This window comes from Emys orbicularis, chromosome 16 (genome assembly GCF_028017835.1).
Source record: "Emys orbicularis isolate rEmyOrb1 chromosome 16, rEmyOrb1.hap1, whole genome shotgun sequence".
In the NCBI taxonomy this organism is placed as follows: domain Eukaryota; kingdom Metazoa; phylum Chordata; order Testudines; family Emydidae; genus Emys; species Emys orbicularis.
This window is the reverse complement of record NC_088698.1, coordinates 11,306,376-11,377,905: the sequence shown is the minus strand read 5'-3', so window position 1 is coordinate 11,377,905 and position 71,530 is coordinate 11,306,376. Positions and strand designations below refer to the sequence as shown.

At 44.6% G+C, this 71,530-nt stretch overlaps 2 protein-coding genes across 4 annotated transcripts; one reads left to right on the top strand and one right to left on the bottom strand.

The window, feature by feature from the left end:
• Window positions 1-37,659: 37,659 nt before the first annotated feature.
• Window positions 37,660-40,526, top strand: POP5 (POP5 homolog, ribonuclease P/MRP subunit). Of its 2 annotated transcripts, none has more exons than XM_065417859.1 (5): window positions 37,660-37,722; window positions 37,792-37,836; window positions 38,581-38,747; window positions 39,702-39,785; window positions 40,017-40,526. In XM_065417859.1, the coding sequence occupies exons 1-5, from the start codon at window positions 37,703-37,705 to the stop codon at window positions 40,124-40,126; spliced, it is 426 nt and encodes a 141-aa protein (XP_065273931.1). In that variant the 5' UTR covers window positions 37,660-37,702; the 3' UTR covers window positions 40,127-40,526. The 2 variants fall into 2 exon arrangements, with proteins under 2 accessions (XP_065273931.1, XP_065273930.1); XM_065417858.1 differs by having other exon boundaries at window positions 37,792-37,934; window positions 38,598-38,747.
• Window positions 40,527-42,602: 2,076 nt separating this feature from the next.
• On the bottom strand, window positions 42,603-65,748 carry RNF10 (ring finger protein 10). Of its 2 annotated transcripts, none has more exons than XM_065417856.1 (17): window positions 65,586-65,748; window positions 57,184-57,386; window positions 55,946-56,145; window positions 54,431-54,521; window positions 52,760-52,944; window positions 52,543-52,679; window positions 50,066-50,226; window positions 49,230-49,364; window positions 48,815-49,058; window positions 48,409-48,542; window positions 47,836-47,953; window positions 47,338-47,439; window positions 46,602-46,736; window positions 45,715-45,815; window positions 45,323-45,383; window positions 45,026-45,184; window positions 42,603-43,846 (listed from the first exon to the last, which is right to left on the bottom strand). In XM_065417856.1, the coding sequence occupies exons 1-17, from the start codon at window positions 65,746-65,748 to the stop codon at window positions 43,770-43,772; spliced, it is 2,406 nt and encodes an 801-aa protein (XP_065273928.1). In that variant the 3' UTR covers window positions 42,603-43,769. The 2 variants fall into 2 exon arrangements, with proteins under 2 accessions (XP_065273928.1, XP_065273929.1); XM_065417857.1 differs by having other exon boundaries at window positions 48,815-49,055.
• Between the last annotated feature and the right edge of the window lie 5,782 nt (window positions 65,749-71,530).

Sequence of the window (71,530 nt, the reverse complement as noted above, 5' to 3'; positions counted from 1 at the left end):
GGGTGCCAAGTGTCTGCCTTCAGGGGAATTGCAGTTGGCCAAGCATGTGTCTGTCTCTAAAGGGAGCTACAGCATTGACAGCTGGAGGTTCTGTTTGCTTGACGATGTGGCGTTGTTCTTCAGGTCTTACTCCATAGGAGAAGAATAATCCCCACAGCATTACAAAGGCATTATTGTTCTGGCTGTAATCACTGTGCTCAAATCCACTCTGGTTACTTACACATGCAGTGTCACTGGGAACAGAAAGCTCACTTCAGCCAGCACTAGGTGAAGGGCAGCAAGCAGCCAGGAGAGGACTGGGTTCTGCAATCCAATAACTCTGAAGAGGAAAGGGACAAAAGTGGCCCGTGGGGACTCTGGGGAGGGATGGGAAAGAAAGAGGGTTTAGCAATCTAAGTGGCGGCAGAGATAGAAAGACAGAGACAGCAGCCTACAAGAGAGAAGAGAAAACCTACAGGAAACAGAGATAGTGTGAGAGAACCAAGAATGATTGAGAGAGAAGAGAGAAGAGGAGGAGGGGAAAATATGAGAGCTCTGTCTTGTCCTCTTAGCTACAGGGGGGGTAGTGATGCTGCAAGGCCTGTCAGAGGGAGAATCAGGTGGTGCCCTTCTAGCAGGACAGCGGGGACATGGCAGATGGGAGCAATCTTCAATGGGGTGAAGGAGAAAGATACAGGGGCAAACAGCATTTCTTGTCATGATAATGCTAGGGAAAGATGCAGACCTTTGCATGGCTAGGGCCCTGTGTTGCTATCATGATGGGCCACTTAGAGCAAGAGATGATATTGCACACATCAATGAACTTTAAACATCTTTGCAATTGGCCACACCAAGCAGAAAAGGAAATGTAAGAAATGCCCTGCCCCTCTAAGGGACAGATACAGCAGGGCTTCCCTGAGCCAAAGAGCAGGGCCTATCTTCACCCAAGCTCCAGAGAAGCAGCAGCTCACCCCGACTCAGTTCCATAACAAACCCAGGAATCTTCCTAGAGCTGCATCCTTCTGAGCTCCCTCTTACAGACCCAGGTCTAGCCCTACAGGCTGGGAAGGGAATTAACTCAGTCCTTAAAGCTGGGTTGGCCCTGCAGATCCATTCACTCTGCACTCAAAATGGACAACTGTGGTCCTTCCTCTAGCCAGACCCATTCCCTACCAAACTGTGATCCACTTCACAGTGCACCTCTACCTAGCAGGGCATTCTGTGGCATTGGAGAAGGGGAGGGTAAACCACATGGCAGATGGGGCAGCACATTAAGTTGTAGATTTCTGAGTCCTTGTGTTAAAAAGAAGAATTCTCCATGTAAAAAAATAAAAGCAGTATTGACATGGCTCTAGCAGGGACACGTGGTGCCAGTCTGTGGATGGCAAGCAGAAGTCCCAGGGCAAAAAAACATATGGTGCCAGAGAGTAAATAGGAAAGGAAAGTTCTATCAATTGGCTCATCTTTAGCTCTAATTGAGCACAACAATTAACATGGGAGGAAAAGTTTTCACAAGAGACCTCTCAATACTCTCCTAGATGAGCCCAGCTCTCCCAGGCATCTTTCCTGGATGAGTCCAAATCTCCCAGACACCCTGCTTCCTCTGGGAGCTCACAGCCTCCAGCCTGTGGGAGGATGAGGCAGTCCCAAGGAATCAGGTCATGTGATGGAGTGATCTCTTCCCCTGAAGGGAAGAGAGGAAGGGCTAAAATGACACCTGGGTCATATGAGCAGTGCCCTCTTTTCAGAGAGATAGGTGGACTCTTGAGTTGAACTGAGCAGAGGTGAAAGTATCCCTGCCTATGTGGTAAATGTCTTCCATTTTTGCCTGCTTTGGCATATTTTTAATATGTGCCAGCCAGGAAAAATTACTATCTATTTATCACACCCTATTTGCCAGACATTGAGGGGTTGCATTTGGAGGGCTTCTTGAGGGATGGAATGGGAGCAAGGATCTGCACTGGGGAAGGACCGAGGCAATTGCTATTGCCTTTACTTATAGCCTAGCACGCTGATCTTTGCTGCAGCCAGTTCATCGTTGGTAGAGGACACCTCTTGACCTTATGATGGGAAAAGGCTCTTGTCTGCAATTCAGGATTCACTGGGAATGAAGTGTCCGTGTGTGCCATTTGCAGATGATGACAGATTCTTGTGCCATTTCATCTGGCCACCCCCTGCCGGGTGTTTGAGAAATTAGGACACAAGCAGTTGCTCCTTTTCATCCATTGGTCTCTCCAATATAACAACTAAAACATGAGCTTCCATCATGACACTGCAGGGGGGACTCAGTTATTACAGCAAAAGAGATAAGGGTGTAAAATAAATAACCTGAACTCAAACTCAGATTGGATTGGCCAGAGTGATTCACTCATTATCTCCAGGCTCCAGGGCAGCTGTTCTCCCTTCATTGCAAAGATTTTACATAATGAACATAGCTAATGGTACAAAATCAACAAGGTGCCATTAGAACATAGCTCTGGAGAGACAATTTGGCACATACAGCCAATAAACAGAAATGAAAACATGAGTCTGAAAATATGGACATGCACTGACCAGCTTCAGCTTAACTCTGTTCACTGTGGGGAGGAGGATAAACCACAATAGCTTTAAGCTTCATCACCTCAGGCTGGGATCTGACCCTTAAAATCAAGGGGATTCTTGCAGGATCAGGACCTAATTCACATACACTAAGCAGGTTTAAGTCTGTTTAGAACTTGAGAGCTGTCTAAGGCAATCCCAGGGGATTGCAAGAGGTGGTGCTGGTGACTCAGGTCAAAATTATCAAACTTGGGTGTTAAAATGATGTATGTAAAAATCTTGGCTAGGGCACCTAAGGAAAAGTGGCCTAATCTTCAGAGGCGCTGAGCACCTGCAACTCCCACAGAAATCAACACAAGCTGCAGTAGCTCAGCACCTCTGAAAATCAGGTCACTTTTACTTAGGTGCCTAAATATGGATTTAGGTTCCTAACTTTAGGCACCCAAATATAGAATCATAGAGTTCAAGGCCAGAAGGGACCACTAGATCATCAAGTCTGACCTCCTGTATAGCACAGGCCACCAACACAACCCGCACACTAAACCCAACAACCGAAATAAGACCAAAGTAAACAAGACCCATAAAAAACTAGATTATGTTTCACAGGGAGAGAATAGGAGGGAATAGGAAAGACCGAGATACACCAGTGCTTGAGGCCTCTGCAATGGCAAGGAAATGATTAAATGAGATATACCCGGATAATCCTGGCAAGTGACTCACACCCACATGCTGCAGAGGAAGGCAAAAAAAACCCCAAACTCTGATCATAATATGAAAAGTTTGAGAGCCCTCTTTTCTCTGAGTCAATGCTGAACCAACACCCTATCACACTGTTAGGGGGCACTGTGCTGTTCGAGGTATCATCTTGTGCATGAAACATAACACAAAGGCACTGAGGATTCATAGTCACTAAAAGATCCAATAATATTTTTTGCAAGAGTTTGAGTACTACCCTGATTTCCTAACAGCTTGAATAGTTAATTAGCCCAGAATCTCAAAGTTATTTCAATGCTTAATTACCATTCATTTCAATGACAGTTAGGCACCTAAATACCTTTTAGGATCAGGGCCATTCTGCCTAACTTTCCCTTCAGTTTTAACTGAAGTCATTGCTCACTTCTCCTCCTACTGTTATAAATACAGAACGCTTGTGGTGTCACACCTCAGAGATGGCTGCATTTCAGTGGTGGGAGAAAGATCTCTAGATATACAGTATGAAAAGAGAGCTGGGATCTTTCAGGGTGAAAAGTACTATAGAACTGGAAATTGTTATAATAATTAGTAGTGATGTTAATAGACTGAATCTTGTGATAGACAAATAAACCTGAGATTTGGTATGAGATTTGCCTCAAGCCATAGCTCTTATTTGGCTCCCTGTTCCCTGGCAATTTAAAACCCATGTCACTTAACTGAGCTTTCACTGAATCCTATATACTAGAGCACAAACTGAACAATAAAGAGGATTGCATTAAGAAATATTCCACATGGGGGCAAAAAGCACAAAATCTTTTTTAGGGACTACAACCCAGATCTGAGTACTTACTACATTTTCCAGGATGGCAACACACTTTCCAAAAGAAGGTGAGAATCATTATCCATATTTTACAGATGGGGAAACTGAGACACAGGACGTTGACATGATTTGTCCAGCAAATATACCAAGACAGCAGAGGAGCTTGGAATAGACTCCAGGTCTCCTGACTTACATCCCGGTGCACTAGGCATACTTTATGCCCCATTTGTAGGCCTAAAATAAATCTTGGACACTTGCACATTCGGCTGAATTTTTTAAAGTGAAGAACAAGGAACCAGGTGTTAGTGCATTCGCAAATGTCACAAATTCACAGGCACAGCAGCACAGAGTGACTGTGCCAGCACCTTGTCAAGATGGATGGAAAGTGGGGTAGCTACGAATCCTAGCAGGCAAAACAAGACCAAGAAAAAGTTCACAAAGTATTGGTGTGAGGTACTTCCATTTCTGATGGAAACTGCATGATACAGAAATGAAGTTCAATTCCCTAACATGCCTCTAGGGGGTTAGATTGGATTAGGATGAAGGATCCTCACTTTTATGGAAAAGTCCTATAGAATTGAATAGAAAATAATAACCTTAGTATAGATTTTTTCTGAACCATCCTATGGAATTCTATAGCAGGGATAGAATCCTCTATTAAATTCCATAGGATGATTAAAAAACCCTCCATTGTAAGGTTGTCATTTTCTATTACATTTTATAGGGTTTTTCAAACCAATTTTTATAGAACCTTACTAAATACCTAGAGAAATGTCTTGGTTTCATTGCTATTAAACTCTACAGTACTTTTCCATAAGGCAAGGAGACAAGTTTTTACAGGGGCAAATTAGCACATATGGAAAGAGTAGAGCATGTTTTAGATGAAAATACAACAAACAGGCCATATTTGATCTTACTAAGAAGATAAGACACAGGCGCTCAAAGTTACCTGCAATGGCAAAAATCACCTCCCTATTTTTTTTGAGGTAGCACAAATTAGTGGATACAGCACGGGGGCTGAAAGTCAGGACACCTGTGTTCTAGTCCCCTCTCTGATCCCCTGTGACCTTATCTGAGACAGTTGAGGCCAGATGCTGTAATCTTTTCTCATACTGAGTGGCACCTATAACAATCGGCCCCTTCACCTCACTGTGCCTTGGTTACTTTATATGTAAAGTAGGTAGTTAAACTTATCCATCTTTCTAAAGTGTTTTGAAACCGTTTTATTTCTATTTAAGGATTTCTATTTAAGTACAAACTATTAAGTATTGTGACTACAGAAATGATTTTTTCCCTGTCTTCTTGGGCAGCATCCAAGCCAGATGCAAGAAACTAGGCTTCTTTCGTTTTTTGATGTGACCCTGATCCTAAAACTATAGGAATAGGTCCAGATCCATTCTCCCATCCTTTTCCAACCTGGGATGAAGGAAGCAGTTCAGATTTGATGTTCAAGCTCACTTCTCTAATTTATCTAGTTATTAATAACACTGCAGTGTATGAAAACTGAAATAATTTTCAAAATCTAATGTAGCATTAATGCTCTTTGTCTACTCTTTGCATTTCTTTCAGCCTGTACAATGAACTGAAAAGGGCAGTCACTTCACTTTGGGTATCTAGTCAGTTTCAAGTCAACTTCACTTTCAGTTTCTCATGTACTCACTACCTCTATGCAACAATGTTTGGATTATGAACACAGGATGGTGTTGTTTATTTCTTTAAAAACTCACAACACTGTTTCCACTGGACTTTACTTAATTTTTAATTTAATAGAAACAATTATCTTGGTTTAAGGTCTTACCAAAGTTTTTTTCCTCCCTACACACCACCTAGATCTGAGCCAAACTTAATCTGACAGCATCCTATTGAAAACAAGTTTTGGTGGTGGAGTCTTTTGCTCAGAGGAAACAACAGCCTGGTTTTGAACTATCTAGTCTAAAAGGGAAGAAGGAGGCTCTGCAATGACATAGGAGTGTCCCCCATGGACTAATAATGGGAAAACATCAAAAGATTAAGAGGCCTGATACTGATCTCACACCAGCTTGCTTCCAATGACTTCCATGGAGTTACTCATGATTTTCACCAGTGTGATTGAGAGAAGGATCAAACTCTTGGAGTTCAAGTCTAGTTTCCCTACACACCGAAATATCCAGATGCTTTACAGAAGCTCATGCAAACAACTTAAGTCTGCAGAATTTGGCCAAAAACCTGGTAAGAACAGATTTTCAGTCAAAGATACCAGCTGCTCCTGTTATTCAACTATGCTGAGGTAAGGACATGTTTCAAAGCGCTCTGGGCCTAAAGAAAGTCTCCCAATCATCTACAGGAAGGTTCACATCAGTGAAGAGGCCAGTATTTGATTTTAAAGACTACTTCAAGCACTCACTAAAAGATGCAAATATTGCAATTGACATTTGGAAAAGGCTGGCAGCTAACTGAACCAACTAGATTCAGTACTGTAGTCAGGAAAGGAATAATCATCTTCTGGAAATTCAAAGCAAACCTAAGAACTTCAAACTGAACAAGGCTCATTATGACTCTGGACCAGCTAGGATCCTTTTCCCCTTTCCCTGGCTCAGTGCCTTGCTGGAATATCTATAAAAATAAGTGAGCTATTTACTCCTAGTCCCCAGGATCCCCAACTCTCTAAAACACCAAGTCCTAGGTTCTCTATCACATGCTCCCCTTCCCAAGAGCTGTTGCATCTGAAGAAGTGAGGTTCTTACCCACGAAAGCTTATGCTCCCAATACTTCTGTTAGTCTTAAAGGTGCCACAGGACCCTCTGTTGCTTTTTACAGATTCAGACTAACACAGCTACCCCTCTGATACTGTTGCATATAGAAAGTTAGCGACACTCAGCACTTTGTGAAAAATCTTCTCTCTATCTCATAGTTTTCTATAGCATACCACACGTTATTATCTAAAGTCTTCCCATTAGATCTGCATAACAAGACCTCTAGAAGACTTTATGGAGTCTTCTGCTCTGTTGCTGTCTGCTGCAGCACTTAAATGCAAACATGACAGCAAATCACATTCCATATAATACAGTGGGATTTTTTTTTAAGTATACATTAACTGAGCTTAAACACTTGAAGTGTATTGTATGTTTTTAATGACTTTGTGCATTAAAGGCACAAGGATTAATGACAGAACAGGGAGATCAAAAGAGAGAGGGAGTTATTCCCTGGCACTCCAGATCTGAAGGACTCAAGTGTGAATAAGGATGTTATGTAAGACAGATTTTCAGATGTCACTAAAATGCTTTACAATTAAGAATGAATATTAATAAATGACTTAAACTGAAAACCTCCAGCTATTAAAAGGATTAAGGCTTTGCACTGGTGAAGGGAATGCGTACAATGTCAGAGCCATCTGCAAGGCTGTGATCAAAGGCAAATGAGGAGGTGGGAAGTGATATCTTTGGTGGGGGGTGGGGGGGAATCTCAAGCATCAATGCAAAAACCTCTGTAAAGGTCATGAGACAGAGCAACAAAAAGAGGAGAAACTGGGAGAGGAGACTAGGGTATCTTCCTTTTCTCAGGCATGTGCACTCTGTGGTCATTTTATTTACTCTATATATACGAAAGAAAGAAAGAAAATCTTTCACAGAGTGAATGAGCAGACAATCATCTCCCCTAGAGACGAGGCCATCTCTCCTGCCACTGTCCAGGAAACAGCCCGTGATGTCCTCAGCTTGTTGGTATTACCAGAGAAATGCCACTTTGTATCACGTTATAACTGGGCAAATAGTACTGATTTCATTTTGAAAATATACTTTACTTACCCAACAGATGCCTTCTGGGAGACACTGGGACTGGAGGAGCTCTGAGTTTCTCCATAGCCTTTGTGGCTATACTATTCCCTAGAGAGCCTCCTGCTGGGAAAGTCTGGGCCTGGAACAAGTTCTCTCACAGGCAGTGCCCCTTCATCGTTCCCTACAGTGACTTTTGTTGATGGGAGAGCGTGGGACTGGAATAAATAACAATACTTTCCCCTTCTATAGTCCCACCCATCTGAGGATCTCAAAACACTTTAGAAGCATAGATTATTTTTCACAACCACTGCTCCTGCTGTGAGACAGACATCATGATCCCTATTTTACAGTAAGAGAAACTTAAGCACAGGAGAGGACATGACCTGCCCACAGTCACATGGTGAGTCAATGGCAGAAATAGGAATAGAACTCAGCTAAGGTGATGCCATGTACCAGGCTGTAATTGCTAGTCTCATAACCAGTGTTACTTCCCCATTCCCTGCAAAGAGTCCTGTTATGAGAGGCAAGGGCTGTGGAAGATGTATGTTTCCACCCAGGCAACCACCACTCCAGTACCATTCCTGGAGCACATCCCAATGGTTGTTTTATTTGTGTACACATTTGTACTAGAAATACTGGTGTGGAGCAGGGGAAAGGGACACTAATTTGCCCCTGAAATGGCAGCTCTTCTATGGGCACTGCTGTGATCTAAGAGCCAGGACAGCATGAGAGGGATCATCAGTAAGAAGCTCCTAAATGAAGAAATGAACTGCATTTCCCTTGGAGAGGGGGATTATCGGAATGTAACGAAAACAAGCCCCAGCCCTCCTCCCCTGTATACACACACACCCTAGAGGCTTTTGCAAAGCCACAGGAACGGAAATAATTTAGTTTGAATCCATCAAGCATTAAAATCCTTTCGCTGAGGGATTGAAGTGAAAAATGAGCCGTAGACGGGAATTAGAAGCTCTCCGCCCGGGCTGTCAAAAGGGATTTTCCCCAGATAGAAAACAAGCAATTGGAATTGCAGGAAGGTAAATCCCTCCTGAGCCTCTGACATGCACACACTCTTGATCTCCCCTCCATGGCCCTGACAACTCTGGGATCATGGAGACTGACCAGGAGCAGCTCACACTTGGCACTTAGATCATGGCCTCTTGGGCTTGGAGGGGGTAGTTGTCAACTCCTGAGCTTTCCTGAAGAGTGTCATCAACCCTAAGTCAAAGAGAAGATGGTGAGATATGCAGGAAGTACTTGGTCTGAAACAGGTGAGGTAAGTGCCAGCTCGTGTCCAGGGCAGAGAAGGGGAAATGGGCAAGACAGCTGCTGGAAAGGGTAATCCTGCGACCATGGGCCAAGGACAGCTCTGGCTACCATCTCATGGCCTATGCAAGATGAGTCGAGAAATGAAATAGCTAATAGTGTTGACATGTAATTTATCATCACTAGTCATCTGAGTTCACACCTCACTGAAATGAATGGTGCAGTTCCCATCTATCAGAGATATTGTCCCAAGCTCTCTGCAGGCTCATGTAAACACCTCTGCATCAATTACTCATTTCACATTTTTTAGTTTCTCTTTGCAACCATCATAGACAGACACTGAGGCTTGGTCTACACTAGCAATTTATGTTGATATAACTACACCCCTGAGCAATGCTGTTATACCAACCTAACTCCTGGTGCAGATAGCACTTAGGCTATGACTACACTACAGCCTATGTCGGCAAAACTTGTGTCGCTCAGGGGTGTGATTATTCCACATAAGCAACATAAATTACGCCAACATAAGTGTTCGTGTGCACAGCTCTATGTTGGCGGGAGAGTTTTCCCGCAGACAAAGCTTATGTCGCTTGCAGAGGTAGTTTTTTTATGCCGAAGGGAGAGCTCTCTCCCGTTGGCAAAGAACATCTTCACTGAAGCGCTACAGTGGTGCAGCTGCATCATTTTAAGTGTAGACAAAGCCCTGATTTTTTAAAAAGTGAAAGCTGATATTTGGAACAAGATAGCAGCTTGAGAGATGTGCTGATCTGCCATACCACTGCCTATCAGCCCAATGCAAGCCCTGGTCACCCACTAAAGAATACGTCTTTTCACATTTACTGGTCTCAGCCAGAAACTTCATAGTTGGACATTGGGAAAGGAATGATTCCTGCAGCATCACTGCTTGGCTATTTTATAAGTGTGTGCTATTCATATAGTTAACTGATAAGGAAACAGGGACAAGTCAGTTATTTATTTCATGGCTTCAGGGCCTAGACTATTAACAAAATGACACTGCTAATAGGGCCAATAAGCCCAGAAGGTTCAGGGTGCAATGATTTAAGGCAGCCAGGTAAGGGAGCAGCAGTGAAGGGAGTTGGGCAGCTGGGGGAACTCTGAAGAGCAGATGGCTTGCTGGTATAGATTTAGCAGCTGTGGATGTGCCAGATGGCCTATGGAGGCACTGGCCCTATATAATGGCTATACACAGTGAAGGAGCAGTGGGCTTGTTGGTGTGAATGGACATGAGAAACAAAGAGGTGGGAATGGGAAAAGAGAGGAGGCCCATGGTGAAGTGATGCTTCAGAGCCAGCTGAAAAGTGCAGAATCTGTGGGAAGGGGTTCCAGAATGATGCGAGCCATGCAGCTCTTTTGAGTTGTTCCCAATATGCATGTAGGTTTAAGAATATGGTAAGGGACACACACTAAATATCAAGACAACAGGAGCTCATTGGATTGTTGCAGACTTGACTTCAAAAGCATCTTAGAGGACAGACAAATCAAAACCATTTATTTTAACATAAAATTCAGAATCCTGAAACATGCTCAGAATCTCCATGATGCATGCCACACAAATACTTAGATCTAGACAGGTAGATGCTTATAGAAAATATTTCTCTTGAACATGCTGTCCCCTGCTATTATGTGATGTGATTTCTTATTAGTCTGTGCCCTTTTCTCCGGTAACAACAACATGGGGGAGCTTTTCATCCATAGATCTCAATATGCTAAACAAAGATGGGTATCATTGTTCCCATTTAACATATGGAGAAATTGAGGCACTGAGAGATAAAGTGAGTCTGTGGCAGGGTCAGGAAAAGAACTCAGGAATCCCATAAATTACAGCATTAGCTCCTATATAAGGGACACTCTAGGGTTGCCAACAGTCCCTTATTACAAGGGACATCCCTTATTTTTTCATCTCTGTACAACAAGATTGGGAGTTGCTGAGTGCTGCAAAAAGCAGCAAGAAATACCCATGGTGAATGTAGGTGAGTACTGCTTATTATTATTATGATTAATAATAATAATAATTAATAATAATATGGGGAGGAGGGGTGCGGCGGGTGTGCTAAGAAAACAGTCCCTTATTTTCTAAATATAATGTTGGCAACCCTACCTCACAGGGTTTTAGATGGGGTTTCCTGTTGGTATGAAGATTGTTTGAGACCATCCAGGGAAGAAACTTCCTTCAATGACAAGCCAGACAGAGTGAAGTGAGTTTGCTAGGATCACTGACAGACAGAATGGGTGACAGCTAGATAAGTGGCAAGAGTCTGTGTTTTGTGCAGATGGGTTATGGGCAGAGCCCAAGGTGGGACAAGAACACATGCAGAAAGCGGGACAAAGGGACTGGGATAGAGGACTGGCTGAGGTCAGCTGCTCGCTGGGTGCCTCTGGAGGCACTGTAGTGTTTATATTTGTAACTGAAAAATCCCCTCCCTTTCCCTGTGTTGAAGATGCTGCTGCACTGAACCTGAAAGGGCTGGTTATAAATAGCTTCTCCCTGCAGCTCCTGAATGAGCCATTGAGGCAGAATGAGTCATCCCTGCCTGCTCTGTGGCTCCCACCAAACCAACTGTGTCAGGTTGAGTGTGGCTGCCAGGAGCAAAGAACACCCTGTTCTCTCTCAAAGGGCAGTAGCCTGGGGACAGGGAGGCTAAACAAACAAATCCCTACCCCTTACCCACATGCACCCAAAAAAGTCCATCTCTGTGTGAGCTAGAATAATGCTTATTCCAGAGAAACTCTCAAGAGGATCTAGAAACGGAGACACTGGCGCCCTGAGCCTCTTTTGTCCATACCATCTTCCTTGCTTGCCTGGCTTTTGATAAGAGCTTGTGGCCCATTAGTTGGTGTGTGATGGAGATGATAGTGTCCCCTAATAGGGGCAAATCCTTCAGTCTCCATGCAGGAAATTTCTGCTATCCAAGCCCTGATAATGGGCAGGTCAGGAACCAGGAGACCTGCCATGTACCTTTTTTCCAAACACTGCCTCTGCCTCCCCAGGGGAGAGACTGGAGACAGAAGCAGGGAATGACAATAGGAGACAAAGCCATCCTTGTGCTTTGCAGGTGCCCAAACTGCTAGAATGGGGAAATCTGGCCATGAGTTCCCTCCTCTTTTGGTGAGGTGAAAAGATGGGGTTGACACCTCTTCCTCCGGTCCTGCTGCTAGAGAGGAAGGTAAGGGATATCTCAGTGTGGAGTTCCAGAACTCGCATGGGATGCGGGGCCTCCAAAAGAAGAGAGGTTCCAGAAGCAACTTGCTTTGCTTGTGTGGGCCTTGTTAGTGGAGAAATGGACCCTCACTCAGGAAGGGCCTGCCCCAAACACAAGATAACAGGGGATAATGCCCTCTGAATTGCAGGAAAACAAGCATGTGAGAGACTGAGAGCCCTCACTTAGAGAAATGGGGCTGTGTGAATGGGGCAGCCTGTGTCTGCCTGAGACATGATGAGTGATGGGGGAATTTCACAGCAGGGGCAGGAGTCGGGGAAGAGTCGGGATTAAAGAGAAGAAAAAGAATATCAGGGAGGGAGGGAATATGAATCTGATGGTGTAGGAGAGGGACAGGCAAGGTCTGGGAAGCAGGTCTCCTTGGTGTGCAAGGAGCAGGACTGTGGGGAAGAAAATTAGGGTATCATGTGATGCTGGACTCCTGAAATGGAGCCTTTAAAGAAACATGAACTATGGAAACTTGTTCTTCTGTTTCTTACAAATTGCCCTGGATGACAGTGACAGATCTCGTGAGTGACATCTGGGATTCACCATCCCTTCCTTCCTCTATCAACCCAGCACTTGAAAAGGACCTATCTGCATTACCATGGGCCTTTATATTCCTTACAGAATTTATGGGGTATCCAACCTATTCCATCTTATTTCCTTTTTTCACTGACAGAAACCTTGGTTAATGCAGAGTTAAGGTTTCCCGGTGGTATCTTGTGGCCTTCTAGAATGTTGAGTTCAGCAAAACTCAAACTTGTGAAAACTAGGAAATTAAGGTATTTCCAACTCACTTCTGAAATGCATGAAAACCAGAGTTAAGGTATGCACCCACACAACCTTAACTCTGCTCCGCTGAAGTTGTCAGTAACCAGTGAGAAATACCTGTATGCACTCCAGCTGCATTCACTGTGTTAGGTGTAGTGCAGAAGAGCTGTGATTGTGCTAGGAGGTGATTTCAGGGGCTGTGCCCCTCTGGGGTGTATGTGAGCCCCTCTCCCTGATCCCTGTCTGTGTGATCAAAGGAAAGAGATGCATGTGTACCTTGAGAGATCTAGTATGCCTCATTTCAGTGCTGCATTATGTAAGCTGTGTCAGCAGTGGGGCACAAGTGATTGACAGCAGTTAGGTACAATTCAGCAGCTGTGTTCTTTCTGTGGAGTAGGCTAAGTGTTGAGTGTAGGACAGGGGTAGGTAGCTCCTGTTCAGTACAGCACAAAGGCAGGGTATGAGTATGTGTTATAGGTGAATTGGGATACTGCTCAAAGTGGGCAGAGTCTGCTATAGTAAAGGTTGTGTGGCAACTGGTTAGGTGCATCCCAGGAGTGTATTTCCTATGGCTGTGCGCAAGTCCCAATCCCTACTGAAATGTGGTATGATGGCTGAGCAAATGAATTTCGTGGGTCAATTCCAAGCCCAGATCTCTATTTAATAGTGGGAGAGGAGCAGATTAGGCAAATCCCTGGTACCTGATGAATTCTTTAGCAACATTTTCTCACATCTCTAATTAAGGGAATTTTATTTATAATCTTGAAAAATATTCCCTCTCCTGCTTTATTTATAAAATGAGAAATTTAGCACTTTGCTCCTTTGTTCTATTTGGAGGCTCGTGCAATTTATTTTAGATGTAGCTCAGCTGTAATCCTGTTACTTGCTGCTCAGACTGAGAGGCACACTGCAAAAAAGGGAAAAATAAAGAGACATCACCGAAGGGAGGGAATCGATGCAGTCCCTCATAGTCTTTGTGAGATCACTAAAGGACACAAGACTCATCACAGGGTCTCCAAAAGCTCCCTGACCTAAGTCAAACATGGGTCCTGTGAAGGCTCACAGCCCAGCTTCCCAACAACCCCTTGGCTGGCTGCCCTTGCCACTTCGTGGTCTCTACTGCTTCATCTTCCATCATTTTTTCTTGTGACAGAGGTGACCTTGCCCAAAGATTTTGGGACTGATCCTCAGCTCATGTAAATCAGTGTAGCTCCACTGACTTCAGTGAAGTAATGCAGATTTACATCAGCTCACAATCTGGCTGGCTGTCTCCATGCAAATATTCTTTGCCTTAAAGAGTGAGGACAACACAATGGAGAAAATATAGGGCACATAAAAATAAAGCTCTGCACATCTCTAGTGCCTGATGTACAGGACTCTCAGAATGCTGAATTTAAGCATCACAACACCCTATGGGAAAGACAACTATTATCCCCATTTACAGATGGGGAAACTGAGGCACAAAAAGGGGAAGTGACTTTCATGTGGTCAGACAGCAAGTCAGAAGAACTGGGAAAAAGCTAGGAGTCCTAATTGCCAATTCCCTGCATTAAGCACTAGATAAACCACCCCTCTAAAGGAGCTGGATACCCCAGCTTCTCACCTAATCTCTTCTATCCTATTTTCAGCTTATTCAACACTTACTGCAGTGCCGCTGACCTGCCCCAGTCAAGAAGAATGGGCTGGGTACAAATAGAACCCTAAGTACACATGGGTCTCTGAACATCACTGTGGCAGAACCACATGCTTTTCAGCTAATGCAACTGCCAGTTTTACTACAGCTGCCAGTTTGCAAAGAACTCCAGGGAAGTACAGCCCACAAAGGTGGCATGCGCTTAACTTCACACCGGGCAGAATGACAAAACACAAGGGACTGAATTCTTCTCTTGTTTACGATGGTGCAACCTCCCATGATTCCAATGGGGTTGGGCCAACGTAAGGAAGAAGAGCATTTGGCCTGAGAGGAGGAAGTGCTCAGGCCACAGTCCTCATTCTGACCATTGGGCAGCAAGCAGAGGCAGCTGGCAGTCAGCACTGGTGGGTCAAGCCCCAGCAGGTACAGTAATCTCTCTTTTTAATTATCAAGAAGATGGGCTGGCAGCAGGATCCTGATGGGCTATTGGGGAGGCATAAGACTCAGCATGGGGAGCTCTATGTTACTGGAAAGGTGTGGATAAAAAAAAAACAGTGCTCTAAACACATGTAAAGACCAGCTCTGAACAGACTGGTCTTTTGCAGTTTGGCCTCTCTGGCCACTGACAGCTCAATCGCAAACCCCCAGGGGGCATGCTCATCTCTGTCCCAAGACTGCAAGGTTCCTACATCCTCCTGTGGTTACGCAGAACAACCTCAGATATTAAAGACGCTGGTTGAACAAAACAGTCATTTCCAAGAGAGGAAATGTAGCCTTCAAGGAGCAGCTGGAGCAATGGGGCTGCTGCCATCAGAAAGGCCTGGGCTGTCAGGTCTCCAGCTGAGAAATCAGCAATGGAAGAGACCTATTGGCAGGACTGTTCTTTATGGGACTGACACTTGTGGGTCCCCTTCTAGTTCCCTCCCCACCTGTGGCAAGGCACTTCTCCCCCACCCCTTCCAGATATCCATGCCGTCTCCTGCCTGTGATGAACACTCAGGGCATGGTGACCTCCTCCCTTATCTACCCATGGGTCACCACAGTCTCTGGTGACTTCCCCTGTGCCAGAAAAGCAAGGAGTGGAGGAATAAAATTAAAGAATTAATTCTCCAGGGTCAGAGTGGACTACAGTTGGGCAATGGCACGCTGGCTTGCAGATCGGGGGTGGGAGGGCAGAGGTGACTTACTGTAGTCCCTGGAAGAGCATGGCTCTACAAGGCCACAAAAACCGCCGGCCTGTTAGACTACTTAGTCCATACACTGGGAGCCAGTGCCGCATTGTGTCCTTACACCAAGATTTCTAGTGCTGTATACCACATTGTTTCAAAAGCCCCAGTGTGGATTCCTGTAGAGGGCACATCCACCCTTTCAGATCACATACTTTCTCAGTTCTGCCTCAATGTGACTAGACCTGCTGTGATCTTTCCAAGCACATGGTCTAGGAGTAGAAAGATAGCCAGACCCCCTTGGCAGGCTCCATCATAGAATCATAGAAGATTAGGGTTGGAAGAGACCTCAGGAGGTCATCTAGTCCAAATCATCCCAGCCAGGTCTTTGTCAAGCCGGGCATTAAAAACCTCTAAGGATGGAGATTCCACCACCTCCCTAGGTAACCCATTCCAGTGCTTCACCACCCTCCTAGTGAAATAGTGTTCCTAATATCCAACCTAGACCTCCCCCACTGCAACTTGAGACCATTGCTCCTTGTTCTGTCATCTGCCACCACTGAGAAAAGCTGAGCTCCATCCTCTTTGGAATCCCCCTTTGGAAGGCTGCTATCAAATCCCCCCTCACTCATCTCTTCTGCAGACTAAAGAAGCCCAGTTTCCTCAGCCTCTCCTCGTAAGTCATGTGCCCCAGCCCCCTGATCATTTTCATTGCCCTCTGCTGGACTCTTTCCAATTTTTCCACATCCTTTCTGTAGTGGGGGCCCAAAACTGGACACAATACTCCAGATGTGCCCTCACCAGTGCCAAATAGAGGGGAATAATCACTTCCCTCGATCTGCTGGCAATGCTCCTACTAATGCAGCCCAATATGCCATTAGCCTTCTTGGCAACAAGGGCACACCGCTGACTCATATCCAGCTTCTCATCCACTGTAATCCCCAGGTCCTTTTCTGCAGAACTGCTGCTTAGCCAGTCGGTCCCCAGCCTGTAGCAGTGCATGGGATTCTTCCGTCCTAAGTGCAGGACTCTGCACTTGTCCTTGTTGAACCTCATCAGATTTCTTTTGGCCCAATCCTCCAATTTGTCTAGGTCACTTTGGACCCTATCCCTACCCTCCAGCGTATCTACCTCTCCCCACAGCTTAGTGTCATCCGCGAACTTGCTGAGGGTGCAATCTATCCCATCATCCAGATCATTAATAAAGATTTTGAACAAAACTGGCCCCAGGACTGACCCCTAGATACCAGCTGCCAACTAGACATCGAACAGTTGATCACTACCCATTGAGCCCGACAATCTAGCCAGCTTTCTATCCACCTTATAGTCCATTCATCCAATCCACACTTTTTTAACTTGCTGGCAAGAATATTGTGGGAGACTGTATCAAAAGCTTTGCTAAAGTCAAGATATATCACATCCACTGCTTTCCCCATATACACAGAGCCAGTTATCTCATCATAGAAGGCAATCAGGTTGGTCAGGCATGACTTGCCCTTGGTGAACCCATGTTGACTGTTCCTGATCACCTTCTTCTCCAAGTGCTTCAAAATTGTTTCCTTGAGGACCCGCTCCATGATTTTTCCAGGGACTGAGATGAGGCTGACCGGTCTGGAGTTCCAGTTGTGTTTTGGCCTTCCTTCTGGGTCTGATTTACAACAATCATAGGGGCCCAAACATTTGTACCTGCTGCTGTTGGTGCCTGACAGAAAGATTTTATTCCCTATATGCTGTCCAGTGCCACTTTAACTTGTTTTAGGGCCTAGATCTAGTTAGGAAGATTTGTAAGGAACTAGTTTTTCCCCTCTGCATAGGGATTCCGGGGCAGGCAACAGAGTGTGCAATTGCTTAGTATTTTCATCCTCCGATTGCAGTCTCACACCAGTCAGTCGCCATGATCAGCTCCAGTGGAGTAGAGATGTCTCAAATAAGCTGCAAAAAGGTAAAGCCATTGTGACGGTGCCCCCCATAAGGCGTTATGGAAATATGCTTATGAATGTATATATACGACACAACTGGAATATGTTTTATGCTACATATGCCATGTAACATTTCTATGTAAAGGTTATGATCTACTGAATCAATTAATCCTATTTGTATGCATGTATCATTTTTTGTATTCAAAGTTATGAATATCGGCAGCATACTTGTTTGATTCTAAGTAGGTTTTAGTGAAACAGTTGGTCAGCTTCCTGAGAAAAGACCATTCTCAGTAAGTGCCCAATCAAGAAGCCCTTAAGCCAACAAGGAACTTGGAAATGCCAATCCACATCTGGGTTGGTAAGGAACTCAGTCATGCATGGACATGTGACTTGCCCAGGTGACTCCAAAACTCCATTTTGTAGCTAGACTTTGCATTGGAGAGAGGAGGGGGGATCTCCACCCACAAGAGAAAGTCTATTTAAACCCCTGGGAGACCCCTTCATTTTGTCTTCAGCTGGCTAAAGAGATAGCCTCTCCACCCCCAAGGATACCTAAAAGGAACTGGAACAAAGGACAGTAACTACAGGGGATGTGAGTGATTGCTGGACCCAGACTAGAAGGAGACTAGTCTGTAAAAGGAAGCTTACTGGGTGAGGTTTTTATCTGTATTCTGTTTCTTAGACATAGACTTGCGTGTTCTATTTTATTTTGCTTGGTAATTCACTTTGTTCTGTCTGTTACTACTTGGAACCACTTAAATCCTACTTTCTGTATTTAATAAAATCACATTTTACTCATTAATTAACGCAGAGTATGTATTAATACCTGGGGGGGGGGGAGAACAGCTGTGCATATCTATCAGTGTTATAGAGGGCGAACAATTTATGAGTTTACCCTGTATAAGCTTTATACAGGCTAAAACAGATTTATTTGGGGTTTGGCTCCATTGGGAGTTGGACATCCGAGTGTTAAAGGCGGGAACACTTCTGTAAGTTTCTTTCAGTTAAGCCTACAGCTGTTAGGGGACGTGGTTCAGACCCTGGGTCTGAGTTTGCAGCAGGCTAGTGGGTCTGGCTCAAACCAGGCAGGGCACTGAAGTCCTAAGCTGCCAGGGCAGGAAAGCAGGGGCAGAAGTAGTCTTGGCACATCAGTTGGCAGCTCCAAGGGGGTTTCTGTGATCCAACCCGTCACAGCCATCTCAACTATACCTTGGACAGCACTGACCTGCTGCTCATCAGGCTCAGCCTCCAAACTTAAGGTGATCACCTGCTGAGCGAGTCCCTCCCTCACTCTTTGTTGTAGAACCTCTGCCCCCTTCTGATGTTGAAGAAAGGGAAAGCAGCCACCACAACAGTGGGAGAGCCAGCTCTTGTGAAGTTTGACTGCTCTGCAGGGTTCTTTTAACAGATCCTCTCAATTTCTGTTTTAATACTGCTCTGCCTTTCACTGATTTTTCTGCACAGCATGACAAATATGTCTGACCCTGCTGTTGAAGCTAGTCCACTTAAGCCAGGCCCTAGGGAACCACTGGACCATGGACTGGAGTGAATAGCCACTGTGCCCCAGGAAGGAAGGGATGCTCAAACAATATCTGGAAAAAATTCATTTCCTTTTTTTCCTTGGAAATCTCCTGCTTGTTTCTTTCTCACAGTTGGGCATTTTCTTTCTGGGCAATTGTGTGCTGTGGGGTGGTGTGCTATTTTATATAAGTCTAATGCTTTAAGTTGAAATCCGGCCCACAGCTGCATCTCCAAATCCTGAAGCCCTGGAAGGAAGCGAGCAGGAGATGAGAGCATCCCTGAGGGAGCAAGATTTCCCCAGAGGAGCTGCTGCAGCAGCAAAGCTATTAATAAATGTTTGCAATCATTTAATCGCTCTGCTAAATTGCCATCATGCTCCTGCAACCTCATAGTGTCAGTGCAGCTGCCTCCCGCCACCCAACCTCCCCGTGTTCATGCATGTGAGTGAGGGGGCACATCAGGAAGATGCTAATCTCTGAGGGCTGCTGCAGAGTTAGAGGGAAACCAATTCTGACAGGTGACTTTTTAAATCTCTCCTATTCAGAAGTAATCAGCCTATTAGTTACATCCATTAACCATACTTTCCCCTGGCTCTCATTTACCAGTAGGTACTGCTTCTTCAAACCCAGTCACATAGCCTCTTCCTGGAGAAATATCTGCAAGTCTCTCACATCTGATCTCAGTTACAATTTGGGAGCTGGGTACCTGAGCGGCCATGTCTCTTGCCAAGCAATAGCAGTGTAGCTGCAATCAGATGGAACACTCCAACTGGCAGTCACCCTAATTTAAATGTGAAAACATGAGGGAGTTCTCAACATTGGAACAATTTCCCCTGCTTTATCCAACACAGTCCTGAATTGATGGCTGTCAGGGCACATCATGAGGCCTATGTATCTTCTCAGGCTTCTTCTAATGGGGTGAGCTAAATGAGGTATAAATGGGCTAGAGAGGTATAAGTGTGTAATGTTATTTATGATGGTCAACATTGCTCCATCAGAACAAACATAATTAATAATTTAATTATCTACTTCCCTCCTTACACATCAGACTGCATCCCTGACAGGTATCACATACAGAGCAACCCACTCACATCATGGTGGGGTTCAGTTTAAAGCATCATCCACTCCCTCCCTCAGCCCAACTCTTTGTCTTTGTTCTAATTATAAGAGCATTTGATATGATCATACTTTTAAAAAAAGATGCTACTACTTATATAATGCTCTTATTGCTTATTAATGATTTCAGCAAGGAGAGCGAGCTGCCTTGCATTGTGGGAATTATGCAAACTAAGACTGAGCCATAGATTGCTGGGCTCCACTGATTCCTTACATGGAAGCCTGCTGTATGAGGATTACCATGTAATAACAGATGTAAAGGCTTTTAGTGAATGACAGGTCTGCCTCACGTACTTAAGCAAGAAGACATGACAGGCATCACATTTTGTGGTGATTAGCCTCGGGCGCTTGTCACAGGCAGAGGACTTGAGGTGGAGCGACTTTAAACACCCAGCAAGAGTGATAATCCCCAGAACAGCACAGCCTGAAGAGTCTGATTGCTGTTAGGAAAGGAAGCTTATGAATAATAATAAAGGAAACATCAGGCTGGATATTAGTTACATAGTATCAGGCACTGACAGCCAGAAAGTGAGCCCCATTTACATACAGAGCCTTAACTCTATTGTTTAATCCAAAGTTACCTGTGCCCTAGCCTCTAAACACATTCACCTGTAGAAGAGCAGATGATAAGACAATTATTAAAAAATTGAATTTGAACTTTAAAGTATCCTTCGACTGCAGGATATTTTACACGTAGGACACTGTGGTTCCTGTGTGGAAAGGTATAATATTCACTGTCTGGAGAGTAATGTGGTATTCAGTGTTGTCAGCTCTTGTGATTTTATTGCGAGTCATGCAAAATTGGTTTTTCTTTTCCTTGAAGCCCCAGGTCCCGTCATAATGTGAATTCATGAGTTTCTTGACTTTCATTTAAAAGAAAAAGTAAGCCTTTAGCCCTTATGTTTGTGGAGAAATGCTTGAAGTTGTGCCCTATATGTACCCTAAAGGTTCAGAAACCAGAAGGCAAACAAAGAGAACCCCAAATGTTTAAAATGTTAAAAATCTCATGATTTTTAAGCCAATCACATTCATTTTTATTACCTAATTCATGAATTTTGAATGCTTGGGGCTGGGAATACTGGGTATCTTTATATAATAAAGTATAGGTGCTCACCCAGGGATCAGGGTTTTATACAGAGTAATGTGGTAGGTTTTTTCAAACAAGTTAAGGGAGTGTTGAGGTTGACAGTGTTTCAGTGGAGGCCAGCCTACGCTCAAAACCATCATATTACACTTTCCTACCAAATACCCTACACTTTAAAAAAACATTAAAAATGGCACCCTAGTGTAGCTACTCCAACTTCTGCCATGAGCAACACACAACTGAGGGAGTTTTGTGTTGGGATGGGGGGTGAGTTAGAGGGAACAATCAATCTGCTTCTGGAGGTAAGTCTCTAGTGTAGAAAAACTCAATGCCAGCATGTCTGGAAATAATCAGTTATTTGAGCCAACCAATTCCTCACTCCCATATAAACCTTCAACATTCATTACCACCCTGCCAAAATAGGGTCACCCCTATGTGTTCTGGAAGAGGTTTGGCATTTGGTGCTTGGAAGCTGTGGTGTTGGGGACCATATAAGTAGACAAGTCTTCTGCTAGCCCCGTTAATGCACCAGCAAGTGTCCAATGTATAACTCACCTGCCACATTCTCAAGAGACTGAGATAACAGTGTAAGAGGAGCCACACTATGTGAAATGCCAGCTCCTGTGGCAGTGCTGGGTGGAAACTTTGCCACCTATGTGATTCACAGACAAAGAAAAACCTTCATTGGCTCTGGGTTAGATTCTTGATCCACCTGTGTATACTGGGTTTGAAATGAATCTGATCCACAAAATAGACTCTTGATTTGGATTTCCCATCCTAACCGTAGAGCAGTGGCTCTCAAACTTTTTTACTGGTGACCCCTTTCACATAGCAAGTCTCTGAGTGAGACGCCACCTTATAAATTAAAAACACTTTTTTATATATTTAACACTATTATAAATGCTGAAGGCAAAGCAGGGTTTGGGGTGGAGGTTGACAGCTCGCAACCCCCCATGTAATAACCTCACGACCCCCTGAGGTGTTCCGACCCCCAGTTTGAGAACCCCTGCTGTAGAGCCTGGGTTGTACTGTAGAAGATGGTTCTCTTTGGTTGTGTCAAACAGAGAGTTTGCTTGACAGGTTGCTTGAATTGAGACACAGGCAGCCATTAGTGCTAATGTGCAAAAAGCACATGCTGAAATGTGGAAAAGTGAGCTCTGCCAGGACAGTTGGAAAGTGAAAACAGATGCCCCCTGTGGTGTAAGAGAGAAGAAACTGAATCTGAGGCATTAGTTGACTTGATGGAAACTGGTTATGTCTGGAGATATTGGGGCAAATTCATCCCTGATGAAGGCATTGGATTTATACCAAGGATGAATATGGCCCTTCAAGCAATACACGTGTAGTGATGGGGTTGGAACTCCTCAGTCACATAGCACCAACTGTTTGGGTTTCACAAGGTACTCTGGAGGCTCCAGCTTAGGTGGCATGGGATTGATAACTTGGGTCTATCACCTCTCAATTACCTCTCTGTGGGAGAGGGCATCTAGGTCTCCAAGGAGGCTGCTGTGTCCATCACTGGAGACCCTGGTGTAGGACCAGCCAGCAGCAGCAGCAGTCATCCCAAGTGCCGTTCAAACTCCATCCCCTTGGGGCTGCTGGTGGAGTAAGTCAAGCAAAGGCAACAAGACTTTTTTAGTTTGTTCCTATCCCTGTGAGGTGCAAAGCTAGAAAAGGGACAGCTATTTCCAACCCCTTTGACTCAAGTGCAAACACATCTTGAAAAACTGATATTAAACACACAAAAAACCCACAAGCCCTCAAAAATGGGTCAGACATCTCCGGAGCTCTCTGTCTCCAAGCTAATTACAGCAGATGCCCCCAGAAAATTGTTTCCTCTGTGCTGGACCCAATTGGGTTCTGACATGTGTCCCCATGAGCTACTCAATCAGCTCAGCAGCAAGGAAAAATGCGTGCTGATGTCCTCTCTTGATGCTTCATTCACATACTGCACCCCACTCTCTTTCCCAGCGGCTCTCATTTGTTGTGGTCAGTGGGATGTTGCAACCAGAATTTGATCAAAGCAGAAACAGACAGATGGGCAACTCTCTGTCGGAGAGGGTCAGCCATGAAATTCAGATCTGTGCACCCCAACTAGTCAGTGAATGGCATACTCTTGGCACCAAGCTGACACCAGCACAAGCTGAGACCCTCCAGCTGCCAATCAGAGTCCCATCCCTACACAGCCAATCCACTGCAGCTCCCCTCCTCCCCGTCAAAGGTTGCTGCTGCTGCTGCCCTGCCAAACCCCATGTAGCAAGCACAGATTATATAAAGTCATCCCTCAATGCCTGTCCTTGTGCCATCACCCCCGAGTTGCCTTAATGACGGATGCACAGGCAAATAGTTTTCATTGCCTTCCTCGTTAGGGAGAGAAGCAGTGTTGTGTGGAAGATATCACTGACTCTGGGCTGCAGAGGCTTGACACAGAGCTAAGAGAGGATTGTCCATCTTTCAGTGATACCAGCAGATCCATTCTACAATATGTTAGGACCCCCTACTAATATCCATATGGGAGTTTGTGGGAGGGAAGCAGGGGGAAAGAATCTGTGCATTCCCTGCTTCAGAAGACTGAGCCCCTTAATTCCAACCCAAACGTGATGGAGAAGGGACAGGGCAATCTATCAATATATTAGGTACTTAATTATATGGGCCACATTAGCACACTACCCAAGCATCTCACAATCTGAATATTTTTTATTTACCCTCACAACACCCTGTGAGGTATGGAAGTGCTATTATCCCCATTTTACATATGGGCATATGGGGAACTGAGGGCAACGCCTAACTCCTAGATACCCTGCCACCCAGTGGAATTCACAGCCCTGAGTTAGGCACTCAGGCTCCCCCCATGCATTGTATGGGAAGAATTAGGAGCCTAAGAAAGGGATTCTCAGAAGCCAGCAAGCTGAGCGGGGAGCCACCTAAGCCAGCCTGGAGTTAAATGCAAAGGAAAGGGGTAGGACATAGAGCCTAGATCCACAAGGTATTTAGGCACCTAACTCACATTGATCTGGGCCTTTGGTGCCTGACAGGCTGGAGGGAGCTGCCTATCTCCATTTGGAATTCTCTCCCACGAATCCTCTCCTGAAGTAGTGATTCTCTGAATGTCAGTGCCATCTAAATATTGGGTTTAGTTGCCTAAAAAGGCAGTTAGGCACCAAAGACCCTTTTTGAATCTAGCCTTAAGTGATTTGCCCGGGGTCACACAGGAAGTCTGTGGTAGAGCAGGGAACTGAACCCCAGGCTAGCACCTAACCACCCAGCCTTCCTCTCTAGGTTGGGGTGCTCAGCCCTCCTGAAAATAATTGTTAACTTAACATTTGCCCTTGATTCAAGAATCTCAACCTGTTACCATGGCTGATATCTCTGTTTTCTCTCCTGAACCAATGGGTGATGTATTGATACCAAGGAGTTCTACATCAGGGGATCTCGTACAAAAGCTGTCTTCCTGGACAGGCAGCCAGAGCTTCTTTGGAATTTATCCCCATGAGTTGTCCTTTGAAATAAAGCCTGGAGGCTCCTTTGTTGGACACTTCATTAACTTTAGCAATTGCATCTGGCCTGCCCTGGTATCCCCTTGGCACTGACCAAGGTCTCAGGGTCCTGTCCCACCAGCAGGCATTGACAAGCCCAGTGCTATCTGAGGAGCTTGTTCTAGATGGGAATTTCTAAGGACATTACAACATACTGGGTCTGTGGGAGTTCTCCCTGTAGCATCACTGAAGTGCTCTACTCCAGCCTTACAGATAGCAAGAGGTTAAAGGGCTGCCAATTGCTGATGGAGGCTGTGTGAAGATGAACAATTTTGGAATTCCACATAATTAATTAATAACTTGCATTTAACTTCAGAGCCTTCTAACACCCTTCTAACACCCCTCTGAGGCAGGTATTAAATATGTATTTTATACAGTGTATGTACATAGACTAAACTTAGATGAGATAAGTTGCAAAGTTCCCATACAGGGAACCGTGAACAATCCTACACTACGGCAACTAGTATCCTGGCCTTCTCCCTAAGTGAATTAACTAGTTTGGAATCAGCTATGCAGAACTGCAGCTTGAGGGCTGCTAATGAGAAGTCTGCTGCCCCTCCATTCCTGCTTAAATCTCTCACTATGACACAACTTTTCTATGTTTAATAGAAGACAAGGCTATCCAAGAGGGTGCTTTATATGGCTACCCCTTCAATATATACCAGTGAGTAAAGTATTACTATTATTCCTATTTTACACACAGACAAACATGGGGCTCAACAGTTTAGGCTCAAATCATCAAGGTGATCTCTAATTTTAGATGTCTCAGTTATTGAAAGCCCAGCTTTAAACACCTTGAAACTGATTTCAGACATGCTGAGCATACATACCTCCCATTCACTTGAATTGGCATTTAGGATGCTCAGCCCTATTAAAACATTTTTGCCAAAGTGACGAGCCCAGGACCATGTTTTCAGTCAGTGAAACAGCAGAAATAGAACCCGGGAGTCCTGACTCCCAGCCCTCTGCTCTAACCACTAGACCATGGCCTCTCAAACACACCTTCCACATGTCAGGATAAAGGGGAAGGGCTTTGAAGATGCTCTGAGCAACATCTTTGGCAGTTCCAGCTGATAAGCCAACAAGTACAGGCCTTCTGCAGCCTAGGCAGATGCTCTCTCAGCTCTGCCACTATAACAGAAAGGGGGCAAAGGAAAAATGGGTGTTGTGCCTGTTTTAAAAAAGAAATCATAAGACATCACATCCTCTTTCACCTGAAGAAGCTTCCTGTTAATTAGTGACTAGCTTGAAAGGCTAATGAGCAGCAGTAACATGTGAGCTGCTAAGCAGGATCTGCTTTTATTCCTAAGTGTAAAGGTCAGGACAGACTTGTCATTGATCTGAGGGCCCTGAGCTCAAGGGGAAAGGGTGGGAGGGGAGAGATGAGAAAGGGACCAGAAGCTGAGAGGACTTCCCAGCCCTTAAAATGAAAGTCTGTGCAGAAGCCAATGTGCCTGAAGAATGTGCTCTTCTGACTCAGTGACCTTGCAAAATGAGAAACAGAACAAAAAGCTTCAGGCAACAGCAGATGGAGGCTTTAAAAGGCAGTTTTAATTTTAGCCAGATTGTTTTGTATGTTCAATCATGGGGTTATTTTGGGATAAAATGTACTTACATTGGAACAAGATAAAGGTAAAGATCAAGATATTTGTCAGCCCCCCAATATACCTGGGACTTAAAATAATAACAGGGCCTCTAAATCCAAACCAATTCTTCCCACCCTGGAAGCACACCTTCAGCCCACCAAGGTGACTCTGGCACAAGAAAAAAATTCCATTTTCGACCTTCTGCTCTCTCAGTGTTAATACTACTACTACACTGCACTCAGAGCACACCCTTGATTCAAGGATCTCAAAGTCCTTGACAATCTTTAATTAAGCCTCAAACACCCCTGTGAGGTGGACAAGTATTCTTAGCTCTGCATGGAAAATGGAGACACAAAGATGTGTGTACCAGCAAGACAGTGGTAGAGCAAGGAGCAGAACTTAGATCTCCTGTGCTGTAACCACTACACTTGCTAGCACTTCCTTTTTCAGCCCTAACCTGCTGTTATGAGGAAGACATTTGCATTATGTCATACCACACTGCAGTCCTTCTGGGATTCCTCTTTCCTTGAGCTGCCAGCCCATCAAATGCTGATGAGTGCTCTCTCTGACCTTTTTGGGTTGGTCTGCTCAAAAGGATCCAAGTATCAGCTGCCAGGGACACCACCCAGTTGTGGAATCTGGTACCTGATCCCCAAGCTGATCTTCCCACACACACACACAATGATCAGAAGCAATTGACTGGAGATAGAGAGGGATGGATGCTCGGCAGGATGGGCAAAGGAGCGTAGTGTAGACATGCAAAAGCGATTTAATTACTGCAGTGGCTATATGTCGACATAACTTCGGTCGACATAATTTTTACTGTAGGCATGCCCTTACACTTTGTCTATACTAGAACTTCCTTCGGTATAACTTAGAGCGCCCAAGGGTGTGACTAATCCAGAGCAGCTCTCCCACCAACATAGCTACCATCTCTCGTGGGAGGTGGAGTAATTAATCTGATAGGAGATCTCTCTCTCGTCAGCTTAGAGCATCTTCACCAGAAGTGCTACAGAGAAACAGCAGCACTTCTGGCGTAGATGTAGCCTTAGTCTAGAGCCAAACTAGCTGTGTCAGGAGATCATGTTTTAACATCATTTGATCTTACATTACGACCAAATAGTGTTATATGCATGTAACAGACTCATATTAAAAAACAAAGTTCTAATATGGCTTGGTGACATGGTTATTACATGGTTTAGTTCTAGCTATACAGGAAAGATCAAACTGCATTATAACAAGGATAGAGCACTATTATATTACAACCTGACTTTTAAACCCATTACTTTAGCTGCATAGATGGGGGTCAGAAGGTATTATGAGGGACGCACAGAACAGAACTCCCATCACAAAATTGCTCCAGGTCTGCCTTCTTCCTCTCACTGGGTCCCTGTGCTATATTCCCAGCTCTGTCACTAACTCACTGTGAGCAACTCACTTAACCTCTTTGTGCCTTTGACCCTTTCTGGGACTTGAACAAGTCACTTAGTGTCTATGTACCTCAGTTTCTCCTTCTGTAAATGAGGATAAGAATAATAGATATTAGCCAATAGTGAAGAAAACATTCACAAATATTAATTCAAACTTGAAAGTGAATTTTGATTTAACCATATTCACATCCCTTCACATTCACTGCCCATGAATATTTAACTGCCACAAATCCTCATGAAAAATTAATTTTTAATAGTATATTCACTTGTAAATTTCACATTTTGCACCGGTTTGGTTAGTTACATAAGTCATCCAGTCAGGGAACAGAAACAATACCACATGACTTATAGAAACAGACCACACAGCATAAATTGCAAATTTTGAATGGAAAGTATTTCACAGTTCACAAACTACCCTCAAACCAGGAATTTTTCCACTGGAGACATTTGTCAGTAATTTCAAATAGCAAATACATTTGCTAATTCTTAGATATGTTTGCAGATAGAAAAAAAAAGTATAAATTCATTACGTAAATTGTTCATTGCAGTTTATTCACCCAGCTCTTCCTAATACAAATCCAATCCAGCCCCTTACCTCCTAAACAAGGATGGCCTGAGGAGTAATTAGGTACTATCTGTAAAGCCTCTTGAAGATGAAAAGATCAGGTCATAGATCTTGAAGTCAGCTATGAAAGGTTAGACCATGAATGCAGTTGGTAACACCACACTCAGAACCAGTTGGGTCTGTTTGGAGATGAGCTTTTCTTGAAACCCCCCAGGAATGAAGTTGGGGAGCTAAGAGAGACTTCAGCCTCCCCTATTCACCTTTCCAACTTCCAGGCTAATGCCATAAAGACTCATTTTTAATGTGCCTAAATGCAGGCAGATATGGAATTGAGTCACAGGAAGGTCAGAGCCAGTTTGTGTTGACCCATCCTCCTGAGGCCCTGAGCAGACACAGTGAAAAGGTGAAGCACATGATGTCAGCTCCTGCAGGCCTGGCTGAGGGCTTAGGCTGCTGAGCACCAGTGTTCTGGCCGCCCATCTCTGGAGTGGAACTGCTTAAAGGTCAAGGAGGACAGAGGATGCTAGATCTCCATCCCACAAGCAGATTCATCCTCTGCCTGCTTCCATCCCCACTCTGCATTTCAGGAAGTTTCAGAATAAGAAAGGGAAGGCCAGTGGGGTCCAGGATACTCTGAGATGTTTCTAATGGACTTAGACATTTTGGGGGAAGATCATTGGGTGTTAGCTAGAATATATCTAACTGCAGTCCCGGTAGAAGCCCTGGCGCTCACTTATGGGTAACAACTCTGGGACCTGTTATGGCAACTCTGAAACACAGTTTCTGCAACTCCCCAGAGCACGTGGATTTATATCAGCCACTTCTTGCACACTCTGTATTATTAATGAGATGGAATCAATATATAGATTACAACTGAAGACATGCAGCCTGGTGACCTTTCCCAAATAACCAGTTTATTCTGTAACAGTCCAAGATAAAGACTTATATTAATAGACTGTCTTTAATACAAAGTTCTCAAAGTGTTTTACAAACCATTTACAATGTGCTTAATACACAGTACGGAGAGGGGACACTGTCATCCCCCACCCTCCTTAACACTGGGTGACTCCATTTTGAGGAGACACCCCAATCAAGAACAGCTTGTCTCCTCTAGCATCTCTTAAGGTCTCCTGCAGCAAGGCAACCCCTACCTACTGACACAGCAACTCCCTCAATTTAGTCTTTATCCTGAATCGCTCTCCTGCTGAACTTCTCTAGCTTTGAACCCCACTTTCTCAGCAGACACCTCTCTCTCCTCATGGCTGTTTATCCCATCCTTCATCCACACAGGTGCATGAATTCAGGCTTTAACAGTTAGTGAAGTGTGTTTGTTGAACTCAGCTTTGAAAAGCAAACAGTGGTGACCAACACTATCTTCAGGGTCAACATGCCCAGTTATACTAGGTCCTAGATCTGGAAGCCATAGAGAAAACATAGCAATTGTAAATGTTCCTGAGAAGAAAGGGAGCAGATGTTGTCATAGCAGACATTCCAGATCGAGGAGGACCCACCTTAGTCCTATCAGCAGGTTCAGTGGAGTTTTGCAGCTCAGCAGAGGTCAGATGCTTTGGGCATCTTCACACACTCACAGGAATCATCACATCAAGGCCTACAAGGAGCATTCTCTCATGGTTAGAAGTGAACTGGAAGTTAGGAATTCTTGCTTCTATTTCTGGCTATCTTACAGACTTGTAAGCAAGTTATTTAGTTTTTCTCTGACTCAGTTTCCCTCCCTGCAAAATGGAGATCATACCTACCTCACAAAGATGTTAAGACGCTTCCTAATTCATTACTTCTTGTAAAGTGCTTTGAGATTCTCAGATAAATGGCATTATAGAAGGACAACATTTCATTACCAGAAAAAATTTGATGCTCAAAGAATGTTTCTACCCAAAGCTGTAGGGTGAAGGGGTGTAAACTGGATTAATAAAGGAAGTCTGGTTGCAACCTAAACTATGAAGAGATTATCAGTCCCTCCATAATCATTACAAGGTGATGAAGAAATCACCAGAACAGAGCCCAGTGCAACCAGGCCAGGGTTGTCCTGCCAGTTACCTTTTCTTGGATCATCGATGCTGGTTGCAATGTTATGTTGATGAGGGTGCTGTGCAGTGAATATACTGCATGCTATCATCGTCTCCCTCAGAGATTTCTTACACTGAGTTCCCCTGTTCCATGCAAGATAAGTACCCTGTTGAGCCTGGCCAGAGTCAGGAAGCATGTTCTAACAGGAGCATTAATTGCAGAGGGAACAGGGATGGCTCAGGGCTGCTCTGTGTATCTCTACCACGTCAGCAACAGTGAGGCACAAGTGACATTCTGCAGGAAATGAAGCGGGACAGGATTCTCTCTAAACACTGTTTCTCCTTTGGTTTCTGTGTCTCTCCTAATCAGCCTCCTGGACTGAAAACAGAAGCCTTCGCTGTGCACAGGGCCAAGCCCTGAGCATGCACAGTGCACATGTCCTATTGGATTACAGGGCAGAGCACACTCACGTGGCCCAGACTCAGCTGTGTCTCTGCAGAAAGTAAAGGGAATGAGGGGGGTATATGTGAAAGCAACCTGCGTCTACACATTACAGTCAGAAGGCTGGGCACAGGGTTGCACCTGGGGCTGTATAAGCAAGCAGATGTAACTTGAGACTTTCTGCATGGAGGAGGGGTACCTCAGGATAACTCAGGACCCCAGTCTATAGGCAGGAAACACACGAGTCTTGGTGTGTATCTAAAGCAGGAACCTGGCTGATAACACCAGAGACCTTGGTGAGACCTAAAAGTGGAGGACAGATCAATATCACCTGGGAGCTCAGTGCATCTATAAGTGGGATGAGTTGCAGACACAGTGAATTTCCCTGAGAGCCCAGGTGATGGGAAGACTAGGTGAAATGATCTTGATACTGAAACACAAGGTAATGCAGCAGAGACCTGCTCAACACATTCCATCTCATGAGGGAAGCAGGCTCGATCCATGACATTGTCAGGGCAAGATGACACCCTCTCATCAGTCCCATCACCTGTAGAGGGCAAAGGTGAAGGGCTCTCAACAAACCCATATTGGACTCCATGCTCCCCTCAAAGCTATTCACATCACAATCTGTAACTGCCATAAAAGCTTGGAGGAAAAACATGTGATCCCAGGTGGAGGGGAGAGGAGTGAAGAAAGACAAACCAGATCAACGGAGTTGGCATCCATTTCAGAGGGCAGGAGTTTATCATCCAGGACAGTATTTCCATTGGGTTTATCGCTGTTCTCTCTGTCTAGAATTCAGGTCATTAACGGAGATGTTTCCACACTGAATTAACAATGAGCTCCCACTTTCCTCTAAATCCTTCCTTTACAGCATGCCAATAGTTCCACATGTTTTCATTCCAAGGACCACTCTGTGAGAGGGAGTCCATCCCATGAATCACATGCCAGCCCAATCAGCTCCTCCTCCTCCTCCCCCCCTACAATGCTCTACCCTCCCAATCGTTCATACCTAAATACTCTACCTGGTCTCCCATTCCACACCTTCTCTTTCAGCCTCCCCATCCCTCTCCCAATACCAAGTCTTCACCACCTCCCAAGCACATTTCCTGCTTTCTCAGGTGGTCTATCAGGGACCAGAGTCAGATTGAGAACCACTACATTAGTGCAGCAGGAAAGAGGAGCTCTGACACTTGGATTTCTGTGGCTGTTTTCACCTGGTTGGACAAAGAGAGATACAAACCAGGACCCAGAGTCCCAAAATTCACAGGCCTCTATGCCTTCTCTAAGGAGAATCTCCAATAGCTGCTAGTAATATGGTTTTTATCCTGTGGGCTATCAGAGGAACCCACAGTCTAACATTCCATCCAGCAGGGGCAGTGCTGAGCACACACACCAGTTAGTACACAACTACAGGCATGTTCCACAAAGCATGTTGGAGACAGCATTGATAGTCTGTGTCACTGGCTCTGGGTCTCCCCACATCACAGCCAGCACTGGACTGGAAGTGGAAGTGGAAAGATCCAACCATGGATGTAGTGGCGTGGAAATCCCCTTTTAGTCATAACAAAATGTTCTCCACAGCATCTGGCCCTGTGGAGGACTTGCTCAGACAACGGTCTGTTACCAACAGAGGCAGGCTCTGTGAGAAGGTCAAAGTACATCAGCCCTACCAGAGTCTCCATGTGTGAGATGGATGACCACCTGGTAAGCAAAAGATGCTGATTATTGTTTTTATGATCGGTTTTCTCTTAAATTCTTTTGTTCTGAATAAACAGTACTTTGCTTCACGAGAGCTGGCTGGTCATTGAATAAACCCTGTTATTGTCCCTGAAAGAGCAAAACTGCAGGTGCTGAGCTGAAGTCAGATTGGCTGAGGTGATCACTGTGAATTACAAGAGTTTGACACCTAAGTCCCTGGTCTGGAGGAAGATGATTGCAGAATCCCACCCAGAGAAAGGTGACAGCTGGAGGCCTGAGACCTAAGTGCAGTGCCCTCAAGAAGGCCATGATGGGGTCAGAGGCACAGTTAACGTGGGAACTGTGACACTCTCCCATTAGCTTTAATAGGTGACAGGATAAAGCTTGCAGGATCCATCATTCACTGCCTTCAGTACCAACTCAAACTAGTTATGTTTGTATTAATCATTAAGAGAGTGTTTGATGGTGGCAGCAAAAGGACAGGGCCCAAAGGCTGCATACAGGGGAGGGCAAGACTAGGGCGATAGATACGGGTGACTCATGTGCGATGTCCTGTGGAGCCATCTCACTCCTCAGTCTTTTATGAAACTTCCAGGCTTTGTGCAGCCCAATCTGGACTTAGTGAAGAGGGGGTGAATGGCAGAGAAGCATCTTTTTGTGTCTGCAGATCAGTAGCACAAGCACAGACAAGCAGATTTTGAAGTGTAAATGAGGTTCCCCACAGGCCCAGGCAGACAGGGAAATAGAAGCCACAGGACACTGCCTTCCTCCCACTCTACTTGCTCAGCCAATTGTCTCTCTCAGAAGGAAGCAGTAAGCTTCTCTTGTATGAAGCCACCAGGATACACAGCAGGCAGCCTGGGGAGCAGAGGAAACAGGAGAGAAATGGGAATTATTTTGCTGTATTACCAGATGTGCTGCCACTGCTACCATTGGCTGTCAAACCAAAGACTGAAATCTAGGACTGAAACGTCTTGTGTATCTGAGTTTCAAAGACTAGACACAGAGCTTAAGGGCAGGGCCGGTGCAAGGAAGTTTCGCGCCTTAGGCGAACTTCCACCTTGCCCACACCCGCACCCAGCTAACCCTCCCCCCCACCCCGCAGCAGCTAACCCCGCCCGCCGTGGCAGCTAACCCAGCCCGCAACCTGGGGAGCCTCCCCCCCCCCCCGCAGCAGCTACCCCCCCTCTGCAGCTAACCCCGCCCGGGGAGCCCCACTCCTCAGCAGCTAAATCCGCCCGCTGCCCCCCTCTGCGGCAGCTAACCCCGCCCAGGGAGCCCGCCCCAGATCACCTCCGCTCCGCCTCCTCCACTGAGCATGCCAGCGCCGCTCTAATTCTCCTCCTCTCCCAGGCTTGCAGCGCCGATTGGAGGAGAATTAGAGCGGGGGCTGTGTGCTCAGCGGAGAAGGCAGAGTGGAGGTGATCTGGGGCGGGGAGCAGTTCCCCTGTGCGCCCGCCCCGTTACTGCGGACGGCCCTCCCCGTGCCCCCCCGCCCCAGCTCACCTCCACTCCACCTCCTTGCCTGAGCGGGCTTTTAGGCGCCATCAACGACTAGGCGCCCTAGGCGGCCGCCTAGTTCGCCTAGTGGTTGCACCGGCCCTGCTTAAGGGCAGAAGGGACCACCAAATCATCTAGTCCAGTGGTTCTCAACAGAGGGTACATGTACCCCTGGGGGTACACAGAGGTCTCCCAGGGGTATCAACTCATCTAGATATTTGCCTAGTTTTAATACAGGCTACATAAAAAGCACTAGCATAGTCAGTACAAACTAAAATTTCATATAGACAATTACTTGTTTATACTGATCTATATACTATACACTGAAGTATAAGTACAATATTTATATTTCAATTGATTTATTTTATAATTATATGGTAAAAATGAGAAAACAAGCAATTTGTCAGTAATAGTGTGCTGTGACTTTTGTATTTTTATGTCTGATTTTGTAAGCAAGTAGTTTTTAAGTCAGGTGAAACTTGGGGATATGCAAGACAAATCAAACTTCTGAAAGGGGTACAGTAATCAGGAAAGGTTGAGAGCCACTGATCTAGGCCAACCGCCTGTATATACCACAGGCCACTAAACACCACCCAGCCACTCCCACACCAAGCCCAACAACCAGAATTAGATGAAAGTATTACAGCTCTCAGAAGACAAACTATTATGTGCCACAGGCAGAGAACACGAGGGACTAAGGTGTTGGCAGCAGTTGGAAATGGAGTTGGTTGGAGATGGAATCTGAAAATGGAGTGGGGCTGAATGTAGTTTATGAATAAAGGACCCTCTTACACACTGTGCTAACTGGAGTGTCTTGCTGTTACTTTATGTTCTTGTTCTGATTCCGTTAAATTCAAAGGGCAATTGGATTGTGGGAAGCGTAACAGGCAGGAGCTTGAGTTGGAGCTTGGCAGCTCTACAGGCGCAAATCAATATAAATTGGGGAGCTGGCTGGGATCCCTTCAAAGCCAAACCCTCCCTGTCACCCAACAGGAATTGCAACCAGATGGCACATCTCTGTTCGGTTCTTTATCAGTATAACCTGCAATGACAATGTCTCCTCCTCTGCACCAGCAAATTGGTGACAGTGCCAGAGCAACGCCTGACTCCTGCAGTAAAAGCATGGTACCCCTCAATCTCCTTTGAATAATGAATCCTTTAGTGGGTTTAATGCAAAACAAAGGAAAGCCACAGAGAAGCCAACCACACTTCACCCATCAATGGAGCCATGGAATTCCCTGTCCAATACCATCCACATTCACCCATTGCTCAATGCCATGGAGTACCCCACTCAGCAATTATCACTCAGGACTGTAAACACCCCACTCAGTGCCATTCACACTGCGGACATTTCCTGGAGCCACAGAGCAACCCGTCCAATGCAATCCATGCCCAGTGCCCAATCCAATCACTCAGGGTCACAGAGTTCCCTGCCCAAGACCATTTATACCCAGTGCCTATTGCTTGGGGCCACTGACCTCCTTACCCTATGCCACCCATATATGCCTGTGACTTGGAACTACCAAGCTCCCTGCCCAGTACCCCCCATACTGCATTGGTTGCCACAGTGCTCACTGCCTGGCCCCATCCACTTCACACATCACAGTGGAACTCACACTAAGCCTCTTTCCCTGACACTGGGTTCGGTTTCAATGACTTGGACATGTCTTCATTTGAGACCCCTTTGGCTTTTCACTATCTTCATCCCAAACTGGTGTCAGCACTATGTCCGAACAGGGCATGAGGTTCCTATCATACAGCAACACAGCAGAAGATTCACCCCCCTCAAATCCAAACTGCTCCAAGCCCCAGGCTTCTGGACAGGCTTCTACTCTTTCAGAAATCCTTTCACTAACCACCCACCATGCATTTGGAACTTTACTTACATGTTGGACAAACTGGGATTAGGGAAACTTGATTTACATAAATCCCTGTAGTTTCCCGGAGTGAGGACACAAAAATCCTAAAGTTCCAAGGACCAGTTCCTACTGGGAGACCATGTGTTTTTGACCCCCAGTGGCTGCCCAAACTCCATTACCAAGAAAAGAGCTGAGGGCTGCCTTAACTTTCACCTTTATCAGAAAATAAGTGGATAGGGTGAGAAATCCATGCCAATCCAAGGGTGGGATCAGATCTAAGGACAGTGGGGGCCAACCCTTCCCCATCCAAAACCAGAAACATTTTCAGCTTTTATTTTTTGCACTACTAGACAAACCACCATGAAATCACTTATCGAAAATTAAACTAACTTCTCTAGAGGAAAGAACTTACTTGCTAAGGGCTTTGCTCATTCTTTCCTTCCTGCTTCTCAACTTTTCCTTCATTTATCCTGATGCTTTTCTTTGAGCTTTTCCAAGCCAAGTGTTTCCTCTATACTCACGCTTCTCTCCATTTCCATGTCTTTTTCCTTCACAGTATTTTTCCTTACTGATTTGTCCTCTCTCTCTTCAGTCTTCCCTTCTCCCCTCTCTGTCCCAGACTCCCATCACCATCTTTCACACCCTTGTGCTCTTACTCCCCTTTGCTCTTCTCTACTTCATTTTTGAACCAAGGTCTTCTCCCCCCACTGGAATGGGGGGGGGGTTCCACTCACCCCCTCACATACATGGGATATGGCAAGAGTCTTTCAGAAAGTGAATGGGCAACAGTGGCTGTGTAGGGATCCATGGGCGAGCTGAGAGTGCTATATCCTTGGAGGGAACCTAGTGCAGATGTAAGCCTCTCACCGTGGAGGAGGGCCTGTGACTGGGGGGGCAGAGCTCTCTGAGGGCCACCCACCAGCAGGGCTGGGGCCATTGCTTGGCAAAGCGCCTCCAAGAAGAGGATGGAAGAGAAACAAGGCCAGGGGCTGGAGGGAGGAGGGAGCAGATGAGGACAGAGGGGCCAAGGGCGGGGGCAGGGACAGGGGTCTGACGGGACCTTAGTCAAGCCAGCCAACCAGCCCGTCTTGCCCCGGCTCGCACTGGCCGGAGGAGGCGGGGCAGATGGGGGGACCCGGTAGGCGTGGGGCGCTGCGCGATGCTCTGCTGCCACCGCGTGGGGCTAACGCTGCAGGGGGTCCTTGGGCGGGAGCGTGAAGGCAGGGGCCGTGCTACGAGGCCCTGCCCGGGCAGCCGCAGGGACCCCGCGGTGAATGGGGGGAGGGGTGGTTATCCGCCGACGAGTGTCCCTGCGCTACCAGCCAGCCGCGTGCCGGCAGCGGGAAGAGGGTAAACAGCAGTTGTCTGGAACCGCGCGCGCCACTCAAAGCCTTGCGCACGAGGACGTAATGTGCGTGCGTGCGCCGCTCCCTCGCGGTGTTTCTTGACCCTCCGGTTCCGCCCCTGCCGAATGCCGATTGGCTGTAGGGCCCAGAGACGACACTCCCATTGGCTGAGCTGAGTGTCTGTCTGGTTCGGCATCCTGGGGAGGCTGGCGCGCGGCCGAAGGACAGGGAGGAGATGGTGCGGTTCAAGCACAGGTGAGGGTGAGGTCTCCGCTCCGCGCGATCACTCCCCGTTCCCCCCTAACGCGGTGCTTTGCGTTGTAGGTACCTGCTGTGTGAGATCGTCTCGGAAGACCCCCGCTGCCGGCAGTGCATCGACGAGCGGGCGGTGGGCGCTGCGGCGAAGGATGCCGTTGCCCGGACCCACGGGGACTACGGGCTGGCCTGCTGCTCCATCTCCTTCACAGGTCTCCACCTGCCCCTACTCCCGCCTCCGCGGGTGCCGACCCCCGGGCTAGGCCCACAGGCGGGGCCGGACACCATTTCTCGGAGTACTGCGCGCACGCCAGAGACGGGTCGGGGGTTGCCCATCAATCACTGGACGTAGGGCGCGGGGTGTTTGTTTCAGTGTTACAAGGGGTGAATGAGTCTTGATAAATCACCAACAAATGTGTGTCATTTCTGGACAGCCCCGTTGTGCTAAGCACGGTCTCCGACCGATCCGGAATGGGCCTTTCGCCCCCAGTTCCCAAAGCACTGCCCGGGGCTTAAAAGAGATTAAAGTGCAGTCCCTTTGCTCGTGGCAGTTTTTCCATTCTAGCATCCCCTGACGAAAGTGCAGTGCGTTGTCGTACCCATCCTCATGACTGGAGGCGAATGGCTGCCAAGTAATGAGGTTTAGGAAAAATCAGCATAAACCTTTGCTATGTCTAGTTTCCTACAGCCTTTCATTCTGTGGCGACATAGCCAGCAAATATGCAGAATTAGTTCTGGAAAACATTTGACGTTTTGCTTTAATATAAGCTACTTGGAACCTCAGGTTCTGTAAACCAGAATTTCTGAAATACGATCTAATGTTCAAGTGTGCAATGAAAGATCAATTGTTCTAATCAGCTGTTCTGTGTGCCTAGTGAAATATCTCAATGCCTATACAGGCATAGTTCTCTTGCGTTGCCGAAAGGACTTCTACAGGCTCCTATGGTCAGCTCTTCCCTTTGTCACTTACTTAGAGAACAGGAACCAGCGTTATTCCTGTTTCTTCAACACACTACATGTTGGAGGTAAGGTTTTCAAGAGCTTTTCTTTGGTGGCCTGGGGCATGTCTTACTAATTCCTCCTAGTGCAGCAACATCTCAGAACTTTGAGATCTTGAATTTCTTATTACTCTTGTAATGATTAGGAGGGAAGAGCCCTCAGTTATTTAATATTTTTCCAGTTATATGACAGATGAAGCCCATGTAATGCCTCACTGAGGCTAATATAAACTCACTTTTAATGGCTTTAAATAGGTCATCCAAAAGCTAAGACATCCTTTGTTCTGCTATGGACTCTCTACAAGCTCTGCTGTTTTTTTCATTATGCTGAGTTAGTCACTCATCTGTTCATTATACTGCTACCGCTTTAAAAGCAAAAGCCCTCCTACTTTGCAGGTGTAAATCTATTCTCCCAACTTCACCACTTACAGTAAAGAGCTTACCACCCCGTCACAATTTGGTAATCTGCCATCAGGGAGCTGTTTTGATCAAATCCCAAGTGGAGCAAAGTGGCAACTGAGTCTCTGTCAAGAAGTTTCAAACAAACAGGGAGGGAAGGCTGGAGGGATAGCAAGAGTTACTCCTTGTTATTCAGCACTATTTCAGTAGCTGATTAATATTATAGCCTGTAAAAAGCAACAGAGTCCTGGGGCACCTTTAAGACTAACAGATGTATTGGAGCATAAGCATGCGTCTGATGAAGTGGGTATTCGCCCACGAAAGCTTATGCTCCAATACATCTGTTAGTCTTAAAGGTGCCACAGGACTCTCTGTTGCTTTTTACAGATCCAGACTAACACAGCTCTCTAATTGTAGCCTGTGATGTTCTTGCTGTTTGATCCACTACATTCCTACTTCCTGCATGTGTAGGGAGAATATATTGTCACAGTATTAAAATGGACTCTTGCCCTGCTTTGTTGCATTTAATTTGCTTCAGCCCTCTGCTAACATACAGAACTTGTGCACTTGTTTCTCCAACAGGGACAATAAGAACATGTCAGAAGTTCCTTGTGCAGTACAATAGGAAACAGCTGCTGCTATTATTGCACAACTGCACCAGTGAAGGTAAGCAGCTGCTCCATTCATACATTCTAAAAGGGGCCCTGTTACACATGGACTTTGTGTTATGTTGTATGATGCATGTGTTTCATTTCTCTCCTATCAGTCTGGTTATTTGGTAGAGCTGGGCTCCTCAGTTGGTCAGTGTAGCTAAGTGAACTTCTTGTACTTCCCTCTATGTGAAGGCATGTTGAATAGTGACATTTTTCATTGTGTGCCTCACCCTCATTGTTGCAGAGGAAAGACAGTCCATCCAGAAGTCAGTGTTAAGCTGTTGCCTTAAGGAAGTGGAGGAGGAGCAGTCTCAAAGTGGGGATGAAGATGACGACTGTGCAGAGACAGACTGAACATAAACCTAAAACTAGTGCAATGCCTTATGTGAGACAAGCTGATAACATGCAGTTAAAAAGATGTCCTGGGCTTTCTGCCGTATGCTGAGCAGATAAGATTGAAGGCATCTCGTGCCCCACTTTTTTTAAAACATTGATTTTTTGGAAATAAAGCAAATATAAGGGTAAAATATGTTGCTTTCTTGTAAAATCACTGTGCAGCAGCCTTAAAAACTCAACTACAGCACTCTTCAGTTAAACTATTTAAGCAAGAGTCTGCATCTCCTCAAGCCAAGAGGGGGAAATGGAGTGGTGGCTTTTACCAGGTTGTATAGTAGAGGAAGGTTAGTAGGTTGGCTGGATTTTTAATGGCATGGGAGACATAAGCAAGCTATCAAAGGGATAGCCGTGTTAGTCTGGATCTGTAAAAGCAGCAGAGAGTCCTGTGGCACCTTATAGACTAACAGACGTATAGGAGTATAAGCTTTCGTTGTATCCGAAGAAGTGGGTATTCACCCACGAAAGCTCATGCTCCTATACGTCGGTTAGTCTATAAGGTGCCACAGGACTCTTTGCTGCATAAGCAAGCTATTATCAATAGGATTTATTTGAAGGATAGAGCAGTTATTTAAAACAAAACAAAACAAAAAAACCACAGGTCCAAGGACTTCTCTAAGTTAACCTCCAACTACACCCCGCTATGGGAATCATATCCTAATACTGGATCAGGCTTGCTTTTTTATAGCAGAAGAGATGAAACCTGACTTAATGTGCCATAGAAGATATTTCTTTGAGAATGGTTAAATATGTTGCCCTGCTTTTGTAGTTTATGGTTAACCTGTTTCTAACTGAAAAAATAAGTTTGAGCAACTGCTCTACTCCCCTCAACAAAACACTAATACCTACCGCTGGGTTTTGATTGAAATGTGCTTATAGTGTATTAATTCACACTACTGAGGCAAGGTGCACCATTATTGGTAGGAGAATGAGGCCCCCCCTCCCAAAAACATGTGTTTTTTCCCCCGTATCTATGGAATCCTAACAGTAAGGTTTAGACTGCAAAACACCCACTGTAGAGGGCATCACAAATCGAGGTTAAGATATTCATAGAAGTCAGGAAAGAATAGGAGTTGGTGTAAAGAAAAAAAAAAGTTTTATACCAATTTCTTCCTCCCCCGCTCAAGGTTTTCCCATCATTGAACTAATTCAGCTCCTCAAGTAGAAGAGGTAAGGCTTCTCTAGACCAAAACTATTCCATGCAACCTGGCTGTTGAAGTTTCTCTTAGCTGCAAGAGCAAGTAGTGGAATGTTTTCAGTTGAGTCCTAGTGTAAACAAAGCAGTTTGCTCTGTCAGATGGAGAGATGCCTAGTTAGTGTTAAATAAAATGGATTGCAAAGGAATGGGTAGGTTGGACATTGACTGCTTTATGAAGGCCTGAAAGGTTTATAGAAAAGAAGTTTACTTTTAGCCCCATCTCAAAAAATACTGGCATTGGAAACCGTTCAGAAAAGGGCAACAAAATTAGAGGGTATGGAATAGCTTCCATATGAGGGGAGATTAACAACACGGGGACTTTTCAGCTGGAAAAAGATGACGAAGGGGAGATACGATAGAGGCCTATAAAATGATGACTGATGTGGAGAAAGTAATAAGGAAGTGTTATTTACACTCTAACAAGAACTAGGGGGCCACCCAATGAAATTAATAGGCAGCAGGTTTAAAAACCAAGTATTTCTGCACACAACACCTAGTCAACCTCTGGAACTCTTTGCCAGAGGATGTTGTGAAGGCCAAGCCTATAACAGGGTTAAAAAAATTAGATACATTCATGGAGGATATGTCCATCAATGGCTGTTAGCCAGGATGGGCAGGGATGCTAGCCCTAGCTTTTGTTTGCCAGAAGCTGGGAATGGGCAACAGGGGATGGATCACTTGATTACCTGTCTGTTCATGCCCACTGAGGGCATGTGGCATTGGCTACTGTCAGAAGATGGGATAGGGGGCTAGATGGGCTTTTGGTCTGACCTAGTATGGCCAGTCTTGTTATTAGAAAAACAGATGTCTGGCAGAGGGAGATTGTGATACCAAGGAAGAACTAAAGGGGGCAGGGTGTAATTCTTATTCAGACTTTGATAAGGTGCCAGACCTTCTCTCTAGCATATTAAACTAATATCTTCACCTTTTCTTAGGGTGAGAAAGCTCACTGCATAGTAAATCCTTCAGCATATCCAAATGAAAAAAGGTAAGATGCCTTGGCATTTGTGATAGTTAAGGAACTTAAAGCTGCTGTTTTATAACGAAGGCCTGCAAGCTAAAGGGCACAGCCACATTATTTTCCTTTACAGCCAGTTGGTAAAGGGGATCTTCTTTTTCAGGTAGTGGCTACTCAGCTTAACTGCAAAAGTTATATTAAAAACTCTTTCCAAATCAAGCCTTAACAAATGAGGTAGAGTACAGCAGAGGAAGGACTCCTGCCCCTCCCCAGCACTATAATTCCAATTGTGCATATGATTTATTGCAACTGTTTGCCTTTGCTGGTACATTACACCTACTGTTCATTTTATTTAATGAAAATCCACACCAATTACTGCATTAGCTTCAAATTAAACCACAGACAGTGCAGAATGAGACCGCTCCAATAAAAAAAAAAAAAGTGTGGGTGGGGAGGGGAGAAAAAGGTTTATAGTAAGATGAGCCTAGTACAATCCAACTTGCATCCCTGCACAAAGCAGAACAAGGCCCCTGTTCCCCCCAGGACAGGACAGCCTGGCTCCTTGCTGTGGGGTTAATTCTGCAGATTTTAGATATCACTTATTCATCTGATCTCAAAAAACCCACCCAGCATAGTTAAAGACTCTAGGGTGGAATGTTTGCTCCAAAGCATGGAGGCAAAGAAATTCTCTTTGTAACCTATGCTGGCTAAAATATCAGTCTTATTACTACATCCATGTTAACATAGTAACATAGCTGCTTTGTACTATAACAAAGTCATTCCCTGACATTCATTCTGAAATGCAGAGAGTCCTGTATGTATTGTAATTTGAGTTTGGTAATGAGGATCTACTTTATTCCCACTCTAGATCTAATCCTTAGGCACCAGAACGTGTTAGTAACGGCTACTCCTGTCATTTTAAAAAGTAAGAACCCTCCTTCCTACTATGATCTAGAAACAAGAACCTCTTCAGTATTGCCTGTTTCCAGTGGGAGGCAACTGCACTTGCTAAGAAAAAGGATTTTGCTTTACAGCTAATTGCACCTACTGCCAGATCTCATGTATGGTTTCCTCACGATACACACTCATAGGGAGAGTAGAGCGTCTCTGCCTTTTGAATGACATGACACCACATTGGAAAAAACTGGCAGTAAAACACATTCAAACTGCTGATGGGCCAAAAGAGCTGACTTGGCACAGACTGGAAACCTTGGCTAAAGGTTGCCAGGTTCCAGTTTCTCTTAATACTTTGATTTTGTATAAACCAATTGAAGGTGCTAGGGGAAAAAAAAGAAAAAAAAAAAAGAAAAGAAAAGATATCTATGGTTTTCCCCCCCTCAAGGCCTAGAAACATGGATTTAGTCTGTTCAAGCTTAAATACTTAAACTATAGCAGCAAAACAAAAAGCAAATGAAAACCAGGAGACAGAACTTTCTTGGACAGCAGCATCACTTTGTGTGGACAACTGAGGTGCTAAATAGCAGCTTCTGCTTCTGTTTCTTTCTTTTCTTGCCTCCCTTTTCCTCTGTAAAGAAAAAGATTTATAAAAAATTTTTTGGCTTTGACAGCCATATTTCTCCTCAGCTACAGTGATCTTCCCATTTAATGGTTAATAGGTTGGGGAGGAGGGTTAGTTTCAATGGAGGTACCTAGGACCTTGTTTTCTATTGCTGTGGAATTTTTGCCACACAACGCTATAGAATTTTAGGACTTTTTAAAACTACAGTACTAGCCCTTATGGTGGCTACAGAGGAAGCTGTCCAAAGGTGAAATACATGCAATCTGATGGGTTATTTTCTGGGTCTCGAGTTTGAAATAGTCAAGCAGTATAAGCTGCTCTTATTGCTGTTATTTTAGTAGCTCTGAACGAACATACTTCTCCATCACACTGCTGGATGCAGGCAGATATTGGGTAGCAAGTGATAGATTAGCTCACCTCTAAAGAAGGGGTCACTTCAACCCCATTCATAAAAAGGTTAGAAAAAAAAAGTACATCTCCTTCCCACTGCCAGAAACAGTTCTACAACAGTGGTCATCAATATGGAGTCCACAATAAACTGCAACTTTCATGGAAGCATGAAACTGAGCATAAGAACAAGGACTAGTGTATCAATTGATGCCCATTCATTTAAATGAAAGTGTCTAGATACAAATTAGTTTGAAACTTCTATATGACTACAATTGGCTGCAGAATTCATCACTGGCATGCCAGAGGCACAACACACACTTTGGGGTGAGCTAGGCCCACCTTACCACATAACACCAATCCTTGCACATAGGGAGAAGCCAGCAGAAGCTGGTGCATGATGAATACCCAAGAGACAATTGTGTGCTGTGCCTCGGAGGTCCAACTCAGGTGCAGTCCAGGGAGAAATGGGGCAAAGGTGGTTTTAAGCCACCTCTGTGCCTATACAATTCTGGGAGGCTGGTGCAACTCCCACTGTAACTTAGAGCAGCTCTGTGATAAGGCTGCATCTGAGCAGCTCCACAACCTAGAACTGTTCAGAATGGTTCTAGTATTGTAGGTTACAGTTCCATCCCCAACATACCACTACACCAGGACTTGGGCAGGACCTCATAAGCCTTATGCAGTGCCAGCACTGGGGGAAACTTGCCTGGCCCCTGTACACTGGGAGGGAGGACTCCCAGTGTCAGGGAGCTCTGCATGTTAGACTTTTTAGGTGACAGACTGCTTTGTTCTTACCAGAGAGGGGGTCAGATGTGGACGGCTTGTCCAACTTCAGGAAGGCTGCCTCAATAGCTTGGCTAAAGGAATTCTGGAAGCTGGGCACAGGCATACGGTCAGAGTTGTCACTCTCTCCATCACTATCCACTGGAACAGGAGGTGCCAGGGTATTCTGATCTGGAAGAAAGGAGATTTCTAGAAAGGCCACCGATGATGGAAGAGTAGTGTTGCAGAGGTTGTACAAGAGTGCTTTTATTCATTAGCCATTACACCTGAAATTATGCAAGATAATCACTGGAGGTAGGGTTTCCTTACCTCTTGTGTTTGAGGCAGCTTTGGGCCACATTTCTGGCTTTGCTTTTCCAACTCTCAACATCTACCAAGGGAGGGGGGGAAAAAGTGTGCATAAGAAAGCAGACCAAGACCTATCTGTCAGCATCCCCTCCCACACCCCCAGAAGTTGTAAGGAAATCCAGGCCTTTTGTACAATACAACTTTCAAGCCAGAAAACAGGACTTTGCCCAGTATTATGGGTCTTTTGCCAAACATTATCACTGATAAACTGAAGAGCGGAGGGACCATCCCATCTTAGCAGCCACTAGGACCGTGCTTGGAGGTCTTAAACTTCAGACCAGTGAGGAAACAGCAAGTAGGATAGTCAGCTGGGTGTTCTGTTCCATATGTAACTTTAAGGGAAGAGGATTTACCTGGGCAAAGGAGGGTAAGGGAGACTCTTCTTCCAGGCTTCCGATACAGAGTGGTGGGCTAGCCAGGCTGGCAGCAGTTGCCAATGGAGTTGAGACAGACTCTGCAGAGACAAGATTCAGTCAGTTAACAGGAAAGCTAATTACATGAGCAAAATCCCACATTTGTGCAACGGAGGAGAAAGAAGCTGGTGCAGCCAAGTCAAACAATGCATTATAGCCCATAATTTTCAGCTTTCATCTCAACATATCTTGTCAATATTTCAGTTTCCCCCTCTGCTATTTAGCCTCTTATACAGATTGTCCCAAGATGTTTTTATACAGGGACACTTTTACTAGAGAGCAAGTGACCAAGAACTGTCTCTGAAGGCTGGAAAGGAGACCCCAAAATGAGATACACCTAAGGTGGTGGAGTCACTGACTTGATCCTTCTCGGGACTAAACACAGGAAAACATATCCTATATTCAGTGCTAAGGGTAGCATGTTTCAGGTTACATACACAAAAGAAAAATAAATGGTGGTTCACCCAAGGTAGAATTGTACAGTTACTTACAGTTACTTACAAACCATCCCAGCTCCCTTTGGGTGTGGGGGGGTCTAGTTTCTTGGAAGTAGCTATTCCTTTTCCTACAATACGAGGCTTCTTGTAAGTGGTGGCTGCAGTGCAATGCTCAGACCCAGGATATAGACAAGACATAGTGGAAGATAGGCAACAACACTTATGGAGATCTATACTTTAGTCCTATTTCTGGGTGTTGAACTTTTGGATTTCACCACTAATACCCAAAGGTTCTGTGGCCAGCAATGAAAGTCTAGCTTGGTGTTCTGAGTCAGAAAACCTGAGGGAGGGACTGCATCAATCCATCTATGCATTCTTCCAGCTGCTCACCTGTGAGAGAGACAGAGCTTCTGCCAAGAAGGGACAAAGAGGAGCTCTGGTCATCACTGCTGATGAGTTCTCCTGAGCAAGCACTGAAGGCAGGAAACTGCTGCAGGTTCTCTAAAGCAATGTGGACCTCGGGATCTAGAGAAAGCCAGAAAAAGTTTTTAATAAGAACATTGCTTAATATGGAGTAATGGGTCACAGATGTGCAAGTGTCAAGTTGTTTCAGGGGCTTTGGGAGTGGTCTCTTCCTTGAAGGGAAAGGAACAATACTGCCACCTGGAGAAAAAACAACCAAATAGAAGCCTTGCTGCTGAGTAGAGGTAATCCCTATGCAGATGTTTGTTCCTCCTTCACCTTTCCAGTTGAAGGGATTAGTTTGGATTTAGAGACAGAATCCTGGGAGTTACATGAATACAGTATATCCTTTCCATTGCAAGCCCCACACCACATTCTTCAGCTTCAATGTGTTGGGCATGGTTCAGAAGTATGTTAGTTGTGTCGTTTCTGTTAAACACTTATTTGACCCAGCTAGTGCAACTTATGATCTCACCATATAAGGAAAGGGTGCTAGAGTGCTACAGCAAACCCAGTTTATGGCAAGGTTACAAGTGAATACCTATTAATCATGGCAGGCCCCCCAACCTTCACCCCAATGTATTAGCCCCTCATCTGCAAACCTCACATCTTCCCAGGATTTGGAGACATAGAAACCCACCAGTTGTGGTTAAGTGAGACTTACACTTGCCCTGCTTCTTATTCTCCTCCATCTCAATTCTGCGTTCCCAACGCCGCTCATCACGAGCTTTTTTCTGCCGCAGGCGTTTCCTCTTTTCAATGTCATCTAAGTGTCACAAATCATAGGAAGCCAGGTAAAAGCCAATACTTGGTAAAGCTTTTTCCAGTTTTGGAGACACTATTACTAGATGATCATTAACTTATCCATAAGCAGTTAGTGCAGTGTCCCACCCTAATCCATACTCTTCTCTCCCAAACTGTTTGTCTAATCCACACAAATAAAAACCTCACCTGTTGCAGACAAGTCAGAGGAGTTCCTTAACCTGAACAGGGCAATTCCTAATTCTAGCTAGGATCATAATGAACTAGTGTGACTGAGCAGCAAGCCAGCCTTTTACATTCCTGTTATTCATTTGCCCTCCCAGCCACAGAAATAGACATCCCTTCTTCCAAACTCTTTATGGTTACAGGACAGGCTGGGAAAAGGAACGAAAGTACCAACCAGAAAATGTCTCTAGGGTCTCCTTTGATATGACAGGTGGCTTCAGAGCCAGTTCACAGATGCTGAACTCGCAGGTGAGAGGCAAGTGACATAGGTAACGATGGCGCTGTCGCATATCCTGAAAAGGGGGGGGGGGGAGAATATATGATATCTCGTTGTAGCAGAACCCGCAAGTCTCTCCCTTCGCAACCATCTATGTCACCTGCTTTTTAGGAGGTGACATTACTCTCACCCACTAAACACTTGAAATTCTAGGAACCTGTCTTGGAAACGGTTATGCCAAGTACTCCCCATTCATCTGTTCTCAGGAAGAGGAAACAGAAGCAACACCAACGAAGCCAGTCATTCAGGGGAATCTATATTAGACATTGCTGCTTCCAAAGGTGCCTGAAGTGGATCCCAACCCTACCCCCAGCCTGGAAAAAAAGTGTGTTTCAGCAAGTATTGGAAAGTGCTTGACAACCACTGTAAGTTACCTTTTCCTAGTAGTATCTTACCCACCATCAGCTCTCAACTGCCCTCCCTAAGAAAAAGGCCACGATTGATAACACAAGGGAAAGCTACAGCAATTACCTCTGTCATAGAGTAGCCAGTTATCTCCACCACAGCTGCAGTGAGCTTCTCTGGACTGTTCTCCAGGCTGCCATACTCACGAACAAGACAGCGAACATTCACAGGGTGAAGATACATACACTGTCCATCCTCCGCTACAAGGGAAGAAATTCACTTGTCACTTCTCTACTTCCCACTCACCCTTAACTCCCCTGGAACTACTGATTTCTCAAAGCCATCCCCCTCCCCACAAAGTGTCAAACATTAATGGTAAGAAAGTTTAGACTCTGTGAAGAAGTTTGTTTCATAGGAGTTAATTAACACGCTACAAATGCCTCCTCCGGGGCACTTTTTTTTTTCTGGGGGGGGGGGGGTTGGGGGGGAACATTTACCTCTCCCCTCCAGAAACAGACTCCATTCCACTAACCTTGATAGAAATAGTAAAAAGGAGAGTTGCTCAAACGTCCACTGTTGGCTGTAACTTTAGATTCCTGGTAGTTACTTTCTGATGGATTCGTTTCTTTTGTAGCATTCACATCTGGTACTGCCTCAGTGTCCACCTCAGCTACCTCCTCTTCTACTTCCAGGGGAAGAGGAAAGGAGCTTCTAGAATTGGAGCGGGCTTCCACCATCTCTTCATCAAATGCAGAAAGATATTCCAGAACACACTGCTATAGAACAAACAGTGTAGAGTCAGTATCCAACTATAATCTCTGGTACACAAATGCTCTGAGAAGGGTAGATATCCTCAGTGCCTGCTCACCTTACACTAGAGTGAGGAGGTGGAGTTAGATCCTAACTGTGCTGGTCCTGGGGGAGAAAGAGGGGACCAAAAAACCCACCTTTTTCTCCTGGGAAGCTGCAGGCTCCCTGGCCACAGAAGGTTCCATCAGGACCAATTCTTCTACAGCTGCTGTGGCTCCTGCGACGTCGCTATCACTACTCTGGTCCAATGAAGTTAGAGTCCTCTCTCGATGCTACAGGCCACCCCAAAAAGAACACATTTCAGTTTATTTTTTCCAGGAGACAGACGATAAACGTCAGTATTTCCTCCCTTCGTGTCTCAGACTGCCACAGATCAAGATTCTCCCTCACCCAGTGGCCACTTCTAAAATAGAGGGAGACACCAGCTTACTTAGAAATGACCTCTGCAGGCTATCTGCCACATACTGGCTTTGAAACAAGCAACTGCCTGCAGGTTTGGTTAAAGAATCATTATCCCAAGAATTAGCTATTCCTGACACAAGGAGAGCCTGGCTTCACCAACAGTAAGCTTCCACAACTACCTCTGCAGTTCAGACACTATTCAGAGGTTGGTGGCATTCCAGGTGCCAGAGTTCAGTCAGTGATTGGGGTGCATGTAGTTCTTATTCCCTTTCAGTGTTTATATTGCTGCTTTTGATCAGGTGCTGTCCTTAATATCAAGCTACCTTGCCAGTATTCTGTGCCCCAAAGGAAGAATATTTGAGATTTTAAACTATTTTCTTTCATTACTACTGCAGATACTGAATCATCACACATTTCCAAAAATAATCTCTATATTGAGATACTTAAAGGATTCTCATCTCACTCCCCCCCACCACCCCCAAACCAAACCCACTGTGGATACTTGGCCTCCATTAAAAATGTTATCAGCATCAAGTAACCATTAACATCCACCACAACTGGGGGTCCTCACCTTCAGTTCCTGGATAGCTGCCTCAATAAAGCAAGCTTCAGGGGTGTTCTTTTCCTCCTCGTACTGTCGTAGTAATGCGGTTTTCTCTTCCAAGATCACCCACTGCAGCACCTGCTCCCTGGATGCGAGCAGCAGCTTAGAGAATTGGCTGTGCTGCTCATCTGGTCAGGGAAAGAATATCAATAAGACATCCTTTGTAGACACCCAATGTGCAGCAAGCTCCAATTTCAACTCTGCCATTCCTATTAAAATCTCATCTACTCTCTCATTGTGGGCAAATCTACTAGGAAGACTAGATCTGCACATAAGCAATGTTGTTGACGAGAAGTTACTATGATAGATCAGTTTATCATAAATCCCAATAGCAAGTTATGAAGTTAAGTCTCCAGAAACATTCAACAAGAATTTCTGCACTAGATATTTGTTTTAGTGCCTTGGTCTCAAACAAACACTCTGCACATTTAAAGAACCCACAAAAGGGTGTGGTTTTTTTTGTTTTTTGTTTTTTTTAAAAATGGGCTTTGGTCTCTATGAAATAAGCAGTGCCTAGAAGGTATTTCCTGCCTTAACCCTCTAGCAGCATCAGGAATGGCAAGTCTGGTCTTCCCTCATTTTGATGGAGGACCTCAGAGGATGCTGGCTCTCATTCTGAGGGTGGGGAACTCAATCTCAGTTTGGTATTAAACTAAAAGTTTAAACAGTGACAAAAACATTCCTTTTGCTCTCTGCCCCAAGTTAATAAAAGCAATTTCAGTGTTTGAAATCCCAGATTAGAAACAAACTTTTAGAAGGACAGTAGATATCTTCATTCCTCCAAATCCAATCCTCACCCCAATTTCATAGTGTCATTACAGGGCAAAATTAAGGCGGGGGGGGGGGGAGGAGGAAGAGAGAATCTTGTCTGTGCATTTTGCATATCTTGCCATATTTGGATTTCTTTTAAGTGCAAGCTTAATGCTGAAATTTTCTGCGTTTGCAGTTATCCTGACACCAAGACTTACAATATCCTGTAGTGCTGTATGTTTTGTTTTTTACCCAAAGTTACTGATGCACACTCAATCTTAACTTTCTAAATATCCAAGGCAAACATCTGAAAGGAGTTCTATGCTCCAGGATCCTAGATTGGGAGACACTGACCTTTAGAGCTAAGTTTAAACTATTTCCTCCCTTATAGGATTGGTTGAAAGACCACAGGTGAAAATAACCCATAAAGCAGCAGTGATAATATGAAGAACCTTGTCACCAGTCACACAAGATGGATACGACAATGATACAAGAGTGCTTTAAATGTATGGAGGGGATGGTATGATGGGATACATTTAATTGCCAAAATTAGGTTATGACACTGTCTAAATAACTACGAATTGGAAAAGTTACAGAGAAGGGAAGACAAAAATTATGAGGTATATGGAACAGCTCAGGGAGGGGAGGGATAGCTCACTGGTTTGAGCATTGGCCTGCTAAACCCAGGGTTGTGAGTTCAATCCTTGAGGGGGCCAGTTAGGGATCTGGGGCAAAAAATCTGTCTGGGGATTGGTCCTGCTTTGAGCAGGGGGTTGGACTAGATGACCTCCTGAGGTCCCTTCCAACCCTAATATTTTATGATCAAGCCCCAGATAGGTAATAGTTTCCCCATTTTCCCCACTAGGAGATTCCACTGGTAGAAGCATGCATATGCTGTTGCTACACACAGCATCTCTGAAATTATCTAGCATAAACTACAGCAGGGGTCGGCAACCTTTCAGAAGAAGTGGTGTGCCGAGTCTTCATTTATTCACTCGAAATTAAGGTTTCGCGTGCCAGTAATACATTTTAACGTTTTTTAGAAGTTCTCCAAGTCTATAATATATAACTAAACTATTGTTGTACGTAAAGTAAATAAGGTTTTTAAAATGTTTAAGAAGCTTCATTTAAAGTTAAATTAAAATGCAGAGCCCCCCTGACCAGTGGCCAGGACCTGGGCAGTGTGAGTGCCGCTGAAAATCAGCTCGCGTGCCGCCTTCGGCACGTGTGCCATAGGTTGCCTACCCCTGAACTACAGAATAAGTCAAATCTAAAATAATTCACTCTGCTGCTGAGCCAAGGGCTGGAGGAAAGGGGAGAACAAACACACACATGGGGAACAAAGATGGAGACCAACAAAAGGAAGTGAGCTCTGCAGTGATACACTAATAGTTATGAATTACTGAACGTTGGCTTGTTCTGTAAATTATTCTGGGATGGCAGGGCCTTGCAGCACAGAAACTAGAGAAGTATGTATGATGCAAGCTTATGGAAGGGAGTTATGGAGTAGGACACTGCATGTTAGTCATTTAAGAGGTGGTAGTTAACTTGATCAGTATTTGAAAGCAATGTCTTGTAATCGGCCCAATATAAATGCACCTAGAGTGAGGTTTCCCCATAGCAACCAGCTTCCACATCCAAGTTTTAGTCATACATGCAGCCAACGTTCCAGGAGAGTCTTCACGAGTACTCACCTCCAAGATGAATGGGGTGCTCTACATTCATCCACTTGGATTTGGGCAATGCTACCAAAACACTTTTCTCCCTTCTCATTAGCTGCATTGTAATGGTGTCACCAATTGCATACTGGCGTGTTTCCATAGCAACAACACTGCAACACAGGAATAGCGTAAGTAGCAAGAATTAACTTTACAGAAAGATGAAGGGATTTGAATTGCCTGCAAGTCTTACCTCTTGAGATCCTTCTTGTGAATAGACCCATAACAGATGGGACATTTGCTCCAGGTTTTCTCACTCAGGGAGAGATAGTGCAGAATGCATGCCCAGCAGAAGATATGCCCACAACGGGTGATCTTGGCTGCAGTAGGTGGATACAGGCATATTGGGCAGGAGGGCACTTCATGGCTACAAATTCGCTGGATGGCCATAAGAGAAGCATAACACAAATAAGTTACTAAAGCTAGAGATTATAAATTGAGATATCTGTTCAGGAACTTGTTGCAAAGTCGGCCAAATATTTTTGCCCTCTAGAGAAAGAGACAAGACAGACTGGAACCTTTCCAAGAAAGCAGGGATGGTAGATTCCTTCAGTCACCAAGAAATTGATCATATGGTTTTAAAAACATTGTTCCTGCTAAATGTGCATAGGGTAGTCGGTAGAGCCATCTACAGGGTATTGTTGTCAGACTCTTCAATGTACAAGGCTTGGTATCATAGATTAGTTTCCCTTTTCATGTGTTCACTGACCCCCAACTCCAGGATTACTAGCATGGTCTTCTGAAAGCAATTAATCTTGCAGGCAGCAGTGGACTTCTTGGCGTCACCTTATTGACTTTACAACCTAATTACACAACTAAACATCTCTGCATCTCCCCGATTAAAGAAAATCGATGGGTCCTAAATTTCTAAACAAATTATATTAGAAGAGTAGACAGATGCATCTTATGTAATGTATATGTAGTCTGTTTAAGACTATTGGGGGAAGTGTGTACATGCATGAGTTTCCAAAGAAGCATCAAGCTCAGGATAACAGTAAACATGCTCCCTCCCAAATGCATGCGCTGCATCATAGACTAAGGGCAGGTCCACACTGGGGCGGGGGATCGATATAGGAAACGCAACTTCAGCTACGAGAATAGCGTAGCTGAAGTCGACGTTTCCTAGATCGAACTAAATTTACTTACTTCGGGTCCACGCGGCGCAGGCAGGCTCCCCCGTCGACAGCGCTTCCTCCTCTCGGCGAGCAGGAGTTCCGCAGTCGACGGGGGAGCGCTTCTGGGATCGATCTATCGCGTCCAGATGAGACGCGATAAATCGATCCCAGAAGATCGATCTCTACCCGCCGAATTCGGCGGGTAGTGTGGACCAGCCCTAAGAGTATCGAGAGAGAGTGCTATTTTCTAGATCTGGTTGGAATCCTGGGGTGCTTCAAGTAGCTACAGATTTTTGTGGTGAGGCAAAAGACGTTTGCCCATGCATAGGATAAGAGTCTGTAAAAGCATTCTACACAGCACACTTCCATCAACTCCATCCCTGTGACCTTGTCAGAAGGCTGACCACATTTCTGCATAATAATGGGGGGGGGGGGGGGAGAAAAAGTGTTAGAAACACACTTAATATTCCTAATCAACTTCCATCTATAAAAGCATGGAGGAAGATCTCTTCTTCCTCATAATAGTCTTTGGCAGTCTTAAGCTCCTGTCACGTACAGAGTCTTTCAAAAGTAATTCCCTATCAGATTCTCTTTTGTCACTCATGCAATACTGAAAGGAATGAGACTTGATGGCAACTAAATTCACATTATGTCAAATGCAACTAGAGCAACAGGTAGGCACTTTTTTTTATATTAGATAGGTAGATGAAGAGAAATAAGTTTTAAAAACCCGTCCCATCACTACTGACCACTTGCTCCACAAAGTCCCAGTTGACCAAGGTATCTGGGTCAGCAAAGTTCACTGTGTAGTCCTGTTCCTCAGACACCACAAACTGGCAGCTGGATGGAAGACACAAAGGCATCATAATTGATAAGTCACCTATTCCAACTGTCCAGGTGACAGCAGAAGTGGCCTTTGCATTAAGATCCTCAAGAGACCAAGTCAATCCTGTCTTTAAAGACAGTACCCAAGAATGCCTAGCACAGCCACATGCTGGGTATGTGAAAAGACTTGGCATCTAGGCTGACCATGGCCAGCAGTTACCATTAGTGAACCTAACAGGGCTAACGTCTTTGGACACAGTTCTTCTCCCTGCAGTTTGGCCATCCTGCCTGGAGTTCTTGTCTGAGTACAGACTAAACGAAAGGGAACTTATGCAGAGGAAACAGCTTTCTATAAAGGAAGCTATTGAAATAGGCAGAACACAAGGCAGGAAAATCACATACTATTCAGACAAGTGCTATAATAAGTCTCTATACAAATAAAGTATATTCACATTTTACCATAGTATACAAAAATGCCAATGACTGCAATTTTAGCAGTACTTTTCATGGTCTTAAAGGTGGTGATCAGATACAGAAAATGTTGAACCTGCCCCAAATTAGAGATAAAGCCATTAATACATTAGCTTGGGGGGGGGGGGGAAAGAAGAAGAGTTCATCTGCTAAACTGACTGACTACCTTGATTATTGATGCATTCAGTACATATTTCTACACAAGTTAAAATTATTCAAGTCACCTTTAAAGAAAGAGTAACTATTACAATGTATCTGTTTAAAAACGAAGACTTCTGCACATGAGGACTTAAAAACTGAGACTTGCTTTGATCCCAAAAGAAGCAAGTTTTAACATCTCATTGTACGAAGATGGATTGAGTTTGTTTTAGAGTAGCAGCCGTGTTAGTCTGTATCCGCAAAAATAACAGGAGTACTTGTGGCACCTTAGAGACTAACAAATTTATTAGAGCATAAGCTTTCGTGGGCTACAACCCACTTCTTGTTTTGTTTACACTGCATTACTTGAGTTAGAAAGGAAATATGAACTACTTAAGTGTTAAAGGGACCACAGGTCTTCCCGGACCCAACAGGGTATATTAAATTTTACAGGTGGTGCTTGAGTATTTGGGCAGAAGGGTGTGTTACCCTTTCCATCCTTCACACTCAGTCCCTTTAACTGCATTTCCTTTGTTTTCTCTCAGATACCAATATCTCCTTTTATAAATCAGGAAAAGAACATATTTCACCCTTCTGTATACACACAAGGTAACCCTTGCACCAATACTGTGGAGCCAGAACCAGTGGAGCAGAACTTCAGTAACCAATACAAGGGGGGGGGGAGGGGAGGAGGAAGAACCACCACCACAACAAACATTCAGTATAATTAAATACATAATTCCCTGACTCAGTCACCTAAAGAGTGAATACACATTCCCTTAAAGCTCATTCATATGAAGGTCTAGGAGCCCTGCTGATCTTCCACTCACTTGGCCTGTAGGAAGAGCTCTTTGTTGAAGGGTTTGTGTCCCCATTTGTTCCTTTTCCCCCAGTTGCCGTGTCCATTCCCATCAAAGTGACCTGCTTGGCCACGGGGTTCAAAGGTGAAGTTCAATAAGTGGTTCAGACTAATCTTCTTTGGACCAGAGAACTGGGCAGGGCTGAACTCTGCCCGTTGAACCTCTGCTACCTAAAAAACAAAAAACCCACAAACAAAAGACACAGATCTGGTTAGAATTTTCTGGAAGCTGGTACACTGCAACCTATCAGCACAAACACAGATCCATTCCCTTCAATGATATACAGGGAAATGCACTACCCCTACCTACTCACCTTCTCCCACTCCAGGCCTGAAGATCTAATACTGCAGCATTAGAAATGCAAAGGAACTTGGAAGTTAAGATTGAGTAATCTTTTTCCATTTGTACAAATGGAAGTGTAAAAGCAACCTATGTAGTGAAAGTGAAAGCTTTATTTTTAAAATTAGTTGTTTAGGATTAGCGACATGGGTAACAAAAGCTATTTTTAAAATGACAATATCCCTTTAAAGAGCCAGTATTGCAAGCTTTAGGATCATTCCAGAGATTTCATGATTTTAGATTAGTTTCCATATAGTTGAAATGGACTTAATTAGAACTCAGAAAATATAGTAACTGAATACGTGATATTTGTAGATTAAATTGCTAATTTAAAAAAAATGGGTGTAACATGGTTATATATGCCAAGTGGGGGGAGGCAGACCACCCATAGTATACATCAGCATGAAAGGATTTCTGATCTGCCTTTAGCCTTGATGTGATCTAGTGAGGCGTAGTCAGATTACTTTGCTAAATATTTCATAATGTGGGATTCAGAATACACAAGTGGTTGGACATAAATATGTCACAGATTTAGGAACTGAAAACTGTATTACTAAGATAATTTTCATGAAGGACCTGTGTTTCACAATATGTATGTGGCCTATCTATACACCCATTCCTCAGACTGTACTTCTGTTAGTTTCACTGGTCTTGTTATTGAAGGAGTCTCAGACCAAAGAGCATCCTCTTCTGAGATGTTGCAAAGTTGTTCTGATCTCACTCAATCTGGCGTCTCAGCGATGTTACCACCTCAGGGTTCTTGCCCTTCCTAGCCCAGAAAGGGAACACAGGAGACCTAACTAGCAAGTCAGAGTGATCCTCTCGGCCCATAAAAAGAGGCCTTGCAGACATGGCATTACAATTCTCACCTCATCTCGTCTTCCACCATTACAAGAGCTAAAAAGTTTGCCACTTCCCCCAGTGCCCCCTCTCTGAGGGGGCATCTTGTTAAAAGCTTTGCTTTTCTGTGAATTGGAGCGACGGGACTGGCTGGAAAAGTTCTCATTTTTTGAATATGAAGTTTCTCTTTTACGATTGTAACGTTGTTTGGATCCACTTGCATTCTTTCCATCTGAAAAAAAAAACGAAAACAAGTCAGACTCACAAGCTCAGCGAGATACTTCCACTGCTTTTCTAGTGGCTGTCAAGTAATTCATGCCTTTAAGACAGGACTGCATTTGGCCTGGATCATTTTTATACCTGTCTACAGCGAGACAATACTGACTCTTATCCAGAGCTCCAAGGCTTCTCTAACTACACCACCAAACCCACAGCAAAGTACTTTTCAGGCACATTAGTATCCAGGAACCTATGCAGCCAATAAAGGAAGAGACTTCTTAGCTGCCTTGAAATAAAATGCAGCTAAGTTGCTTCTATTGTCTGGATTCTTCCTACCATGGATAGTTTCTATGCAGAATCAGCTCCTTAATCAGCATTTACTGAAACTTACACCAAAATCCACCACTACTTAGAGCTTATACCAAGCAAAGGACCAGAGACATAAGGCAGGTATGTAGCTGAACTGAGGATAGTATTACACTACACTCAATTCATTCACATAAACTAGTTTCAGGCCAGAACCAGGAACAGCCACTAGCAGGGTGTGTTTAATTAGAACAATTTTACACTGAGTAATCAAGATTGAATTTTCTAGCTTCTGGTGTTTTTCCAAAACACTCAATAGCCATCAGTTAGTTCTTTATTCTGGGAACACATAGGCCTGATCTCTGCTACAGAGTTAGGTCAATGCAAGGCAGCTTACATCAACCTAAACATGTAAGTGTCTACACTAAAATTTTGCTCCTGTCAATGTAACTGCCCCGCTATGCTGACTTAACTCCACCTCCATGACAGGCGTAGAATCAATGTCAACGTAGTTAGGTCAACACAGCATCAGCATAGACACTGCGATGCTTACATCAACTGTTACTGGCTTTCAGAAGCAGTCTCCCAATGCCCTGCACTGACAGTACAGTTGGTACAAGGGCTCCTCGTGAGGACTTGCACTGCCAACACAAGAAGCGTAGTGTGGACACACAAAGCGATTTAATTACTGCAGCAGCTGTATGCCGACATAACTTCAGTTGACAATTTTGTATTGTAGACATGCCCTTAGTGGATTACATGAGTTTTCATGTGTAGAATGTGTAAAGATACCACCCTGCCTGCATTTGTCTGTCTCTAGATCTCCCACATTGCTCTATTATGTGGACGTCTCTTTTTAACCACTATTATCTTTATTTCCTTTTCTCCTGCGTGCCTTCTTTCATCCTAAGCCCTATGCTTAGGGCAGTACAATGCATCAGGCTCTTCTTAAAAACCCACTTCTTCCACAATGCCCATTTACCTCAACATACCACTACCACCTTTGGTCTCCCAGTGCATTTATCTAATCCGTGTTTTAGTCAGCAAATCCCCAAATCCTGGAGGCAGGGATTGTTTGCCTGGTGAGAGTGCTGAGCACACTGTTGGGATTTTAACACAGAAAGCACTAGCAGCAAGCACAAAGTGGTGGCTTTAAATTCTAAAGCTCACAAGAATGGAAGAGCAGTCAGACGTTAGTTGGGTATTCTAAATGTGTAGAAGAGTTGCTAATGCTTCCTAAACTATTACAGAGGATCTTTCCATAAGATTAGAAAGCACTTCCCTCTAAAGTTCCAATAAGTTCCTAAATGTAAAGTCAGGTTGAGTCCAAACATGGTAATCCATTTCCCTGTGTATTAACCTGGTAATGCCACTAGATACATTTGTTTACTGAAACAGTAGGATAAAATTAGAGCTTAATTTTCAATGTCCTCAGCCCACAGATATGCCAATACACCCTTCCCTCTCAGAAATAGTTATTAGCATTGCATCAGGTCCATTGTGACTTATCAAATCTAATGCCTCACAATAGCAGCACTAGAACATCAGTTGCATCTAGATCCACATATTGGGAAGTAGCAGGCTTCTGCCCCTTTTTCATCTGCACAAGTCTTTTACAGCTGACAGGTTCCCTCCTTCCCTATTTTAAGATCATATTAATTACTGTTCCACTAACCTTGGTAACTATCTTCCACTATTACTCCTGAGCGACAGGCATCAGGAGCAACCCAACTGCACATTTATAGTAACCAAATGATCTCATTCATGTTGATTCTCCACACTTTTCACTACAAAAATTTCATTTCTCCCTCCTGAACCCCCCTAAAAAGTGTGTTCAGGGAACAGTAAGAAGGGCTGTGCATACCTCTTCATGACAGAGCATCCAGATGCTTTTAAAAATACAACATACATTAAAAAAACGCAAATGTATCTTAAGACCAATTAAAGCTTTCACCTCTTAGTAGAAAGGAAATGCACAGAGATGGAAATGTGTGGCCACCACATTTTAGAGTTGTGGGGGAAAAACTAGTTTAAGAGGCCTACTGTATCAGTTCAGCTTTCATGGAGTCACAGCTAAAACCCCATGCAATTCTGAATTTTACTTGTTAGATGTGCCTGTGATTTCCAAAGAGTGATAATCGTGCAGTAGAAGATCTTCAAAATTAAGACTAAAGCCAAACACCTTTCAGATTACATAGAGAAATAGAAGGGCAGTGATTTATTAGTCATTAGTTAAGAAGTGACAGGGAAGCTTTCAAGAGGCATTATGCAACCACTCTGCCATTATTTACTGGCAAAAGTGGTGATGTACTTGGCCTAATGGCAGAGCCAAATTCAGAATTACTGAGAACTCAAACAGTTCCTACTATTGGTATCACAGCATGTCTTTGAATTGTGCAGCAGTTACAGTGCACATGGGAGAGACTGCAAGTCAGCCTGACACCTTAGGGGCAGTGTTTTATCTTGAGAAGCACACCAGTTGCAGCTAAATATTCAGGGTGTAGCCAGGCCTGGACTATGGTGATTTGGACAGACTGAGTGTAGAGAAGAAGCTGTAATTTACACCACCGAGACTAGGCTATCGTCTCTGGTAGAATTAAAATTCATTCCAAAAACAAGGAATGGCTATTGGATTAGCCATTTTCATAAATTAACTTTAAGAATGTCTATATGGAAAAGCCAATAGAACTGAAGTCCATCACTGAACAGCCTTCTTACATCTACAATCACAGTGCATATTCTAGACAGACAGACCTCCCGGGCCACAGCAACTTTGATTTTTTTCCAGCCCATAAGCACAAGGGGACAGAAAAATGTATCTGCAAACAAGGGGGTCAAGCTAACTGCATAGCCTCACTCTTTTTAAACTGGGTCAGATTACTTCTTGTCAGGTGTGGCAATCTTCCCCTGCAGTTGACAGCAAGGAAATTTCCCACCTTAGTACAGCTAACACAAAATTACAGCCATTATGAACATTAAATTGTCAGTCAACTCTTACCAGAACATTCCTATCACATTACAACCCTTCAACCTGACTCAATGGCTTTTAGGAGTTTCCCTTTCATCATTATAATGACGACTTTACTGCATCACACTTTATGGTCAAAGAATCTCTAGTCTGTCCCTTTTGACCAAGAATCCAGAGTGGTATAGACTCCAGACACCTTTTCTTCACAACTTTACTGGTTGAAGGCAGTTTCCCCTCTTCAGAATGGTCTGCATGAAAATTCCCAAGAAGTCTAAGAACCTCCAGGGTTGTAGTAAAACAAGATTGAAATGAGAGAAGAGTCACATGTAAAGCCAGAGAAACAGTATGAATGTCTAGTCTTGCTGCAAAAGCTCATCTTAGATAGGATTGCCTATTTCCCTACAACTACAGGAAAAGGGCTTTTCTTCCTTCTGATTGTTTTGGCAGGCAGCATGTCAGAAAAAGAGCTTCTACTGGCCACTGTCATCTTTCTTCTCTGATATGCCTCAGTTATGGATTTCAGGTTACTATGAACTGCCTCTGGTGACCTCTCCTACCAAAGGTACTTATCCAGCTGTCTTCTGTATTTAGGCCAAAATTAATTCAGAATTTTATTCCTTGGCCTAGAAAAAGCTTTCAGTTCCTGTCCCTACCTCCACTTCCCAAAAAATGATTTTAATGACTTAAGTTGTTTTTAAAGCATGTACATACAATCATTTCGCAACAGGCCTTCGCTACTGGTTGCCAAACATCCTCACTTCAGGGGCCCTGCTGTTTGTTCCAATCTAATGATGAATACTCTTGAAAGCATTAATCTTCTCTAGAACTGTTAATCCAGAACCAGCTCATTTTAATGAAGCAGGGCTCATTTCTAATAGTTATCTTATTTCAACTTTTTCTTACCTTTAATTGCGAGAGGAAGGGGCCCCTCAGACAAGGGAGCATTGTGTTTAAATTTTCGAAGGCTGAATTCACATTTAGAACATTGCAATTCTATAAACTGTTTCAAGGCGCACCCTGAACGGGAGCACAAGGTGCCTTATCCACAAGTCAGAAGTTGTGATAAAGTACTCTATTTCACCAGTCTCTATTCCAGTTTCTCAACTGTTCACAGCAAGTGACATTTTCAGAAGTGCCTAGATGACTTAAGAGCTTAATTTCCACTGAAAGTCAATGGGATCTAAGCTCCTAAATCACTTAATTCTCAAATGCACCTACTTGGTATCCCTCCAGTTTCAGAGAGAATCTCAGAGCTATTTGCTGACTTAGAGCTATATACAAAAGCAAGCAAGAGAACAAGTTGATCATTACTCTATTGTATCAATACCTTTGAGGCATTAGAATGGTACCTGAGTGGATATACATTCAGACATTATACAAGATTCAGAAGTTAACATTTTGAATAAATAAATACTAAGTCTTTTAAGTCCGGCATTAACACAATTTTTAAAACAATCCAATTAAAACGCTCTGTTTACAGCTCTTGCAATACAACTGACATTAGCTCTCCAGTCTGAGTATTCCAGCCTACACCTGAATTACAAGCATTAAAGAAAGAAAAAGAAAAAAGTGAATGTTAATGAAGAAATCCTTTCAGGCAACCTTTATACCTCAAAAAAGGTACAGCCCCCAATTTTTCCACTTTGCAGTTATTTAGGAAACAGCTTAGAAAGCTAAGTGTGAAACATGTAAACATAAAAACAGCCCTTGGTATATTCTCTTTGTATTAGTATATGGCCTATATTTCATACTTTTGATATGAAGCAGGAATCTTTGAGGCTCTGTTGCTTCCTTACTGCTTCTTGTAAAAGCTAGGCCTATGACTTTTAATTCTTCACTCAGTCCTCTCCAGAGTCCCAGATTCTAACATATGATCTGCATTTCAGTTACATTAGCCTCCCTCTTCTGCAGCACTGCCAAGTTGGTGGATGTTCTGCTGGGGGATGGGAGAAACAAGAAACTTTCACTTCAGATTCCCTGACCAGTGCACCTTTCTAGGCTAAAGGGTATCAGAAAACCATGAGTTCCCACCCATGGCTGTTTATATTTCTCTGGACTGTCATTGAGCAAAGCACCATATCCCTACCATAGGAAGCAGGCAAGTATCACCATTTTACAAATAAAAAGAGTTTTACAAGAGCATTTTTGGCAGAACTAGAATGGAATCTAGTTCTTCAATGACAGACCCACATTTCATCCATTCAGCCACAGTGCCTTTCAGAATAAATGTACCAAAATGTATGTACTGTACTTGGCTATTCTGCCTAATAAGCCACCCTGTTCCCCTTCCCCCTACATGGCCAGAATCCCAGAACTGTTCAGTATCCTCTCCTTCCTCCCTTCTAGTAGCTGGCCCACTGAGGATAACATTTATTCCTTTATCTCAAGTGGCAGAGGTCTGTGCAGGGAGTCTAAAGGGCCCAGCTTCAAACCCAGCTATTGACTCATGAAGGGATCTTAGTAGAACTTGGTTTTCTTTTAAAAAAGAACCCATGTATGAGACTCACAATGACAAAACATCTTTAAAAAACAGGTTTAAAGTTAAAATTAATAATGTCAGTTATGGTACAGCCTAAAAAGAATTTGTCACACACTCCAGTTGCTTCTGTGAGAGATCCAGATCAAGTATGTCACGTATTGCCAGCCCTCCAATTTGACATATGCAGTGAAGTCTTGGGGAGAAGTTAACACCTCAAGAGTTAGAGCCACTTATTTCATTATTTCAACTGCCTATGGCTACTCTTTGAAGCTTATTTCATTTCACTGGTAAACGCGCCAAGGTATACATTGCCATTATGCCAACACACTTTTTTATAATACAATTGAGACATCAAACCACCCAAGAGGAAGGAAATTGAGTACAAGCCATCCCAGCACCATTCCAGTTAGACTGTATTGTGCATAGTTCTGTGTCAAAGGATCCAGCAATATCAAGTATTGTTGCAAATTTCAATACTTAGAAACAGTTAGGACCAAACTGTCAAGAGTGTCAAGCTCCAGGAACTCCAACTGCCTCGGGATGGAACTGCTACTGCTAAGCACTTCTGACAAATCAGACTTTTAGCTTAAAATAATGTAGTGCAATGGTATAAGTGATACACAAGATAGTTTATAAACTATTAGTGAGAGAAGCGATGTGCAATAAGAGTCTAAACTGAAATGCTATATTTAACTACTATAGTTCATACAAGATCCCTTTAATACTAGAGTGCAAGTGTGTCAAACATACAGCTGCAAGACTGATCCAGCCTCCCTGATGTATCTTTATGGCCTCCATGACAAACTATGCAGAAAACATTCATTTTAAGAGTTTTTAGTACTCATGGTTGCAAAGAAAGCCTTAAAAATGTGATCCAAGTTTAAGCTAATAAGGGTTGTCTTAAAGTCTGCAGGCAGCCTGAAACAATGGCTCTAAAGCGGTTACAAGGTTACTTCACTTGTAAAAAGATGAGCAGTAAAATGGGGAAAAGAGTGGAAATGTTCCCCCTTGGAAGAGAGAACTAGGAGTTGCTGCAGTTAAGGGAACCTGAGGGAAAGACAGAAAACAAACAGGGAAGAGGGAGAGAAACAAAAAAGAATGGAGAAAAACTAAAGGGCGGAAATAATAATAGTCCTAATGATAAGCATATTCTCCCAAGTGGTACTGAATAGGTAATAGTGATAACGAGATGTTCAATTTCCACTTCTAATTTTGATCCTAGTATAAGCCTCCTACCAAAAGTAAGCAGTCTGTTGTGGACTGAGTAATGTATGTAATTCTAGATTTATACCCTGTCCCATTAAACATGAGTGGAATTCAGCCCTCTCCACCAAGCAAGTTTGACACCACTCATCTTGTAATTAGACCAAGGGATGAGGATTTATTATTCCTGGATTTTGGAAGAGCTTGGAACAAAGCTTTCCAATATTTAACTTTGGGCAAGTCCCCAGCCTTTCCATCTGTAGTTAAGATATTGCCCCTGCCTCAAGGAGGGTCAAGTTGTAATTTGCTTAGATATTCTAGGAAGGAAGCCACCATTCAAAAGACAGAGTTCCACTTCAGGTCACATCACCTTGACATACACCACACTCTCTTAACACAAAGGGGATAGCTCAGTGGTTTGAGCATTGGCCTGCTAAACCCAGGGTTGAAAGCTCAATCCTTGAGGGGGCCATTTAGGGATCTGGGGCAAAAATCTGTCTGGGGATTGGTCCTGCTTTGAGCAGGGGGTTGGACTAGATACCTCCTGAGGGCCCTTCCAACCCTGAGCTTCTATGATCCTTACTCAGGAGGTAATAGTGCTGCTGAAAGGTTAAACTGAGCAGGATATAGGAAGGCCAGAAACTGATAGAATATTTGCTTTGTTTTTTAACATCACTAGTGAGCTTAGTGCTTACCAGAGGCTCCAGCGATAGCATGGGCAAAGTGACGGTCCATTCGTGTACTGCACAAATGGATGTGAGCAAGAAAGTTTCCTTAGACATCCTCCCCCCTCCCTCAAGTGTGTCTCAGTGCTGACCTAAAGAACACCTACAAGGAAGGGATGGTCGTCAAGTTTCCAAGCGCCACTCGATAATACAGTGGCAATGCATGCCAGGCATACAATTCTTGGCCTCTCCAAAACTACCAGAGACACCCAGTATGTTATGGGCTGGAAACTAACACGTTCGCCAACTCATTTCACAGTATCCCTGTATCCTGTCAGAGGGTAATAACAGTGGATCAATACCACCTGGGCTTCGGACCAACCCCTTGGACACTTAGTACCACTGCCCCACGCCGACTTCCTGTGGGTGATGTTAACATTTCCCAGACGCCTGGAGCACTCCGACTGTTACACAGCCTGGAGACCCGACCCATCCCCGTCCCTCTTAGTGCGAAACACCTGCCAGCTCCCTGGCTGGAGACTCAGCTACGATATTACCCCAGCGCCCCTTCCCCCCGGACCCGTCTCTTACCGCCTTTGGGCTTAGATTCCCCCCCTGCCGGCCCGGCCGAGGCGGAGCGGGTCTGCTGCCCTTTGCTGCCGGCCGAGGAGCCGGGGATCCCGGAGCCGCAGGGGCTGCTCTTGTCCATGTCGGAGGCTGAGGCGGGGGCCGCGCTGGGCGAGCTCTGCAGCATCAACGGGCGCCCCGACGGCGCTGGTGAGTGGACGGCAGCGGCTCTGAGCTAGGGGGTAGGACGGGCGCTCGGGGAGGCGACGGGGGCCCAGGCTCATGGCCCGCGAAGGGGACCGACAGGGGCGGCGCAGCGCTGACTCGGCCTCCTTCATGGCGACATCTTCTCGCTGCTCCACTTAAACAGAGAGAGCCGGGGGAGGCCGGGCCGGGCCTGCGGGGCTCCGGGGGGGCGGGGTGGCAACGGGACGGGGAGCCCCGCGGGGCCCGGCACTGGCTGCGGTGGGGGTGGTCGGCGCCGCCCTGGCAGCGCGGGCTCCTCGGCGCCGCTCCTACAGCTACCGCGTACCGTAGCTGGTCCCCTGTAATGGCGACGAGTCGCCAACAGCAAGAAAAGAACCCGGATGGAACTCATTATATAGGGAGCCGGCTGACCTAATGTATGCTGGGAGATGTAGTTCTCTGGTGGGTCTGGGCGGATTTGGTTTGTATTAACTATCGTAAGGTATTATGGGAGTTGTAGTTCTTAGTAAAAACAACAAGGAGTCTGGTGGCACTTTAAAGACTAACAGATTTATTTGGGCATAAGCTTTCGTGGGTAAAAACCTCACTTCTTCAGATGCATAGAGTGAAAGTTACAGATGCAGGCATTATATACTGACACATGGAGAGCAGGGAGTTACTTCGCAAGTGGAGAACCAGTGTTGACAGGGCCAATTCAATCAGGGTGGATGTAGTCCACTCCCAATAATAGAAGAGGAGGTGTCAATTCCAGGAGAGGAAAAGCTGCTTCTGTAATAAGCCAGCCACTCCCAGTCCCTATTCAAGCCCAGATTAATGGTGTTAAATTTGCAAATGAATTTTAGTTCTGCTGTTTCTCTTTGAAGTCTGTTTCTGAAGTTTTTTTGTTCAATGATAGTGACTTTTAAATCTGTAATAGAATGACCAGGGAGATTAGTTCTTAGTGTTTCATGCCATTAGTTCTCTGCGTTGTTTTGTATTACTGTATCCGGAGCAGAGCATTGTGGGAGTTGTCATTCTTTTCACATCTGAGTTGGTTTTGGGACTACTTCATAGAATCATGCAAATGTGCAAACCCGGAATATTGTAAAGCAATTTTATGGTCTTTCATGTATAAATGAAACCAACCTGTGTTATATGCATGTGAGTGCTGACTTCACCCGCTCCCCCTTCGCCTCTAGCCAGTCCGGCGCTGGCAGGGTCGGGGTAAGCAGCGGGGCAATGAAGGACCCACCGCTGAAGACCCGGAGCGAGTGAAGGACCCGCCGCTGAAGTGCCGCCGAAGACCCAGACCGCCGCTGGGTGAGTAAAAAAATAATCATAACATCATAGAAAAATACTAGAAAGACAAGGTGTGTGACTGAGGTAATATCTTTTATTGGACCAACTTTGGTTGGTGAAGGAGACCGGCTTTCCAGCTACACAGAGCTCTTATATCTTTTATTAAACTAACTTCTGTTGTGAAGCGAGACAAGCTTTTGAGCTTACACGGAGCTCTTTCTTGGTAGCCTGAGCTCTGTGTAAGCTCAAAAGCTTGTATCCCTCACCAACAGAAGTTAGTCTTTTATCATACTTTTATCACAGGCCTCTTGCTTTTTCTCAAAAGTAAACTATACCAATCTTTTCAATCTCTCATCATAAAAGAGTTTTTCCTTACCCCATGCTCATCGCTTGTTTCTCCACTCCCTCTAATTCTACAGTATCTTTTTTGAGATGGAGTGAACACTGAGTACTGTGAACAGTACTGAACATTGTATTCCAGGTGAGGGTGAAGCACTAGTTTATACAATGACATTATAATATTTTCTGTATCATTCTCCGTCCCATTCCTTATACATCCTAACATTTTGTTCGCATTTTTTACCACAGCTGTACATTGACCAGAGATCTCTGTTGAACTGCCCACACCAATACCCAGATCCTTTTCCTGACCTGATCCATTTAATTTAAACCCTTTTAAGGTGTAGGGGTAGTTCCAATTTTTCCCTCCAATGTACATTATTTTACATTTATCAAGATTAATTTCATCTGTCATCATGTTGCCCTTTCACCTAGCTTCTTTAGGTCTTTCTACCATTCCTCATAGTCCTCATTGGACATCACAAAATAATTTTGTGTCATCTGCAAATTTTGCCACCTCACTGTTCACCCCCTTTTCCAATTCATATACCTGTACTAGTATTTTAAAACTGGATGGAAAATCAACGTATAAAGCAAAATATCAATACAGGCTGTAGTTGTTTCCATCTTGCTAATGGGTTACATATGCAGAAGGATTGCAGGTTATGACAGAGACTCCATAAAATGCTGCCTCCCTTGAAGGATCCAGTATCTCATAAATCTGAGGCAACACGCCCCATAACCCTGAGGGTTGGGGAGTGTCAGCTACTATCCCACATTTCTTGGAATCCAGAAGAACCTCTGCTTCATTTTAGCATGTTAATTCTACCAAAAAAAAAAAGTATGAAAAGTTTTATATGGATCAACAAATTCTATAGATGGTCTGTTGACCAAGAGGTGGATGCCTAAATACTAAGGTGATGAATCCATAAGAAATGTACCACTAGCTATCTAGATGCTTAGAAAGATAAAAACAAACTTAATACAACATTACCTTTATTTAGTAGGTTAATGTGTCTGGTCAGGGTCAAGGAGGTCCAGAGGAAGAAGTACATTTGTACTTTAGAGTGGTGGCCGTGTTAGTCTGTATCAGCAAAAAGAACGAGGAGTATTTGTGGCACCTGAGAGACTAACAAATTTATTTGGGCATAAGCTTTTGTGGGCTAAAACCCACTTCATCAGATGCATGCAGTGGAAAATACAGTAGGAAGATAAATATATATATACACAGAGAACATGAAGAAATGGGGGTTGCCATACCAACTCTTAACGAGACTAATAAATTAAGGTGGGCTATTATCAGCAGGAGAAAAAAAACTTTTGTAGTGATAATCAGGATGGCCCATTTCAAACAGTTGACAAGATGGTGTGAGTAACAGTAGGGGAAAAATTAGCATGGGGAAATAGTTTTTAGTTTGTGCAATGACCCATCCACTCCCAGTCTTTATTCAAGCCTAATTTAATGGTGTCCCGTTTGCAAATTAATTAAAACAAATGTTCTCCTGCTGATAATAGCCCACCTTAATTGATTAGTCTCATTAGAGTTGGTATGGCAACCCCCATTTTTTCATGTTCTCTGTATATATATATCTTCCTACTGTATTTTCCACTGCATGCATCTGATGAAGTGGGGTTTAGCCCATGAAAGCTGATGCCCAAATAAATGTGTTAGTCTCTAAGGTGCCACAAGTACACCTCGTTCTTTTTATTTGTACTTTAGTATCTCCTCATCTTCATATTATGAAGAAATCAGTTTTAACCTTCATGTCTGGTTATCTGCTTCTCCCTCAAGTCTCTTCACTTTCTTTTACATTGCCTCATATACGTGGAATGCCCTCCCCAGGCTTGTCCACAAAGCCACCATTCTCTTTTTTAAATTATTCCTGAACATAAGAACGTCCATACTGGGTCCGACCAAAGGTCCGTCTAGCCCAGTATCCTGTCTTCCAACAGTGGCCAATGTCAGCTGCCTCAGAGGGAATGAACAGAACAGGTAATCATCAACCACAGGTTGACCGTGCGTTGTGTGAAAAAATACTTCCTTTTGTTTGTTTTAAACCTGCAGCCTATTAATTTCATTTGGTGACCCCTCATTCCTATGTTATGAGAAGACCCATTACTTCTGCAAAGCCATGTAAAGTTAGCTAAATCATCAAGTTATTTATTTCATGAGTGAACTACTCATTTAAGAGAAGGGGTTGATAAGAAGTAAACTGTAATCAGTTGTGAACACTGCTCACTAGGGCCCTGAGCCTACAATTTTCTGCATAGACAGAGCCATTTGCACTCATTTAGCCCCAGTGAAGTTAAAGGGGCTCCAAAATCAAAAAGTCAAAGGGGAAGGGCCATGCAACATTAATTGCAGTATTGGAGCTTAGTCTTATAAGATGTATCACTTTGTCTATCTTTTTTAGTTGTGATCCTGCAAGTTGTTCTACACGAGTGGATCCCTGAGTCAATATGGAACAACTCGTAGGATCAGAGTCCTTGGACTGGATATATGTTAAGGCAGGGACGGTGTTTTTTTCTGGTTTGGGGAAGTGTGTAACACATTATTTTGGATGCTACCACAATCTAAATAATAATGTACAAAGCTTTGGGTATTTGATATTTTCTGTTCTAAGCTACACAAACTTCAGTACCTAAAAAAAAAAGTCAATAAACAGATCAGACCACAATGGAGTAATAACCCACACACTCATGTACCTGAAATTTGTAATGGCGTATTTAAATTTTAAATGCAGTAATGGGGAATGGCTAGCTCTATGTTTCTGCTTAGCCAAGGCTTTCAGTCACGTTCAAACATGTTTTAAAAGCAGTTGTGGTTAAACTGGTTTATAAAGTTGTTTGACTTACATGTGAACATGACTGTGGGCCAGATCCTCAAAGGTATTTTGGTGCGTAACTTGCATTGAAATCAATAGGAGTTAGGTTCCTAAATACATTCGTGGATCTGGGTCTTTATAACCATGCATATTATGGTTCTATACATTGATACAAATGCCCATGTTTGAAAAAAAATCAGCCTTAAATGAGGCCAACTAAACTTAACTAACACTTGTAACCTGCTAGAGGTTCTTAGCTGAAGAGTGCTATGTGAGCTATTGGAAAGTAGTACCCTAAGTGCTGCTTTGCCTATATTTATTGTGCAGCTCTTACTCACATGCTTGGTTCACTGAGGTGGATGGGGCTAGGCAACTGAATGAGGGTTGTGGGCTCAGATGTTAGATTAGAAATGAGCACCGGAGAGAATGGTGTTGATTTCAGGATTTCCTCAGAGTGCAGGACCGTGGGTGGGTTGGTGCGTTGCGGGATCGCACTGCAGGGTCCAGGAGAAGCGCAGTGGGATGGGGGTCACGGTGCATGCAGGGCTGTTAGGGTGACCAGATGGCCCAATTTTATAGGGACAGTCCCGATATTCAGGGCTTTGTCTTATATAAGGGCTTATTTACCCCGTCCTGATTTTTCACACTTGCTACTATCTGGTCACCCATGGGGCGGCAGGGAGAGACGCGAAAGTCGGTGGGTTTGCGGTGCGGGGTCACGGGGCAGACACGAAGCGGTAGATCGGGGGTTGTGGTGCGGAGCTGGGGGGAGAGGGAGAGAGAGAGGCGAAAGGCGGTGGGTTTGGGGTCGCGGTGCGGGGTCATGGGGCAGACGCGAGGGGCAGTAGGTTTGGGGTCGCGCTGCGGAGTTGGGGGGAGAGAGACGCGAAAGTCAGTGGGGTCGCGGTGCGGGGTCACGGGGCAGACGCGAAGCGGTAGATCGGGAGTTGCGGTGCGGAGTTGAGGGGAGGGGAAGACGCGAAAGGCGGTGGGTTTGGGGTTGGGGTCGCGGTCCGGGGTCACGGGGCAGACGCGAGGGGCGGTAGTTTCGGGGTCGCGCTGCGGAGCCGGGGGGAGAGACGCGAAAGGCGGTGGGTTTGGGGTCACGGGCAGACGCGAAGCGGTAGATCGGGGGTTGCGGTGCGGAGCTGGGAGGATGAGGGAGAGAGAGACGCGAAAGGCGGTGGGTTTGGGGTCATGGGGCAGACGCGAAGCGGTAGATCGGGGGTTGCGGTGTGGAGCTGGGAGGATGAGGGAGAGAGAGACGCGAAAGGCGGTGGGTTTGGGGTCACGGGCAGACGTGAAGCGGTAGATCGGGGG

Excerpts from the sequence above, each read along its gene's own strand:
- POP5 (XM_065417858.1), top strand. The coding sequence starts at position 37,703 with ATGGTGCGGTTCAAGCACAG. Across the intron at positions 38,748-39,701 it reads CAACACACTACATGTTGGAG|GGACAATAAGAACATGTCAG; the intron begins GTAAGGTTTTCA and ends TTTCTCCAACAG. Across the intron at positions 39,786-40,016 it reads GCACAACTGCACCAGTGAAG|AGGAAAGACAGTCCATCCAG; the intron begins GTAAGCAGCTGC and ends TCATTGTTGCAG.
- RNF10 (XM_065417856.1), bottom strand. The coding sequence starts at position 65,748 with ATGCTGCAGAGCTCGCCCAGCGCGGCCCCCGCCTCAGCCTCCGACATG. Across the intron at positions 49,365-50,065 it reads CAGCTATCCAGGAACTGAAG|CATCGAGAGAGGACTCTAAC; the intron begins GTGAGGACCCCC and ends GGTGGCCTGTAG. Across the intron at positions 45,816-46,601 it reads AAGCTCTGTCTCTCTCACAG|AGTCTGTCTCAACTCCATTG; the intron begins GTGAGCAGCTGG and ends TTGTCTCTGCAG.